Source organism: Blennius ocellaris, assembly GCF_963422515.1.
Source record: "Blennius ocellaris genome assembly, chromosome: 14".
Classification (NCBI taxonomy): domain Eukaryota; kingdom Metazoa; phylum Chordata; class Actinopteri; order Blenniiformes; family Blenniidae; genus Blennius; species Blennius ocellaris.
In genome coordinates this window covers 22,329,007-22,400,604 of record NC_137663.1, presented here as the reverse complement: position 1 = coordinate 22,400,604, position 71,598 = coordinate 22,329,007, and the positions used below count along the sequence as shown (strand labels likewise).

General features: G+C 42.5%; 5 protein-coding genes across 6 annotated transcripts; 2 read left to right on the top strand and 3 right to left on the bottom strand.

Moving 5' to 3' along the window:
* Positions 1-17,067: 17,067 nt before the first annotated feature.
* Positions 17,068-20,294, top strand: LOC308139341 (dual specificity protein phosphatase 10; the record flags this gene model as incomplete). Its single annotated transcript, XM_080508749.1, has 3 exons — positions 17,068-18,031; positions 18,500-18,802; positions 20,029-20,294. The coding sequence occupies 3 exons, from the start codon at positions 17,068-17,070 to the stop codon at positions 20,292-20,294; spliced, it is 1,533 nt and encodes a 510-aa protein (XP_080364875.1).
* Positions 20,295-37,712: 17,418 nt separating this feature from the next.
* Positions 37,713-39,281, top strand: gng3 (guanine nucleotide binding protein (G protein), gamma 3; the record flags this gene model as incomplete). Its single annotated transcript, XM_080509172.1, has 2 exons — positions 37,713-37,811; positions 39,153-39,281. 2 exons carry the CDS (start codon positions 37,713-37,715, stop codon positions 39,279-39,281), a joined length of 228 nt encoding a protein of 75 aa, XP_080365298.1.
* A 1,485-nt stretch (positions 39,282-40,766) lies between these two features.
* On the bottom strand, positions 40,767-44,471 carry banf1 (barrier to autointegration nuclear assembly factor 1). The gene is made up of 3 exons (XM_080509174.1): positions 44,385-44,471; positions 42,890-43,045; positions 40,767-42,650 (listed from the first exon to the last, which is right to left on the bottom strand). The coding sequence occupies exons 2-3, from the start codon at positions 43,013-43,015 to the stop codon at positions 42,504-42,506; spliced, it is 273 nt and encodes a 90-aa protein (XP_080365300.1). The 5' UTR covers positions 43,016-43,045; positions 44,385-44,471; the 3' UTR covers positions 40,767-42,503.
* Positions 44,472-45,700: 1,229 nt separating this feature from the next.
* On the bottom strand, positions 45,701-49,957 carry prdx5 (peroxiredoxin 5). Its single transcript, XM_080509235.1, has 6 exons — positions 49,832-49,957; positions 47,187-47,321; positions 46,975-47,106; positions 46,801-46,839; positions 46,647-46,711; positions 45,701-46,047 (listed from the first exon to the last, which is right to left on the bottom strand). The coding sequence occupies exons 1-6, from the start codon at positions 49,925-49,927 to the stop codon at positions 45,942-45,944; spliced, it is 573 nt and encodes a 190-aa protein (XP_080365361.1). The 5' UTR covers positions 49,928-49,957; the 3' UTR covers positions 45,701-45,941.
* Positions 49,958-51,644: 1,687 nt separating this feature from the next.
* Positions 51,645-65,365, bottom strand: esrra (estrogen-related receptor alpha). 2 transcript variants are annotated; one of them, XM_080509499.1, is made up of 8 exons: positions 65,093-65,365; positions 63,443-63,546; positions 58,692-59,075; positions 57,488-57,604; positions 57,268-57,381; positions 56,624-56,791; positions 55,953-56,222; positions 51,645-55,003 (listed from the first exon to the last, which is right to left on the bottom strand). In XM_080509499.1, the coding sequence occupies exons 3-8, from the start codon at positions 59,068-59,070 to the stop codon at positions 54,750-54,752; spliced, it is 1,302 nt and encodes a 433-aa protein (XP_080365625.1). In that variant the 5' UTR covers positions 59,071-59,075; positions 63,443-63,546; positions 65,093-65,365; the 3' UTR covers positions 51,645-54,749. The 2 variants fall into 2 exon arrangements, with proteins under 2 accessions (XP_080365625.1, XP_080365626.1); XM_080509500.1 differs by lacking the exons at positions 63,443-63,546; positions 65,093-65,365 and adding an exon at positions 62,444-62,546.
* Positions 65,366-71,598: the final 6,233 nt, after the last annotated feature.

Below are 71,598 nucleotides of genomic sequence, written 5' to 3'. Positions count from 1 at the left end.
CCGACACGGGAGGCTCGTGCGGCTCGCGCCACCACAGACATGAGGACCGCTGCGCATTAATGATGAACACACTACGGGACCGCCACTCCTGATGTAAGTGATGTTTTGGTTTTTCTTAGGGGGGGGGGGGGGGGGGGTTAGTTCTGGCTCCGGTCGGCCTGCAGGATGTGATGGAGCCCCCTCACCGGGGCTGTGCGCTGCGTGCGGCGGCTCGCACCGCGCGACGCGTCGGTCACACTCAGCTTCCACGTCCACTAGCTCTCTCCCTGCATCCTCTGTTTCTGCAGAATCAAAAGTCAGATTTATACCACGGCAATGCACAAGCGCCCGCAGTCCCGTTGGAATAAACAGCAGCGAGCTTTATAAATAACTGAAGGTGCCAAACGCGCAGGAACGCGCAGGAACGCACGGGCTCTGACCAGACACATGTTGGCTGGATGTTACGGGGACATGCCTGCTGGCCCAGGGCCTGCCTGGCACACACGTCGTTTGTATTTCTCCTCATGATAAAGAGGTTGTGCTACGAAGACGCGATTTAAAAGAAAAAAGAAAAAAAATACAGCGGTGCGCCATCTAGCGACTGCGTAAACAGAAACTAATGGACGCTTCGCTCCTGGCCTGCAGAATAGCCCCATAAACAACAGTGTCGCGCCAGAATGTAAATATTTATAGCCTGGTTTCTTTTAGCTCGAGGTGGTGCTGATGAAGTGCAACAAAGAGCTGACGAGAGGGCAGAACAAGGGAGATTGTGAACACGTTGCAAATATTTTCATAGCATCAGCTCATTATTTGGATGTACAGAGAGATGGAGGCAGACACACACACACACGTGTGTTTCAGGAAGCTGGGAGCTTGTTCAGATGCACAATGGTTAAACTTGTTCAGGTTGCCTTCACTGACACATAATCGCTGCAGTGCCAAAAGACCAGACACCATAAGGACGATCCCTCGTTTTAAACTTGCTTCAAGCAGCATCCTTGATGTTAATGTGGCTCTTTTAATGCGACGGGGTCACTTGTATTGATTACTCCACCGAGACTAATCATTCAGCTCTGCTGCTCATGGTTTGGAGCCGCATTTATGGCCTATATGAGGTTGAACTGGAGCGATTTGATCAACCTGTCCACGTTGAACCTACAGGCAGACAACCGCGGTAATGGTGGGATGTTTCAGTCCAAAGTGAGTCCGGGAACAATTATGTGCACCATGACATCATACGCTTTGCAATTTATTCGAAATAAAAACGTCAACTGGGGCTGATTTGCGACTTTAAGTGTGCAGCACGCGTCCACGAAGCGTACGGATCTGGGTGCCGCTTGAGACGATTAAGAGGAAAGGTCCAGATCGAACACGGTGCCCAGTCCGAGTTCACCAGCATGACTCTGCAGAGCGATGTTTCGGCTCAGAGAACAGCACAGTCACCTAACAGTAAGAAGGTTAAAGCCCTCATTTGCTCTCAAGGGTGCTGCTGTTTAACCCCATTTGTCAGCAAACACACACTCACGGTGGTCAGCGTGTGTGGGTTCTTGTGATAAATGTGTTTGTTTTGGTCTGTTTGTTGTCAGGTGTATGATAGGATAGTTCACCAGTGTCTGAAATCTGACCCTTTGAAGATCTTTTGTCGATTCATTTATTGTACATATCTATCCTAAAGAGGCTGCAAAACAAAAACAAAACAGTTTGGTTTGAGGCTTTCTCACCTATTTTATACCAATTCCAAAATACCTTTGATCCCGACACAAAACAGGAGGCGTTGTGGGGGATTGAACCACAAGGACCTGCTCTACACCCTGAATTACCAGCGTGAACTCAGATGCTCTCACTTGTTAATTTATGTGCATTTCTTATAAGCAATCTCACAACATATTGAGTCTTACGACAAGGCGACCATCATCCAAATGCTCATTTGTAGGCGGCTACACACAACGTTGCAGCGAGGAATTCATTTAGTTCTCGCCAAATAATGAACCATTTAGTCGCCATAATATCAGGAGAAAAGCTTCATTGACTTGTCATTTTTTAAATGAATTGGAATCTGCTCTGAGTTTTTCCTCATCGCAAAGATGTCCTCAGTCCAAGTTTCCAATTTTGGCAGTTTATTGATTTTTTTTTATTATTTTTTTTCATGTGGTTAGTCATCATAATAAATATTTCAACGCTTTAAACTTTTAGGTTTTCCATTGTTTTGCCATTTGTCTTCCCAGTTGACATTCATAGACTGTAGAGGCTGTTCTGTGAGCCAGAGTGATTGTTGCTTCAGCCTCTGAGTAAAATGATCCCCGGAGGATAGTGGAGGAGCTGAACATGATGATCAATACAATTTGGTTTGGGTAGAGCAATTTGTCATTAGCTTTTGCAAATTAAAAGACGTTTCATAAAACATGCTGCTCCACTGTAAACTGTTGTTTTATGTGTGCAGCTCGTCATTCGGCAAGTCTCTGTGAAATGATGAAAGTAGCTGTAAGTAGAATCAGTTACACTCTTTTTAAAGAATCCTGCAGACTGAGCGACTTTACTAATCTTTTAAGTTCATCACTGTCCCTCTCGTGATGTTGGGTACGACAGTTAGTTCCTTTTGAATTGGAGGTGACAGACACTCTGAATAACAACTTTATCCTGCCTCCGTCGTTTGGGGGAAAATAAAGAGTGCGAGGAATTGCATTAGCAGCAATGACGTGCAGGGAAGGAGCTCGCCATCAGGGGAGACTGAGAACGTGGACTTGGTCCTGAATTTTATTATTATTTATAATCATGGACCTGCGAACCCGTCACACTCTATGCCGTTGGAGATATTCTCGTCTATACTCACAAACCTTATAGCGACTTTAGGCGAACGGTTCAAGATGGAGCAGGAAGTGAGTAATAATCTGTAGCATAAAATAAACTCCCTCCGACAAACTGCCCAGTTATTATGGGATTAGACCTTCAGGACGTGGCCGGAAATTCAAGACGCGACCTGAGAATCACGCCAGCCGTTAATAACCACGAGGCCATTAAGCCGTCGCTGTCGCAGGCCAACCGAGACCCCGCGACGGCCTCGGGGTGTCCTGGGCTCTTGTTTTCTGACACGCTTGTGCTTTCTTGGAGGGCTTCTTCGAGGATATGAAAACGGCCTGGCATGAATTCCAGAGGGGAGTCGGAAACAGACTGTCTTACCCTACTGGAACTAACAGATGTTACTGTTGGGGTTTTGTTTGTTCGAGTTGAGCAACTTTCTGTCAGATGGTGTAGTGTCAGATAAGTTGTTTTTTTGTTTTTTTTCTCGTGAGGGTATCTGCAGAATACATAATGTTTTATGAACTCACAAGCCTTTAGTAGGATACACATGAGGAAACCCTGGACCTGTGCTTGGTTTGTTCTGGTTTAAAGGCCACCTGCCAAACCGTTTCCCCTTCATAGGCTCACATCAACACGCGCACACACACACACACACACACATACACAGCAACAAAACGCTCAGGCACACTCACGCAGAAGCTCTCAGTGGGTAACATTACACCACGTTTGTTCAGTTTCTGCCTCCAACACGTAATGCTTATGAGTGCCTGTGTTTGTCCTCGCCCATCTGTCTGTTTTCACTGTTTGCTTTCACCCTCCCGCGTGTCAGAAAGCCACAGTTCAAAATGACTTTGGGAACAAGTGCAGTTTGGTGGCGATTGTTAACCAAGGCTGTGCACTTAAAAAAAAAAAAAGAAAAGATCCCATTCAAATATATATTCAAAGCACATGACTGCTCCTCTTATCGTTACCTGACAGAGGGCCCAAATCTCAGCCAACTGCAAAACCTTTCTCCAAGCTGCTTTTGTCAGTTTCTATTCTCAGGGCTCTATATTGGGAAAAGTCTTTTATTTAATACTGTAGAGGTTAAACTCCTGCCTCATTACTTTAACGATACATGGCTCTTTTTATGAGCACGAGTCAAGTAAGTGTGCTAATCGAGGCTTTGTCCGTGACTGATTAAGATATTTGATGTTTAATGTGTTTCAGGCAAGATAAAGAAGAAAGAACCCTTAAAAAAAAAAAAAAAAAAAAAAAAAAAAATCCTACTGCAACCAAAGCACCACCAACTTCCATTAATCCTGGGAGAAAAACTAAGGACAAGGCGGCCTTGCTGGGTTGTGGAGGGATTATGATGCAGTGTGTCCTGTCAGGCCTTTGTCTCAGCGCTGAATCAGTTTGATTGAACAGCGGCGGGGAGAATGAGTGGCTGAATGTTTCCTATCGTGCTGCTCGCTGATTGGCCGGTTCGCGCTCTTTGTGCTTCCATCATTTTCAGTCCGCTGACTGCGTGAGATTAGGTGATGTAATTATTTTGACTTCCTCTCGCTCGCCTATAGTGGTGTCAGCTCTGATGAGACAGATTGCAGTGAACAATGAATTTAGCAATAGGCTAGCGCAGGGAAAAGCGCCATTTGCGCGTTTCTGCGAATCCAAAACAAAAAAAGGGGGGCGGAATGCGAGACGTATAGAAAGCGTTATCGTGCCGCTGTTGACAAAACACTGTCATTTGGGGCGTCTGAGTCACAACAAAGTCCTCACATTCAACGATGGTGCCAGTCATTTCCTTCCCACTAAGAAAGTCTCACATCATTAGATGTGTGACTTAAGCCCGATAAAAGTCTGTGAGTCATAATGACTCGCACGCATCTCTGTGCCTTTGTCGGCCAAACCATTGTCTTAACAAATCAAACGTCTGACTTTCGTCTTCAGGCTCATTCAGCTCCGTTGTTCTCTGTCAGTCCACTTTATCTCGTCGGCCAAAATAACACCAAAGTCTCTTTAGAAGTGAGACGCAGTTATCAGACAAAATACATGAATCTTTGCCAACAGACCAGATTAGAAAAATCTAATAAATGGATTTTAAAATACAACTAAGGCAGGGTAGTGATCATCTGTCATGCATCGTGTAAAACTCACATTATTAACTGTAGAGATCACTCACAAGTTTGTTTGCTTCAACAAGCAGCAGCATTATTTTGGCAACTCCAGAGGTTTTCTTTTGTTATCCGTGCCGAGAGTACATAGAAGAGGTACAAATTCAACGTGATACCATTTGTAACGAGACCTCTTGGTGCAAAATACCGTGAAATGTGACAAAACTAAGTCCTTTTTTTTAACGTTATTTTGAAGCTGTATGACATGCTTTTGCATATTCAGCCTCACAGTGTGGTTTTTATCCTGACGATATTTCACAAGCAATAAGGTTGCTTGTTTTCACTGCTGCATCACTGGGTCTTAGTTATCTGCTATGTCCAATACTCTCCCTGGTACATTATTTAGCAGTTTAAATTGGAAAAACTGAGTAAATACTTTCTATGTCATTGGTGCACTTTGCAAAGTCATCCTGCAAACTGGATTGGCTCCTCGTTGCCCCCAGACTGTAGATTTAACACTCCTGAGGGAAGAGTTTGTTATTATACACAGTATAAGCCTGTCACTGTCATAGTGGTTACACTTAGTTCTTTACACTTATATTACTGATCTCTCTAAAATACAAAGGTGCTAGTTTTGTCCTCCATTGTAAACCTCCTCTCCCTGGTTTCTTGACAAAGGCACGAGCTGAAAAAAATGACATTAAGATGTTGTTATTTGTCCTCAATTTTTTTCCTTTAGGCAGAGTGCTTGTGAGTAATTAATCATTTAATCTTGATAATATTTGATCCAGTCAAAAAAAAATATATACTAATAATATTGAGATAAGGACACGTCATTAGCCTTAGTTTGGTGACCGACTGGAGTTAAATTAAAACAATCTTGAATGTGTGTCACCCACTCTGGCAGCCAGCTCTCGCTACAGGAATCCTTTGTGGTCATTATTATTCATATCATATCTGCGATGGGGCGGGAGGAGCCTCGCTCTCTGCTGCAGTCACAGTTACCATCTCCCCCCTGGGGGGCCATAACAGGGAGACGCTACATGCTGCTGTGACACCGGAGTGGAGGCACGGCGGCCATGCTGGTGCACGGCGCTTGTTTTCTTTACAGAAAGGCTTTTTAAGCTTTTTTTTTTGTTTGTTTGTTTGTCTTCGGTAATTGGCTTCTGAACTGAACTCTGCCCACGAAGGCTTGGTGGTCGGCCAAGTGCATCTTCAGTATTTAGCCGTACAGCAGAGAGCTTCTTGTTTTTTTTTTGGGGGGGGGGGGATTTGGCTCGTTAAAAGTTTGATACTGCCGGAGTATTTAGATCCTGATGGTTGTCTGCCTCTCTGATGACTTGTGAATTAGCCTGTTCTCTGATATCGACATCAGCAGGGGCGGTCAGAGGCAGGGCTTTTTCTTTTTTTTAATAATTGCTAAGGTTACCTTATTCTTGTAGCTGAGGGCTCCTTTTGTTCTGTCATTATATGAACAGTAATTAGTGTGAATCTCCTTCATGCTGCAGCATTAAAACTGCAAGTGTGAAGGTGGCCTTTTCTGCCTTCGCAGATCCACACGTACTGTATCTCTGCCAGTGAATGAAGCTGAAGAGCACAATTCGAAATATCTGGTATGTTTTTATATACAATCTCGAACTGTAGCAGCTGTTACAGTTACGTGTTTGCACTAAAGTTTATTTTGTAAGTTTAATTAATCTTAATTACACTTAACTCTTATTTCATCATCATTTCTTCTAAACAACTGAAAAGAGGGCGAAGACTCCCACAACACTACGAAAACCACTGCAGTAAGATATTTGTTATCCAATAAGTCACTTCAACTTGTCAAACTGCTTTGAAATATTTTTTCTTTAATTTGGCCTGTTGCTCTAGAAAAACAGTGAAAGAGTAGAACATTTCTACGTATATTTTCGAACTACACTTATAGACTGGACTCATGTAAGACTGCCATCCTTACAAAACAACTAAAATAAAGGTATATATGGCCCCAGAGATAGACACAACACTAGTGCATTTATTGCATTAAAGCTCATTCTTACCTCAGCATGAAAAGCATAAGCATGTTGTCAAAGTATTTGCAAATCAATCAATATTTAATATCTAATCTGCCTCTAAATAACAATCCTTTATTTTCTTAATATACATTTAAATTCATATTGGATTTTTTGTAATTCATTTACTTTTGTCTGTTTTGTGGTTTATACTGCAGAGCTTCACAGAAAAATTCATAATAATCACAGCCAGGTTTACCCGTTCTCCTCATTTAATTGTATTGTCAATTTTCTTCTATTTCTGCTGTCACACAATGAGTAAAAGAGAAGTTAGTTTTCTTGCAGGAGCTTATTTAAATGTTCGTTCCGTCACCGGGTCACAGTGTCTACTTAGATCTTGTTGACTTTGAGAGGACAACGCGACTCAGGAGGAAATTGTCCTACAACCATTCCCGTGTTAAATGAAGACTGGTATTGATCCTGTAAGTCAGCAGGAAAACTCCACAGTGTAATTCACACACTGTCAAACCGGTTCTCTTCACTGTTTGGGTTCTATTATTTTCAGTATATGTGTGTCTTCTGTCGAGCATGTGGGATTTTTTTTTTCATATGTGACAAGAAATCATGATATAAAAGGAAAAATACATGTTTTTAACTATTTATTTGAACAAAAGACATACTCTAGAACTAAAACAACTGTAATGATGATAATGTAAAGTGATAGATAAATAAAATAAATAAATAAATAAACAAAAAAGCAGGTGTCACTTCCACCTTCTAAGTGGATCAGAAAATGTGTTTTATTACCAAAGGATGATTGTGAAATTCCTTAGGAAGCCCGACAGCAAACAAAATTTGCTACTTAATGTGAGATTGTACGTGCAGTGTGTGATCCAAGAGTGATTTTCACTCTCGGTGTGTGAGATTTGGCACCTCTGCCTTACTTGGATGTTAAAATACATTAATTTTATGCATTTTGTCCGGCTTGCTCATGAGGCAGCGTTAATCACTGTGACAGAAGGATAGATATCATCTCCCACCCCTTAAAAAACAGAATTTCGAGGGGAAGATGCATCGACCACAGGAAGCGTTCTCCCCGAATTCAGTCCATGCTTCCTGCTTTAAAGAGAAATCCTGTGGTAGGTGAGCAGGTGCCGTCGCTCCCATCAGTACCTGCCAGTTTGTTGACAATAGGCATCAGTCAGCGTACTCTATTTACACAAACACCACCGCTTTCTCTCCGCTTTAGTAATTTCCAGTCACATCAGCAGCTCCACAGAAAGGCTGTTTACGTCTTAACACAGAAACCCGGCGGTTTAACCCCCCGCGCTGCGACATGTGTGATACTGGGAACAATTACAATTCGTTTTGTTCGTCTGTCAGTTGGATTATACACATATATGAGCGTGTAAAGAAAAATGAAAAAAGGAAATCTACCACCTTCTGTCATTTTTGTGGCAACTGTGAGCTTCGCATGAGCAAATAATGCAGAGAGGGGGATTGTCCTCTGACAGCCTGCTCATCAGCCTCTGGAAACATGTGACTCACATGACTAATTTTCTTGCCATCCACATGCTCGAAAAGCCTTGACTTGCTTTTTTTTTTGTTTGTTTGTTTCATGCAGCAAAAGGAAAAAATCCTTTACCTCAGAGTAATTTCAACAGGCAGTAATTGAGCATTTGCACTTTATTTGCGTCCACTCTGCTGCGTGGGTGTTTGGCTGTCAGGTGCTTTTTGATGAAGTGGCTGCATGAAGGGGAAGAAAAAAAATAAAATAAAATAAAACGGTGCGGAGAGAAAGAGTGCAAAAGATCGCCATCAATCTTGCAGAGTGAGACAGCCATCTGCTCCCCAAAACACCAGCCCCCTCAACAGCTTGTCCCTTAAAAAAAAAAAAAAAACACCCCCTGCACCACCGCTGCAGCTGGAGCTGGATGGAGCGCCACGCTGCCTGGCGGAGTCAGCGATGAACTGGCCGCCTGTCACGCATTGTGAGGCCCCGTCGTGTCACGCACGTTCAGTTTAACACCGATCCCGCTTTAACATTTCGACACAAAGATGTTTCCATTGCTGCACGCTCCACCCAGCAGGTTGTGACGGTGTACTCCACTGCAGGTATTGCTCAGGTGTTTGCAAGAGTTAAATCATCTGGAAAAGCATCGGCTCTTGCCTGTGACTATGAAGCTGTTATCTCTCCTCTGCTGGTGGATTGGTAGCGTGGGGGGGGGGGTTGTCACAGTCTCCCCCACAGGCTCATGCAGCTCTCTCACTAACCACAGCCGAGTGACACTCTTCATTTTAATATCTATCTATTTATCCTTAAGAATTTCTTTTCGAGCGTGCCCGGAATCATTACACTTTCATGTGTTGGGATTCAGAAGCAGCTTGCAATGATCTTATAGCTTAGCGTTCTCCAGTCTTTTTTTTTTTGGCCTTAAATATTCATACCTGATCGCACATTTGCATTGGCTTTTCTGCTCCGTGAGCCCTGCCGCCTGTTTATTCAGGTGAACGCAAGTAGCTTGATGTCGAAACCCTCAAAGAGGATCCTCACTGTGCCCATAACTTATTTATGTTATTATTATTTACACCGTACAGTATGTGCCCTCTGATATGTGGAGGAGATATATTATGTAATCCCACACACTGATACGAGGTGGCTGACATTTAATGTGCTGCGGGATTTTCTTACTCAGACACCATGACTTTCCATTACAGGTTGTTTGATGGCCGTGACTCGGTGTGACATTGATTTGGTACATTAAATTGATGGAGGAGTTGAGTTTTTTTTTTTTTTTTTTAACCATCTCTTAGTCAGCAATAAGCCAGTCACAGGAGTGTCCCTGCTGGGTCATTACGACAGCTCAGAGTCTAGTGATTGGAGGGCAAAGAAAACAAAATCAACTGTGTTGACGATCAAGTCAGTTTTATTTACTTCCTCTTTCTTTTGTGACGCCGCCTTTGCTTTCACTGTGGACCGGAGGTTCAGTCAGAACATTTCAGAGAGAACTTCATTCAGGCTTTATGAACGAATCGTAACTTTATTCCCAACTGAGGAAGAGATTAACAGAATAATCAGGCTGCCATCCATCCACACCCCCTCCAGTGTATGTAGCGCCATTACATTATTTCTACTGCAGGGGGGGAAGAAAATGTATGTCTTCATCGGTGTTAAAGCAATTTTATCAGCAGACCAGATTTAAAATAAATAAGTGACCTTTAAAATCTAAGTAGGTTCACGCTCATGACCAAATGTTGAACTTGAACAACTGTGAAAACATTCTCCTTTTTTAAGGCTTAAAGTTAGTTTTTACACTTTAGTTATCATCTTACAGGCAAGATTAGATCATCTGGTGGATCCTTTGTGGTTTGCGAGCCATATTGTTTGGCATCCCTGGAATAAAGCATGCTTAGAAAACGTTCATCTCACTCCTGCCCCCTTAGAGGAAACGTCGGTGGCAAATTGAGCTGTTAACAAGATGTTCACAAAGGAACGACTGTCAAACAACAAGCTCCTTCCTTAAATCATGTAATGAACTGTTTCCTCATCCCACGAGCAGCAAACAAGCAAAGACTCTCTGCGCATGCTGTTTGGCTGGAGCTTCAAAATGAGGCAGACTTCGGGGGCTCATTTACTGCAAACACACACACACACACAAACACAGACACGCCGAAGTGTTCAGCATGTCCACTGTGCTGGCAGAGCAGGTAGCTCGAAGACTTTTATCAGATTTCATTACACCGCCGGACCAACAGATTAATTAGGACCAAGCAAGTGGAGAGATTTCACATAAACACAGTTAATTAGTTATTATTTCGATTAACCTCCGAATCAACTGTTCGCGTGACTTGGAAAAAAAAAAGTTCTCCGCCTAGTAGCAAACCGCCGCCGTCCGGAGAACAAACGCACAGAGATGATGGAATATTTGTGATCATAATTGCTCTTTCCTTGTTTTGATGATTTTTCTTAATTGTCAAATACTGAACGCAGCGAAGCGTCACTGAAGTATTTTACTGAAGTAAAAGTCTTGCACTGACAATGCATCCAACTTTAATGTCTTCTTTTGTTTTGTGGGAGGTTTGTTCTTATCTGTGCACCCGAGCCAGTCTATCGGGGGGCAATTACAGAGGAAGTATCACACACACACACACACACACACACACACACACACACACACACACACACACACACACACACACACACACACACACACACACACACACACACACACACACACACACACACACACACACACACACACACACACACACACACACACTCAAATTTAAATAAACTAATTGCTATAATATGAATGTCTTTGGACTGTGGGAGGAAAGTACCCTGAGAAAAAGCATAGTGAACTTGCAATTACCACATGGAAAGGGCCTCAAGTCCAGGATCTGATATAAAATATATTACAGTTGGGATGTGAGAGTCATAACTACACCACTGTGTGATCTTTCATATATTAATAAACAATGGGTTCAATTTCAAACGTTCAGAATAAGCACTTTAGGCTTCATCCTCATCTAAATCAGAGGTTTGCAAATTGTAAGAGGATGAACTTAAAGGGTTTAACCACCTTTATCTCCTCCCACCTCCCACAACATGTTTTGTTTCATGCAGAATTGTAGTTTATGGTCGATCATAAGGACAATTTAGAAATGGAGAAATTCAACAAATTTATGTTGCTGAAGAAATATTTTTATTATATTTGTGACTGTTTGGAGTCAATCTTCAAAAACACAATAAATGTTATTTATATGACACTGAGCATGCGAACCACAGCTGTATTAGAGTAGAGGGACAACAACAACAATGGCAGCTTCCAGAGTGTCATGACTTCCAGTCCAGATTCTCCTGCAATTTGGTAGTTTTATAGTTGACAGTCACCCGGAATAACAATCCAACTTAGTCGTCTGTTCATGGGAATGGCTGTGTTCTTGCCATTGTTATTATTTATAGCGTATTATTCTCCGCATGTACGCGTGCGTGGTTTCATTACAAAAAACAAAAAAACAGCACCCACTAGTGGAAACTGTTGTTTTCAGCGGTTTGGCAGTTTTCGTAGAAACATTGTTTTCAAAATGTTCAAAATTTGTCAGAAGCATAAACACAAAAATGATGTATTATCACTTGAAACCTTGTAGTGTAAATAAGGCCTAAAATATCGATAAACTGAGCAGCAAATTTACCCTGAAATGTGGAGAATGACATACACACAACTCTTGTTCGATTCCAGGATTTGGTCCTTTTAGTGGAGTTTGCATGTTATTTCCACTTCTGTCAGTCTAAAGACATGCTGTGCAAGTTGAATTAGTGACTCAACTGCCCTGAGGTGTGTGCGTGTGCGTGTGCGTGTGTCACAGTCCATGCACAGATAGAAACATGAGGCCATATAAACCAGAAATAATACAGCAAATATAGCATCAGAGTACATGTACAGTATGATGTTGTTCTCCACCAACAAACATGTCTTCAAGGCATTTAATATTTGCCCCCCGCCCCCCCACAACTTTTCAGTGGGCTGCGATCGCGCAGTATGCCTACTGCAGATAAGAAGCCATAACAGAGACATTCATCACACCTTTCAACGTGCAAATGTTGTGGAAGGAGTTCATGTTATAAGCCTCCGTTGTTGCATTGAGGTCACTGTTTCCGCCACAGACTACATTCATTTATAGGATAATTCAGGAAATGCCACTGAACCATCAGTTCCAACAATCCAAGATAAAAAATGACACAGCAGATGCTTGAAGATACTCCGCAGCGCATTATTATTGCAGTGAAAGATCAAGTTGCATCGGAGAGTGAAATCCTCTGGAGTCTGCTTTGAGTATGCTCTATCTCTGTCTCTGTCTCTGTCTCTGTCTCTGTCTGTGTCTGTGGTCTAAGCTGTGACTCTGGGTGAGTGAAAATGCCACAAGCCAGCCTGCACTTTCCAGTGTGTGACAGAAAAGTGATCAGAGTGATAGTGACTTCCACCATGATAAAACTGGGTCAATGTAACCCCCCCACCCCCCACCCCTTTACCACAGGCAAGGCTGAAAAAGGGGGGAAAAAACAAAGAAAGAAAGGATAAGGATACCATCACCAGACTCTGTGCGTGGATTTAAGCATGGGGACACTGGAGCGCGGTTTGCTTTCGCTATGGGTCGGTAACTGTGTTGTGTGGGGAGTGAAGGCTTCCCCCCACATTATTTTGACGTGCCCCCCCCAGTCTGTGCTATACAATGTCACATCATGTACTCCCCCCCCACCCCATTCCCCCTTCCCCCACCCTTGTATTTTACCCAGATACTCCTGTATCCGTCAACCAGTGTTGTCCTGAGTAGCTTTCTCTCTGTATCTGTTGAGATGTACACCTCAAAATGACAATCCAGCCAAACAGCTGTTTGGCGATCTTCAACTGGATGTATTTGTAATTTTATTTTAAACAAATTTCACCCATATGCGTACTTCCTGATGCAACAATGCCAAACCTAATGTAGATTGTGAATACATGTATTATACATAAAGCAGCTGTTTACGGTCAGGTCTGTGAACATGTTTCTTTATAATGAGAAAATAGAAACAAAAGATTATTGGAAATATGTTTTCAGATCACAATAAAAATATGTTATACTGAAGTTCCAGCAGTTTCATGAGAAAAAAAGCAGCTGAATAATAAAGAAAATTTATACATTCTGATATTAACATGTAAAATTAATGTAAGTACGCAAGTATGTTGATTTTAAGCAAACTATAAATGTCCAAACACATTAATAGTCTCTAGTTTTATTGTATACAAGCAAATCCTTAATAAGTGCATCCTCAATACAAATCACATCTCGAGTCATAAACTAGTACTTTTGATACTTGTAAAATGTTGATAGTATCAATGGATGGTTTTAGAAAATCATTCTTTATCTAAATGTCCTAAGTGTAGTCATTTATGCATATCCACCATAATTAGGATTGAATATTTCAAAATGAACCTCAAATATTGTTTTAATCTCTTTAAACCTTTAGGATCAATGAAGTATCTATTGACATATAAACACAATATTCTAGTTTTACTGTACAAGATTAATATGAAAGAAAATGCCAAAATCTATGCCAAATGAATGATAATGCTAAATTATGAACCCAAAGGTATTTAGTTGAACATGTTTAAACTATTTTTGACCTGAAACTTTCACAATTACTTCAGTTTCATTTGCAGTATCAGAAAAGGACTGGATTTCTTTTAATTGCCTCTGACTGAACGTCTTCACAAAGAACGTCGGGCTTAAGAGCAATCCAGTTTATCGACAAGTGTTGGGATAAAAATACCTTCCTTTGGATGGAGTGACGACTTCAGTGATTTCAGTTTACTTCCTGTCAATTACAAGTAAAGATCAAGTGCACTAAAACAAGAGAAACCAAGGGAGTGCATAGTCTGGACAGTTGAACACATTTTACACTATGACAGCGGATGTAAAGCTCATGAAATGTCTAAAGCGTCTCCATTTAAAAGAAATGCTACGCTGTAGCTTCCTGCTAACGTTCACACACCATGACTGGCACTGCCACCGTGCAGGCATGGCGCCTGTGTGGCAAGCAGGAAATTAAAGCAGTCCATCAACCAAACAACTCGTTGGGGCCGTGAGTGTCACAGATTGATTGTAATTAACAGTGTGTGTACCACGGGGTGGATTTTCACCTTAACGACAACAATATTTCATCCTAATGCTTGAGAGCAGCTCCATAATGAATGCAGCCAAAGATTATAAAAGAACCCTGAAGTTCCGTAGGTACTCCAAGAACCAGTTATTGGGAGACATTAATCAAATTAAATGATACAAAGATACTTTATATATACTTAATTGCCAAGTGTATAAATTGAAGCTACGGTCTGTGTCATGATGTGAAAACTTTCCCTCCAGCTGGGTTGTATTACTGTGTATGTGTTGACCTTTTGTTTAAACCACGGCCTGAACAAATGCTTGTTGTTAATTGGCCCAAAGGATTTGGTTAATTTAGTTTATTGCAGAGGCGAGATGAACGGGCTCGACGGCCCGGGGCTGCAATTGTTTCTTTCCAGATAATCACATGGCTCTCATCTTTAAATTGAAGATTGCTACCGAGCCATTAGGGTGAGTCACGCTGCTGTTTTTTGTGACAATGTGGGGAAAAAATTCAGCAATATAAATAGATATTTCTTTTATTTTGCATTAGATAGTTCATATAAGACGAACATCTTCCAAATGGAGCCCAGAGCTTTTTAGAAAAAAAAAAGGGGGAGTTTACAACATTAACATGAGCTGTCCGTGCCGTTTTTACAGTGCATTTAGACATTTTATGACTGGCCGTGACCAGGCTCATCGTATTATTTCCTCTGATTGCCTCTTGTTAAGCGCGAGGTCTCCTCAGAGCGATGAAGGCTGTTGGGGCTCATTTGATGCGGCTTTTTGTGACTGAGCTTTTAATAAAGCCTCACTGCCAACCAGGATTAGCTTGGATTATTTGCTGCTAACAGCAAACAGGTACACCCTTTCACACCTTCAGATCCTGAATTTCACAGTCTAATGGCTACAGTATTACCGGGAACGGCTTCAATTTAAATGTCAAATTTCCGTGAACGCGAACGACGCTTTTGGACGTCTAGCCAGTGGCCGTGGTTTCAGCAGGCACAGGCTGTGAGGTGCATGTTTAACGAGATATTGCCGTTGTGATATCGTTCCACTTCCGACATGCACCTCACTTTGTTTTCACCTTTGAAAATTTCCCCTTCATTTGCAGCAAATGTGAAGAGGAAAAGGTGCAAGATGAATGTTAAAGGTCAAAACCGAGGTGTGATTTCGCTGGTTGTTGCTTTTTGATATGTTGTGCAAAACATACAAATCTGTGATCGTTGTGAACTTCTGTTGTGGTTTCTGTGGAAAAAATGGAGCTGTACTTTACATTTCAGAAAAATATGAGTTAGTTGTTTGTTTTTTGACTGATGAAATGTAAAGTGCGCCCCATATTTTGAGAATCACATTAATTGCAGCAAATTCCTGACCACTCTTTTTCTTTTTCTCCTTTTCCTTCTTCGCCAAACAGCTTTGCATAGACCCAGATGCCTCCCCTCCCTCTTGACGAGCGCATAGTGGTCATTCAGCGCCCAAAAAACCTTGCCCTCTGCGAGGCTTCCCCGCAAACCATCCCGCAGCACTCCTCTCAAATCACAACCTCCTCCAATGGACAGGTCGCCCACCCTCCTCACTTCCACCCCTCCCAGTCCCATTTCTATTCTCCTTCCTGCAAACCTCTGACTCTGGAATGCAAGCGCAGGTCCTCCCGCGTGCAGACATTCAAGGGCGAACCGCCGGCGGCCGCACCGAGCAACAGGCACACCCCTAGCCACTGCCACAGCAATGGCACAGTGACTCTTGGTCCACGGTTGCCCTCCCACACACACACTATCGATATCAGGGTGACGGTAGACAAAGGTGGACGGGCGGGAGGATTCAGCAACTCATTAGGACGGAGCGGAAGTGTAAAAGGTGGCAGAGGGAAGTGTTCCTCTTCGCAGTTGGATCAAGGACAATGTGAGAGGAAACCCACACTCGCAGGGAGGCCAAGTGGAGTCGAATACAAGTCACAGCGACTTCGTCAGTTGTCGTCTTCGCCTGGGGGAGTCCTACAGTTTGTCCCCGCTCAGGCACAGCAGCAGAAGTTCAGGGGTGAAAAAGAAAACGCAAGTTTTCTGGCCAGAAACGACCACGAGTTTCCTTCTCTGGGTCACAAGAAGAACTCCAAACTGGGAACTGTTCATCAAAGCCACAATAGCCATAGTCTGCCCTTCCACCACAGTTCTGTCCCTGTGCCCCATGCCTCCATCCTAAACTCCAACTCCAACTATTCCTCATCCCCTCCTTCCCAACCCACCCATGTCCCAGCCTCGTTCCAACAGCTCTGCCAGCCTCACCCTCCCCGTGCCAGGGATCACCGCCCTCACATTCTCCATGGTCTCCCCCTCTCGCCCTGCTCCTCCCACGCCGGAGGGTTTCCCAGCCCAGACCACACCTGCACCATCGACTGCACGCACCCGTTCAGCTGTGGCTGCTGGAGATTGGTAAGATGCAGAGGGTGTAAGGGCCACTCTGCCGGCTTCCAAGGAGGTGGAGGAAGCTCCACCACCTCGTTTACTTGTGGTCACAATGCCGGAGCAGTGAAACGGAGAGAAAAAGATATGGGTCTGAAAAACCTCGCTGGTTGCCTCTCCACCGCCTCCACCTCCAACACCTCCTCCTCCAACAGCACCGCCTCCGACTGCCGGGCGACCCTGTTCAAACCTCTCCGCTGTGCCTCCTGCTCTGGCGAGGCTGGAAACTTCGAGAGTCCTGCAATCCTTCGCAAAAAACTGGTAGGAGGATGTCTACCCTGCACCCCGCTGTCCTCTTCGGCCCCTCTGAGGGCGATACAGAGCTGTGTCACAGGCTGCAATCCCAAAGCCTCCCAGACAGGAAGTTCTACCTGCAGCTACTGCAGCAGTGACCCCATTGTGGTGACCTTCAACCCTCGGCGGGGCAAACCGCCAGGAAGGGGTATCGGGGCAGCTCATCCCATGACTGTATTCCAAGCTGATGATGATGATTACAGTGTGCGTACCATCTGGCCTGAAGAGCTCGCAAAGAAAATGACCCATTCAAAAGCCCAAAAGAATCACTGTGCCGGGGTGGGGGCCGGAAAATCCTGTGGAAGTCAGGCCCAGAATGGTAGTAATGGAACAGGCATGGTCCTCTTGGACTGTCAAAACCTCCAGAAACACGGGCAAACTCAGCTCACAGACCATGCCGGCAGAAGGCGGCTCCAGCAGGGCAAAATGGCGGCCCTTGATTTTGTGGGCTGCAGATCGGGATCTGGTTATGACGACGGCCGCAGCTCACTGAAGAGGCTCTTGAACAAGGCAGAAGATGCAGGAATCAGTGACGGTCAGGATGAGGACGCTTCATATCCCCGTTCCCCATCTCCGCGCTCCGCATCGCCGCCGTCACCGGTGTCGTTTTCCCCCCCACCGTCCGCCCCCACCACGCTCATCAAACCCAAACCCTGGCAGAGAGACAGGGAGGGAGGACACTCTCTGCCGTCAGCTCAGTCACTTCACCTGGCCCTGAACTCGCTGAACAGAGAGCAAGATGAGGAGAACAGCAGAAGTAAGAATCTCTTCCTATTGACCAGTACGAGCTGTGAGTGCCGCATCCTCCAGCACAAGAAACTAAATATTAACTGCTGTCAGTGGTAGAAAGAGGAGCTACACTCGCTCTTGAAAGTAATTTAGCTGTATCCTTGATGTGACTTCCCCTTTTTGATGAGGATTGTGGTGTGGCACCTCTCCCTTTGAAGAAATACATAATTTTGCTGTATTTTTGACAGATATACACAATTAGGAAGCTTTAAGCTTTTGATCTCAGTAGACTGTGCTTTAAAATAATCCAGTTAGTTTTTTCCATCTTGAAGGAACGGAAGCTGCTAATTAGCTTTCACAATCTGACACATTTCTGAAGTTTCTGTTGCAGTTTAGCCAGTTGTTGTCAAACAAGTACGATGATGATTTTCTGCTGTGAATCTCCAGTTGAAATCCCTCCATGCAATGTAAACATGTGTCTCAACGTTGTCTCCAGTGCACCTCTCTCTGCCGCTGTCCTCTTCATTGCCGGCTTCACTGTCCGATGAGTCAGTGATGACCCCCGATGCAGAAAACGCTGTGGTCAGTCCCATCCTGCCTTTCCTGTTCCTCGGGAACGAGCGAGACGCCCAAGACCTGGACCTGCTGCTGCGCCTCAACATTGGCTACGTGGTGAACGTGACCACGCACCTGCCCCTCTACCACGTCAACTCTGGACTGCGCTACAAACGGCTCCCGGCCACCGACAACAGCAAGCAAAACCTTCGACAATACTTTGAGGAGGTTTTCGAGTTCATTGGTGAGAGTGCCACGTCGGACTCGCTGTAATGCAACTGTATGAGTGGATATATGATGAAAGCAGAGTAAGGCTATGACACCAGCTGCTTTGAATGTCAGTGTTGCTGAATATCTGAATGTGAACGTTGCCATTTATCAGTTTATCAATGGGGTCAGTAATCAAAGCCAGAAAAAAAAGATTTACAGTGAATACCAAGAATACCAAGAGACAAAGTATAAAGAGGAAAAAAAGGATTAAGACCACAACTTTACATAAAGAGATTAATTTTGAAGTCTTCTGTGAACAGATAGCTTTTTCAAAAAAGCCAAAAGCCAAAATTATTGCAGATCTACTGCACAGTGTCACGCTCATGGAGCCTTGGTCCAGTCGGTGACGTGTGATACCACTGATCTTCATTGTTATTGGATACCAAGTAAAACAGAAAGTCCCAAGGATGTGGCACCCAGAGCTCTGTATGTTCAATTTGAATAATCAGCAGTCTACTAGAATATCACAGAAAATGCAAGTGTTGGGACTTAGCTTGTTCCGAATGACATGAAATAAGCCAAAAAAGTGTGGTAGGTTCCAGAGATCCAGCAGTATTTATTTTCTTGCGTTCAACAATCCATTTTCAGGGTATTTTGGTTTCATTCGTCAGTGTGGCAAAAGTCCATTTTGATTGTACAGATGAGTAGATAGAGAATATGTTTTAGATTAACAAAACATTCTAATAACTCACTCTTTGTCTCCATTATCTTTATATATATAGGCCAATCACCAAGTAATAACTAATCAGTTCCTCTTTTTTTTTTAAACGTGATCTTACCGGCTGATAATAAAAGACTGTGATTATAGAACTAATAGAACACTCATCTCTCGACTGAAGTCACGGTTACTCTGCCTTGATTTTCTTCTCTGTGACAATTTCTATCCAAAGCGAAATGATTGCAGCCATTTGCAATGTAATCATCACTTGCTTTGTTTCCTTTCAAAGCTGTGTCAGTCACCATTGTCTTTATGTGAATGCTTGACCCTGTTCAGACCACCCACACACTGACTCGCCTTCAGACAGTCTTCTTTGGTTGCTATTACAACCTTTGTGTCATTTTGGGGGGGAAAAAATTAAGCGGAATCCGCTGATTTTTGAAGTGAAATACACATGACAGTGGTACAGCGATAACTCCTTTTCTACGTCTTTATGCTAAACTGAGCTCATCCATTGTCATTGTTGTTGTTCTCATCCGCAGAGGAGGCATATCAGAGTGGACAGGGGGTGTTGGTACACTGCCAGGCGGGGGTGTCTCGTTCCGCAACCATCGTCATCGCCTACCTTATGAAGCACACCCTCATGACAATGACAGACGCCTACAAATACGTGCGGAGTCGTCGCCCGGTGGTCTCGCCGAATCTGAATTTCATGGGTCAGCTTTTGGAGTTCGAGAGGGACCTCAACTCTGGGGTGACCCCTCGCATCTTGATGCCTAAACTCAACGGAGTGGAGACGCAGGTGTGAGAACGGTGAGGGGGGTCGACGAGGGCGCAGAGCTCCCCACACGAGACCGACAGAAACAATCAAATTGGCATTATTGAGCATGAAAGGCAAGAGTGCAGCACATTTTATAGGAGTGACATGATGAGGATTGCCGACGCGTTGGTCAGTTAGTGCACTTTTAATACTGTGAAACACGAGACAAAAAGGACTGGACGGCTCAGTAAGTTTAAGAAGAAAAACCTTAGACAGCTTGACTCTCTTCCAGTATACTGTTCATAAGACGATGTGCCAATATTTTGTATAGCTCTAACATCACTCAGATATCTCGTTTCTGTTCTTCCTTTTTTTTTTCTGTGTGTGTTTTGTTCCTCTTGTTTACATTAACAGCCACACACACAACAGAAATACAGTGACTGTGTTGCCATTAAGCATAAATGCATGCACAACGTAAACAGAAAAGGTTCAACCTCAACCCTTCCTCCTCAGCTTCCTCTGCGGACGTTCCCACCATATGTAGCAGCACACAGGTCATCACAACGCACTTTACCTCCCATGCATTTCTTTGATTATCAAATTACCGTAATTGACACTACAATGGCATAAATTGTCCACAGTTAGTTTGGTTGTTGTTGTTGGTTTGTTTTTTTTCTTTTTCTCCTTTGTCTGATGATGTGAGAAGTGTGCAATGGAGCGGCATGGACCTAGCTGGAGAACTTACTACAAAAAGGGAGGAAGAGCTCATTGAAATGTGTGAGATTTGTTTTTATTTCAGTGCAGCCACTTGCAGAATTACTCTCATAGTGTTGGAGCAATAATACAGTGCAAGAATAGGTGTCAGCGGCACATTAACGTGTGGAAATAACAAAAATTAAATATGCGAGGTAATGCACTGAAATAAACCCACTATGAAAGCATTTACTACGGCGCAGGAATCACGACAGTTTTGCGCACTATCATTTATAGAGTGTGCTCGATCAGGAGGTGTGTGCTGGTTGGTTTCTGCCCTCCCCGAACAACGTGTTTTAAACAAAAGACCTTCTTCAACTGTGCACAGTGCACCATTTCTTTTATGGTGATCCAAAAAAAAAAAAAAGCAAAACGGGATGCTTTGTCCTTTTTTTTTTGTTATGTAAAAAGAAAAAATGGTTTGGTGTTTAACATGAAACAGTCCTGTTGTGTTGCATGGACTGGTGTTTCTTATATTTGAAAAAGGCAGAATGGAGTCGGAATTAACTTCAGATGGAGACATTTAGCATCTTTCTGAACTCGTGTGCTTTGAAACTTTTGAGTAGGGTGAATTACATTTTCGAGTTTTGTTTTGTTTTTTTAATGTGTGAAGCTACATGTGTTCAATCTGTACCTGATCGTTCCCGGCCTTGACTGGCTCGCGGCAGTCTTGAAGTGTTACTTCCTAATTGGAACCAGTTTTCCAGAAAAGGGGCTAATTTGGAAAGAGTATATTTTCGCAGCTTACCTTACCTTATTTATTTCATGAAGACTTTTTTAAAGCCAAATCTACTTTGTATTTAGTTATTTTCATACCTTTGTGAGAGAGTCAGACGAGACTTGGGTGTTTTTTCAGAGCTGGAGATGTTTTTGCATTAATTGCTCCCTCGCTATATTTCTTTGCCTTAATTATCCATACCGAACTTCGTAACTGTGTCCCCAGTGACTATGCATTATCTTTTATATGAAGGCTTTGGAGAAGGTTACTTGATTCACTGTGAACTCTTCTTCCACTTTATTGAGGTTCTAATTACTGAAATTAAAGCCCCTGTAGCTGCAGACCACCTGCACACTGAATCTTCTAACGAAATAAAAAAGAAAACCAAAACTGTGGATATAGGAGGCTATAAAACATTAAAAGTTGCCGTTAAGAAGTGCAGACAGGTGACAAATTGTAAGACAAACCTGAGTGCTTGACCCCTGCAGTGAGTGTGTGTGTGTGGAGGGGGGGGTTGTGCCGAGGGGGACGTGTTGCCTGGCAGTGGATGGAGTCCACCTGTCCCCTCGGAGGAGAGTGTCACTGCAAATCAATACAAACTTGTTTGAGTGATCACCTTTTTCCTGTGACGACACAGTGTAGTCCTGACGGGGGCTCGTCTCTAGAGTATAACAAATTACCCCCACCACGGGTCACAAGTGGGTCACTGAGCCGCTAGATCTCAATCAGGTTGGGAAATTTCCGACTTAAGTGATCGTTAAAGCATGAGGAAAGGAAATCACTTCTTGTTCCATGTTTGTAGCGTCACAGAGACTCGACGAGACACTGTTATTGAAGAGCACATGGTGCTCAAACATTGTATTGATACGCATTGGTTTTACAGTGTCGAGAGTGCACGGTGTGAGGCTAATAGTGCGAAAGTCATCGGGTGTGTTCAAGTGCATTTCTGCTAATTCAATAGCCAGTCATTTACACATGGCTCAAAGAGGTTGCAGATACTGTTTATCATTGTCTTCTCTGCAGAGCAAGCAGATCCGCCCATGACCAATGGTGTCTTAAAAGAAAGAACCAAGATAAGAAGGTTTAACATACAGTCATATTGTGGTGCGCGCCAGACGTTTCCATACCTGATGATGTAAACAAAGAGAAAGACAATCAAAAACACCTACGGGCTGATCACTGATCCCTGAAATGCATTTTTACGGAAAACCCACATTGGAAAAACATGAAAACTCGAAAGGCTCCCCAAGCTCACACTTCAACTGGGGGATTTTAATTTATGTGAGGCAAAAGGACTAACCACTCGACCGTAGCATGTTTCCCTCCAACAAACACCCGGAAACAAACAGCCTAACAATGTTTTAGAAAGATGTGTGACCAGCAGTGGATGCAGAGCGCCGGCCACCTGTCTATGTTGGCTCATGCCTCTGTACATTTGCTGAAAGACCTTGTTTTTAGATGCTCAGAATCACTTTCCATTGCTTCAAATTAGCAGTCTGGATAGGAGACAAATGGCAAGACTGGGAACACATTTTCATCACGGTTAAACTATGGTTTCATTGGCGGAATCATTTCACATTTGTCTGTGAGTTCCAGGAAGTAAAACTCAAAACATTGTAGTTGGTACAGTTTTCCCATCCTGCTGAACAGAGCTCCAACAAGGAGAAAGAAGATGTGAGGAAAGACTGGGAGAAGTTACTAAATGAGGTTGTACACAAGGCAACATGTGCACACCCTCATTGCAGTCGCTTTTACTCAATAATGCAACACAAGTGTTGTGAATTAAAGAGGGACAACCGAGTTTCCTTGTTCAAACCTTCGGTCAGGCCCCATTGTTGTGTGCATGCACACACACGCACACACACCCACACACACACACACAGGGATGTGCATGAGGTTACATTCCGAGTGTGAATGCTGTCATCAGTGGCGCTCTTTGCTCTGCCCCAAGTATTAGACAAGTATTGTCTAATTTGTCACTCGTCTGCATCTTGTAATACGGTAACCAAGCTTTCAGGCGATGGGATTTAAACTGCAGCCGTTTGAATTAAAGGGTTTTCAAAGTGTAGCAGCTTCCTATTAAAGCTTTGTTTGTTCTTCAGGAAGAATCAGTCATAGAAGTGATCATTGCTGGTGTTTTCTAGCTGAGGATGATCTTATTTTGCTCATTGTTGTTATAGCCTTAAGGCGTGTAGTAAGTAGGAGACCAACGCGTTTGGGGAATAATTGGTCTAATTCAAGGAAGAGGAGATGTGTGTTCTTCTTTCATTACATTTTTATTTTCTTGGTCTTATAAAACCAGAGGAGACAGATGGCAGTAGCCATGTGGCACAAAGTCCATTTAAGCTCTCAATTCTCCCGCTTGTTGACGGCTCAACAACAATTTAAGTTAAAAATGAAAGATACAAACTTCTAAATCTAAATCAAACAAAAGATTGCAACTACTTTTGTTTATTTCATTTATTTTCCCTAATATTCTAACCTAACGTGTTGCATCTTTTCTAGATTCCCCGCTATGATTTCAAACCAAAATGCCTTCAGTTTAGCCTCCTGCAGTTTGGTTCCGTCACGACAACTAAGACTTTGTAGCAATGATCCTGAATTTTACGTGTTGGATTTATTTTCTGGCGAAGTGACTTTGATAAAGGCTCTATATTTTTCTACAGTCAAACCTCAGCATCATGTTGGGCACACATGTATCTGTATATATAATTTATTTTGTTTTCTACACAACCCTTTTGTTTTACACGAGAGGACTGAAAGACATCTTCCATCTTCTGCTGTGCTTCACTTCAAATGCTATCAGACCTCGGTGGTAGGGGGTGGGAGTAGGTATGAGGTGGGAGGGGTCAACATGTTCTAGGTTGTTTTTTTTATTATTATTATTTATTTACCTCTCACCTTTATTTCAGCTGGAGAAACTTCAACCAAAACATGCTGTTCCCTGCTCCCGTCTCTCCAGCTCAGCTCTCAGTAGTCATAACCTTTGAAAATCCTATTGCCCCCCACGCCCCCAACTTTCTTTTTTTATACAGACTTTATATGCAAAATGGCTGCTGAAGCAATTTCTTTAACTCCACGCTGTATGGACTTTGCTGTGCAGTTGAGGCATTTGCTGACCTCAGACGTTTGTACTCGAGAGACACATCGAAGGAAATTCTACATTTTTCTGGTTAATTCATATGAACTGAAGGGCCAGTGGCTCCGAGTGTAGCTGTGGGTGTGTGTGCGTGCGCGTGCGTGTGTGTACAAATCTTCTGTTTGTGTTTTGCACTTGAAAAGAGGAACTGTGCGTATGATACCTTTTAGGAACGTTGTATATCTGTCCATTGCTTCTGTGTGGGAACTTATTTAAGTCCGGTTTGTATTTTACTGCCCATTTTCAAACGTTGTGTTACTTCTCATACCAAATATTAAATTTAAGGATATTAATTCATAGGACTGATGAGATAACTCAAGAAGGAAAAAAAAAAAAAAAAAAAACAGACCACCTCCTCTCGTCCTAACGGGGGTAAGAACTCTTCAGGTATGACTATCATTGTAATGCTGTGCTGTTTCACTTCCTCCAGAGACCCAAATACTCATGTTATCTAACCTGTGATGCTCTTCTGTCTCCGCCTTCCCCTTTTCATAAATGGATTGTTTCTCTTAAGCAAATGTAATATTTTCATATTGTAATACCCGGTCCTTGTATTTAGACATTTTTACCTTCATGTACCGACTATACTCGTCATAATTCTTTAAGGTGCACTGTGACTAATACAATGCTGCTATATCACAAAGACTTTTCTCCTCTGCCAAACGGCAGCTGACGCTAAAAGGTGACCGATACAAAGCGGGCTGGAATATAGAGGCCCCTGCTTGCATTGTTTGAATTCAATCCAGGCTTCATTGTGCTGCCTCGGTGCGCCGTTTTACTCTCAGAGTGAATTTGTGCACAACCGTAGGATCTATTGCCGTCGGTCTTCCTTTGCGAGCATGATGAGCAGGAAAGAGACAGTAAACCGTAGCAGTACCGTATTTCTACAGACAGGGCCATCTCATTGCTCACTGTGGTTCAGTAAAACTGTGATTTACTTTGACTTTTCATTTTGGCAGAGCTTTTTTCCTCTCGGTCCAGTGATAGATTCTTTATTTAACTTCAGTTAGAAAATTCTCCATGAGCCGAATAGACTTATTTGATGCGTCTACATATTGATATCTGCATCAGAATGATACGAGAGGCAGATGATTTTAAAACTGCCAAGATCATATTCATAAATGCTGCTGCTGAAATGATGAGATTTGTATCACTGCTGCTGTGGGGAGCTTCTAATCTGAAATTTAGAATGAAATCACAAGTGGTTATGTATTTTCAAAAAGTAACACAAACAAATTTGTAATTTTTTTTGGTTATACAATATTCCATATAAGAATTGGGTTCAAGTACTGTCTTCTAATTCCATCTGTCCACCTGAAATTAACCTTATACGTCTCTCGCCTTTCTCTTTTTCCCCTACAAATTTGCTCCTTTCATAATTACCATGGCCATGAGATATCACCATAATATTTAATGTGGTTTCATCAGGTGATTTTTGGTTTTACTGCACCATGTCCATAAGACTGATTAAAAAAAAAAAAAAAAAAATCAACTCATCATTGACCTGATGTAAAATAAACCTCAGCATCTTCAATGTATGACAAATCTACACGTTTCAGCTGCAGGATCTTAAGTTGTGTGCAACCACATTTTGTCTGGTTGAGCAAGCGACAATGTGCCTAAAACAATACTTCAAAGCAAAAGGTAAATATATTCATTTTGAATTTAATTGTATCAATGTGCAATATTAGGACCGTGTAAATTTGTATGCATGGAGTTATACTGATGATGAATCCAATCTCAGCTATACAGAATCTATTCCGTCAATTCACTGTTACAGCAATTATAATTAAGTAGCTATTCCAGATCATGAGGAAGGTAGATTGTCAGAAATGTCAATATTCTAAATGAAAAAAACAATGAATCCTCTGATATTTGATATGCTGATCTATGCTGCGTTTCAGCTCTGTACAGTGTATGGATTGTGGACCAATAAATAGATAGAATTGACAGGGGGAAAAAAAAACAGTGATCGTTGTTAAAATGTCAATCATGCAGATAAAATCACAGTCCAACAGCCAAAGGCGAGAAGGAGAATCATTAGCAGCCTTTTTGCTTTTATAAATGTTTTCTTTGAATTTAAACCGCCTGAAACTGACAAAGATTTACACTTTAGAGTAGATTTGGACGCGGTTTAATTTGCATCCGTATGCAACTAAATATACTCTTAGCATATAGTACGTGTGCTTTGGGATTTGTAAAGTTTGAGATCTCAGAAATAGTCCAAAAAGTTGCATCTATTATTAATAGTGTAGCACAAAATAATATGCAAAAATCAAGTGGATTTATACTTAAATACCTATTCAAAGAATTTGTAGCGAGTAAGACAGCCAGTGTGAAAACTATCTCAAATCGACTCGGGCCTTTCATTCAGCCAGAGCTCACTCGAGAGGGGTAAAGAGGTTGGGCAGTCAAAAGTATCCAGTCAAAAGTCAGAACATGTCAATATGGATGTACTTGTCATGTGTGATCACTGGTTGAGATTTGACCGTACTCCATTAGCATGACGTCAAACTCCCGTCCGGGCAGAGCGGTTGCGCAATGCGCCGGCCGCATGAAGAGGTTTGAACCACACGGCATCTCCAGGAAGAGCCTCTCTGGACACACTCGGCTCATGCCTCTTACTGCCCCGTCCGTCTCTCACAAGTTCAATCAGCAGCGAGTTCAACTGGTTCCTGTGTTGGTGACACGACTGAAGATTCCCCCGTCACGTGGTTTAATTGCCGTCTCATCTCTTATGTTGGTTATAGCTGAATATGATGGTTTTACCATAATAGCATCCCCTGATGGCTGGATTGTGAAGTTGTTCTCCATGTCTTTTTTTTTTTCTTTTTTCTAGTAAACACACTGGAACTGGCTCTTTTAATAAAAAAATAAAAAAAAGAAGTGGGGGAGAAAAAAACTCAATGATCCTCTGTGGGAGTTTGTCTTGATTTCATTTACTGACTCTGTGTGTGTGTGTGTGTGTGTGTGTGTGTGTGTGTGTGTGTGTGTGTGTGTGTGTGTGTGTGTGTGTGTGTGTGTGTGTGTGTGTGTGTGTGTGTGTGTGGGCACTGAAAGTCCTGGTTACCTCCATCCATCCAATAAAGCCATGCATTGTGATAGGCGTTCGCTGGCTTTGTCCACTGATCACCAGCACTCTCTGAATGAAGTCAGTAGTGTGAGTTTGGAAAGTATTGATCAGTTACGCTGCCGTCAATACATGCGGCCATTTTCAATTGATGATTGGGATGATCACACCCCCACCCCGATCTGCTGCGCTCATCATTACATAAGGCTGGTTTGGGATGCACAGCTGTGTGATGGAGCACCCGGGGGCCAGATCGATGAGAGAGAAAGGTTAAAACAAACTCAGCGTCTGCGTGGCAATAACTGCTTCAAATAAAAGCAATACTGTGCTGATTGTGTTTAGCTGCGAGCACCGCGGCTGAATTTCACAGCGAAGATTTCTTTTCGAAGCCTGAAATTACCACGTTAAACAGAATGCTGCAGGGACGGTGGTGTATTAGGGTCCAGGCTACAAAACGGTAGTGTTCCAAACTTGATTATTCTGATATTGCAAAGACTTAAGTGGACAATCGCATCTGGTTTTCAGAGAAAAACCATGAAATGGATGCATGATACCAGATATATCATTATATATATTGATGCTCTGCATCATGCTGAGCAGGCCCAGTTAATATTGGCATCAAGATTGCACAAGGAGAATAATGAGGTGACTTGCAAAGAGGATTTCTTATTGGGTCACACTCCCATCTGCTTTTAGATTTATTTATTTTTCATAAAAACAATTATTAAAGTTTGAAATAATTACTGAAAGCAGACAACCAATTACAGCATCGCTCATGGATATGTAGGATATAACAATAATAGGCCATCAAAACATTGTTAGAAAGTATTTTAGACTAAAGCCATTCACAAAATTACAAACATTAAAATGGCAAAGCAGGAAAACACAAGCAGAAATAAAAAAAACTGGAATATGCCACTCACACCAGTAAGGTGAGTTTAAAATTAAACAAGTCCCACAAAAGTGCCATCTTCCTTCATGATGATTTGATATTTTCGTCCAAGCAAAAAGAGAAACTACCAGAAGATCTCTGCTGTGAAACATTGTCTGACATCCAGCGTTTACCTTCTGGGAAAACTGTCTACACGGCAGGTATTATACAATATCCATAATAGTGCCACATATCAACATAACATACAACAGTGCATCATCTGCATAGCGATGGAAATGAATGTCATACTCACTCAGAATATGTCCCGGGGGCAGAAGACGTCAACTCTTCCTCTGGTGAGATCTGCCTGCAGAAACAATTACCTGCCTGTTATTATATATTCCTTCAAATAGAAGATAACATACCTTAAAGTTGGAATTTTGTCACATTCAACTAGAATGACACTACTTTAGGTTAAGAAAAACCCAGATTTGTCACACTTACACTTAACTGCCACGCAAAGTTTCAAAAGATGTCTGCTGTGTATTAAAATTGCAATAAAAAAAAATCCAAATATTTGCGTGTAATTTTGTAAAAACTACAGAGAGAGATCATGCACAGAGACAGAATGCAGGTGAAGAAGGATCTTTACAAGCCATTACAAAGTATCTGGCAGTGATCCTCTTTAATTCGAGATAGTTTTATTCCAGGAAAGCAAAGCTATGATTCACAGGGTGGGAGAAGAAGTATGATGGTATCAGAACATTCAAACTCTATGCAGATTTGGTCGGGCATCACTGAAACGACTCAGTTGGCCAGACACCACTATTGGCTCATTTTATTAGAAGCAAGAACCCAAACACCAAAATTTCCTAAAAACACAAACCTGTACCTGAAGGAAAGCAGCGATCGCAGGAAAGCAAACAACTCAAAAAAGCTGGAACCACAGGAGCAGAAACGGGAACACAAGCCAAAACGAAAACCAGATACAAAAAGAATCCCCAATAAATCCGACAGCCACCAGGTGAAGACAATCACACACTCAGGCACAGGTGGAACACATCAGGGCGGGGGGGCAGCAATCAGACACGAAGAGGTAAAGTCAAAGAGCCTGAAACAAGAGACAGAGTCAGAATCTCAAAATAAAACAGGAAACAAAATGTGAATCACAACAGAGTTCCTCCCATTCAATGAAAGTTGTCTGCACAGCCCCACCAGCAGTGGGCAGCGTCTGTGCAGCGCCGGGGGAACCTCTAATCTAACGCATGTTTCTGGACTGTTGGATGAAACCAAGAGGAAAGTCATGCATGTACAAGAATAAACTTTACATAAAAACTACCAGTCCAGACTCAAACCAACTATATCTTCACTGCGGGCTGGGAGTGCTCCCCATTTCACAACATATTAACCACCAAGGGAATTGGAGACTCAATTAAATATCCTTTTCCAGAAGCACACTTTGGTTCTTCTTGTTCATCTGTGTGTGTCTGAACAGGCATTTGTTGGATCAACGTACAGTTTGGAATGGAATTTGTGAGGGAGGGCGGGGCAACAACATCAATCATTCTTTTATTCTTTAACATAATTTTACATTAACTTTAATGGAGGCAAAAAAAAAAAGTGAAATCCTTTTCGTTCTACAGCACAAATGTGACAATTGCAGCAGTTATTTCAAACAGAATCATGAGAATGGTATCAAAAACATTATATATATATATATATATACACACACACACACACACACAGTCATCATCCTGACTGTTTACATGGAGACACTTCATCAGCACACACCTGCATCCCTGCTTCTTGCTCCTCTGTCGTCACCGCTGAAGCGGTACATGATGCTGCCGTGTGAATTATTTATTCTCCACACCGTATTTATGAATAAAAAATTGCTGAGTGCCGACATCAGTCTGCTGGATTATCTGCGCGCCGGCATTTTACACGATAGCTGATGAGCCACTGGTGCGTGACTGCCTGTAGCAAATCACTCAGTTATTATAGATGATGTTTTACTGCAGTTAAATGTCTGTTTAGGCTATGTTTTATTCTGGAGATTAAAATTTTTTTTTTTTTTTTTAACATAAAACAACTTCCAGGTATCAGATTGTAATGCTAGATAATGCGCCGGGCATTTAGCGCTTTAAAATTTTGTTAAACTTAAAACACGTCCAACATTTTCTGCATCTGTCAGCCCGTGAGTCGAGTCCCATCACAGAATCAATGGCCCAAATGGCTTAAAATGAAAATCTTTCGCCAACATTGTTTCAATATTTATCGACTGCAGCCCGGAGGAGAGCTGCACAGCGTGCCACATGGATTCTAATCAAAATGTCAACACGGCGCTGACCATGCAAGTTTCATTTAAAACTGTGCGCGTTGTCGTCGAGAGGCAGAGAAGATATGTCTCGCCAAACGTTATGCACGTGTGGACGTCTCACGCCGAGTACCTTCCCCTCTCGACACTGGCCAGACTCCCAGAGTGTGTTTTCCATCCAGCCGGCCAGCGGAGAAGTGACAGAGGTGTGATGTGAATTGGATCGGGAGATACTCGCAGACACCATCTCACTTTCGTCCGTCACTACGGATGCGGAACAACATCGACTCGCTCCAGGCTGCCTCTGCGACGCACTCGCCGAGGAAATGAAGATGCAAGCAAAGAAAAACAAAACAAAAAAACAAAAACAGAAAGGCTGAGAAATGGAAAAAATTAAATCAACAACGACGCCCAACAAAATCCAACGTTTATATTCTTGTGTGATTAAACAGTTTCATCCCAGATAGATGTTTGCCTTATTGTAATAAGTTAATTATTTATAAAAAATTTAATTGACCACTGTTAGTTTTCATGCAGGGCCACGAGTTGGTGTTCATTTTGTTGTTTGTAATGTGTGATATGACTGCATGTGCACACAAACAAAGGCACGATGTAAACATCAAAGTGTATTTTGCAGTCCTTTCGCCAAGTACGCAGCAATAATGATAAATAAATCTTCCCAATGACGGTGGCGAAGAAGGCGGCAAATGTGAAGGAGTTAAATTCAAAAGCATGACCAGAACAAGCAGCAATGTTTATTTAATCCACTGTTGTTGTTGATGCAACATGTGGGGGAAATTATTCACTGCGCGTGTGCAGCAGCCTGATGTGATTTAGAAAAGTTTACTTTTTCCAGAAAAACAATGCGTTCTGGAAGCCTTTCGGGGTCTCGCAATCACTTTTTCATTTCAACAAACAGCAAAAACTAATGAAAGTTTGTTTTGTTTTGTTTTTTTCACTTCATAGGGCCTTGGTCTTGGTCTTCGGTCACTGTCTCATCTGGTTGTGCACCTTTTGTTCAACGAGGCAGGAGTTTAGCGAACGTTAATGTCGCGTGAGTTTCAAGCTGTTCATATTGATACCGTTTCGCTCCTCTGATCCTCCATGTCTTCGTTCCGATTTAATTTGCCCGGAAATGTGGGTTTTAGTCGCACTATTCTCAACTCGGTTTTTGTCGCATTAATCCACATCATTCAAATGTCGTTGTGAGGTTTGATCTCATTGCTTCGATTCCCCTTTAGGAATTAATCCGAAGCCAATTAGAGCAACCTGTCATGGTTTACTGAAATATGTGTTTGTTTGTTTTTGTCTCGGTATCCTTGGACAACATGAAGTAAAGCCGCAGTGAAAACATGCAGGAAGGTTGTTTCTCAGCTTTAAAGTCTCCAGACTTGAAAGGTCCCAGAGTCCCAGCAGTGATTACATTTAACTTAATTAGGAACTATTAATTAAAGAAATGCAGCCAGGCTTAATTAATTCAAGCATTTATAGCACAGCAGACAAAACGTAAAGCCAACACTGAAGGGAAGCTCAGGGGTTGCTTTTTGACATTTTCTTTCCGATTGTTCTACAGCTCACATGCACGTCGCTCTTCCACATTACTGTGACATTATTATGATACGGAGTTATTAAGCGTCCCTCTATGTTGGATGCTTGGCACTCGCGCTCGTTACTGTAGAGAATTCACCTGCAGAGATGAAAGAGAGGCTCTCTGGGACCATCTGCTGAGCGTTTTACCCACGGCCCTTCCAGTCATGTACTGGTTTGTACCTGCTGTCACAGTGTTTCACAATCACTGCCAAGCAACGCCCCCCACCACCCCCACCCCAAAAGAAAAACATATTCATAGCCATAAAAGTGGTCCTTTAATTTACCGGCAGTGTGGCCAAGTTCTCGCTGAAAATAAACGTGGGTTCGCACCTCAGAGGTTTTAAAAACGATGAGCCAGCGCTGCAAAAAAAAAAAGAAAAGAGAATGACAGGACTTACTGAAAAAGTTGAAAGCTGTTGCAGCAAACTGTGAATTGATGAACTTGCAAGCGTATTGAGCCCCCCCCCCCTTGAACTTTTCCACATTTTGTCACATTTAAGCCTTAAATATTTCACTCGGATTTTATGTGATATACCAACATATTTTGAAGAGAATTATGAAGTGGAAGGAAAATATTACTGGTTTGTATCTCGCAGCTCTGCTGACTAAGATTTCTGTCTACTTTTCTTTTCAAAAAAATCTCAAGTTCAGTCAGATTGGATGGAGAGCGTCTGTCAATGCCAGAGATTTTCTCAATTGGATGAATGTGTGGCCTTTGGCTCGTTCGTTTTAAAACATGAATATGCTTTGATGAAAACCACTCCATGGTTTTGGTCCATCACAGAACATCCCCATTACATAAATTGAGCTTTGTGGTTGTAATGTGACACAGTTTCATCAGTCATCAATATACTGGGGTTAAATAACAGTTTAAAAAACATACACATCTAATTTTAACATGTTTTGACCAGTTAAGAATCTATTTCTCACTCAAAATAGTAAAGTTGGAAAATTTAGAATTGACTGTTAGATTCTGTTCTCCAGCAATACAGTTCTAATTTCAAAAGATGGAAATCATAATAAAAAAAAGAGAGAGAATAAGTGTTTAAAACTGATGCAAATGTCCTAAAAGTCAGTATTTTATAACTTTTACATGTCTTTAAGCTTTTAGCAAGTTTTCAGCTATTTCTACCCTCTACAGATCCCAACAGCTGCCCTGCCATGAAAATAATTTAGTAAAAGAGGGGATTTGTAGGCCAGAGGCTGTAAACACTCCCATTCTTCTCAGGAACTTTTCTCAATTATAAATAAGATTGCAAATGTTCAAAAGTTTATCACAATAATTCATGAGTAAATTAGCCCAAACCATTACTCTATTTACACGTATTGGTCAACGGAAAATGATGAATTTATATTGGGTTTTTTTTGTGTGTGTGCCTTAAGGGGAACACGTCTTTGTTTATATTTACAGCAGAATGGATTGTTTTGCTGATGATTTATTCACATACTGCAGCTACTTTTTCAGAAAGGTGCAGGCACAGAGTCTTCCGGGAAAGTAGAACATATCAGAATAGATCAGTGGTCTGCAACCTGCAGCTCTGGAGCCACATGTGGCTCTTCAGCTCCTCTGCAGTGGCTCCATGAAGCTTTCATTGCATGGAATTATATATATATTATATGTGTATTATAATGCATTCCACACTGATCTTAAAAAAAAAATAGAAACATAAAGAGGAAAAGGAAAAGGGAAAAATAAAAAAGTCAATTAAAAAAAAGAGAAAAAATAAAGGATGGCTCTAACCATTAGCAAACACAGAGTGGTCATACAAACTTAAAGAGGCTAAAATAGCCAAGATTTATAAAATCTAAAGATCCATGAAAAAAAAAAACTTTAAAAATGGCCACAACAGCCAAAAAATATATCTGAATTGTACCAATGACACTTCACAAATACAACTCCAGCTTTGTATGTATAGCAATTCTTTTTTTACAGTATTTTTCTTCATTTCTGATAAATGGCACATTTTGTACCTTCACAAAAATTCTATTTGGTGGAATAATGTGAAAGCGTTTCTTTTGCTCCCCCTGATCAAGAGCTTCAATCAGAGCACTTCCTTGCTCTGCATCAGATAGCTTAAAGTCATTTTACTGGTTTTTAAAGCACTAGAAGGTCACGACCTTCAATGTATCTCTGATTAGATTGTACATTACAAGTAAACCAGGCCTCTCGGGTTTATTCAGTGTTGTGAGCATTGAGTTCATGATCTTTTTGAAGTTCCCTCATTTTGCAACCACCGATCTGCAGCAAAAACATCAAAATATGAAATTCGACATGTTCCCCTGAAGAGCTCCTTAATCAGAGCCCATACTGACATTTGCCCTCAATTGAAATGAAGGAGACACTCCGTCTTAGACCAAATACTGTGATTTGCCCCAGAAACCAGCTAAAGTTCTCTCATGCCTTCTGGCTTCACACTTCTCTGCATTCCTCATGTTTTTTTTTTGCTGTCACCTACCACAGCTTTTGGCTCACTGTTTGTTAATCACATACTTATAAGCCTCTGCAGTAGGTTAGTATTCTGTTTACCTCAGAGGAAGGGGGGCTCATGTCTCTCTGGTGTTTTCCTGTCTGAGCCAAGCTGTGGAACCAAATGTGCCAGAATCATCCAGCAGATGGAGTCCTTAAACCTTCAATGGGAGCTCTTTTCTTCACACCCACTGCCCAGCCTCTTCAGAATCATCTGGAACATGTGTAAATAACACTAATACAAATTGTAAATAAATTCAACAAAATTTAAATACTCATCTCAGATTATTAATTTTTTTAAACGCTTTTCACCGCTTTACATTGGGACCCACGGCCATACTTTTTCTCTTTTAAAAAAAAAATTTTTCATTATAAGCATCCATGGCCTGAATGATCTGAAAAATGTCAACATGTTTTAGTTTCAGCTTAATCTTAAGACAACACAGTGTTGGATATTGGTGGTAAGTACACGTCATCTAATATCACAACATCACTCAAAAGCTAAAAAAAAAAAAAAAAAAAAAAAGGTAAAGAAGTAAAGAGACTAACCAATTCATATAAATTGGAGGACTAATTTGTTAGGGTGTTATTTTAAAACATGGCTAATTCAGGTGAACTTACCTTGTGTGCCGTGTGTTTAAGTTCCACTAAATAAATATCACATCAAATAATAAAATACAATAAAAATACTACTTACGCTTGAACGCGCGTCGAGTTAAATCCACTTAAGAAAAGTTTTAAATAGTAAATTAGTAATCTACGGCAGCCTTCAAGGACAAACTTCCGGGGAACCGCTAAACCGCCCCTGCTACCAGAAACGTTAAAACTATAAGATGTGTTGCTATTGGAAAATAAAAGCAAAGAGACCGCAGCATAGCGCCATTAAAGCCCGTGTAACACTAGCTTAGCAAAGATGGCGTCGGTCGATTTCGGAGACGTTCAAATTATAATTTTCCAAGCAGTCAGTGCGAGTTGCAAACTATACGAGTTGCTATATGCATTATTTGTCACATAATTATTTCTCGAGGAGCTAAACACACCCCAAGTGTTACTTGCGCTAATAGGTACGTATATGTTGCGCTACTGACACTCTCGTCTCCACAGGCTCTTTGGAATATCAGCGTCACGAGACCATGATTAAAGGAAGAAAAAAAAATCTGTGCAGTTCCATTTAATCACACAATCTAGACTACATAAATTATACGCAGTGCTCATATATAGTCTATAAATGCCGTCTGATTTCTGCAAATAGTGTGATGTGACATGTAAACCAGGTTGCTGCAGTCCCCATAGCAACAGAGGAGAGGGTGGGCATGACAAAAGCCACAGATGTATCATGGTCCACGCTCATGTACTTCATTTTCAAAGATGTGTTGCGATATTTTTAAAGCACACAAACCCAAATCCACACCACATGAACTATACGTTTCAGATTAAAAACCGCAAGAAATTCAGTTGGCCCCAGTTTCCGCACAACTGTTGTGGTACAATCCAGCCCTTGGAAGAAAAGCCTGAGCAGCAGCCTCCCCCTCCCTCCGTCTGGCAGGTACCACTCGCCACCGAGAGGGGTGATCCTCTCCATCCACCACAGCATCCAGTGCTCATTGTGGCAGAATTGCAGTGCACTGGACTGCACAGAGCAGGGTACCATCCAGGCTGTTGTCTGTGAGGGGTGGGGTCCGGCCACACTGATACCACCAAACACAAGCTCACAGAGGGACACGGAGAGGCCGAAAAACCCAGAGAGAGAAGAGGGGGGGAAGAGCGCACCTGAAGAGGAATACAATACGGGTAAGGAGAAAAGGGGGTGGATGAAGAGGGAGAAGGAAGAAGACAATGGGGAAAGGTCCAAAATGGTTTGGATTGATACGCTCCTTTGCTGCTCTGATTTCCGCCCCCGTGTTGACAACCTATCTGACTTGATTCCTTTTCTATCTGTGGCACATTCTCTCTCTTTTTTTTTTATATGCATATTTAAACATGTCACGGACCTCTGAATGGCAGCAGTGGTTAATTCATCCTGCTTATGATGTTTCTGTGGTTCTTCTTGCTCGTGGTGTGGAGGAGGAATGGGGGTGGGGGGGTGGTGGTGATGAAACGCTGATGAAATCTGACCATTTAGACCAGTTCGTGTTTCTTTAGCGTTCTCAGAGAATGCACATGCTCGTGAAGCAACATAACATGACATAATATAGCAGCTGTGCCCATTCCGTGACACAACACTGACCGATGTTTAGACTCCAGCGCAGGTCTTGCCTCATGCTTGCTTTGGCAGCCTCCAAATCAATGAAATACCAGAAACTCTTTTCAAACGTGACATATTGGAATGCAAATTCTCGTGACGCTTATGTAGAGCTTACCCAGATCAGGCAACCTTGTATGGTTCGTTTGTGTCAAAGAGAATGGTAAACCACCTCAGGTAGGGCACACAGAATATTAAACTCTTGGACAAGTTGTGGAATAAATTGACCATAAATGCAAACAAAACGCAGAGGTCAACTGATTTGGCCTGGCTTTGTTTTTGTTTTTTTGCTGGCTAGGATGAAAGGAGACACCCCAGTGAACAGCACCATGAGCGTCGGACAGGCCAGGAAGCTGGTGGAGCAGCTGAAGATCGAGGCGAGTTTCTGCAGGATAAAGGTAGGACAACATCAAACACAAGTACTGCTGCCTTTTTAAAAAACATCTTGCAAGAAATCTGTAATTCAGTTTTTGGACCACTCCCGACATGAAATGCAGAGATCAGCAGTTGAGGTTACGGATGAATGACGCTCGCTTCATCACACATCTTAGCTTTGATTATGTTTAATGAGAAACTGAGAACACACACACGGGTGAAGTGTTGCCTTCGGAAACCAGTCGGAATGTCATCTTTAAATGTTATGAAGAGGAAGAATTGAATCGCATATCTGAGTCTAGAGAACCAACATATGTTAGCATGGCATGATATAGTATGTTGATGCATACCCTTACTTCCTATATTTATTTATAGCACAACTACATGAGTATTTATTTCTTGATGTCGTTTTCGTGCAGCTTGAGTATAAACCCCCCCTTCAGCTTAAACCACAAGGGGGAAAAGGCAAACCCTCTTTGAAATCCTTAAAAATCCTCCTGACGCTGCAGTGATTCAGTGTATGTTCATTTGTTTTTTTATTCTGCAAGAAGCAAACTAATATATTTTTAGATCATTAGAGCAGGAATCTGTCCAATATCGATGACCCGCAGTGGTTTTACCATTAAAAATTGAGCCACAAGTGACCTTCTCTGATGCAAATCACCTTCTGTGATGTTCCATAGCACTTTAATCCATCAAGATAGAAATAGCCCAGTACTGCCAATCAATTTGTTTCAATGAGAAATTTCAGCTGTGTCACATTCTCCAAAATGCAAACAGCCAAAATTGTTCCAAGGATTTTAACATTTTTCTCTGAGAAAACAAAAACAAAAAATTCAATTTTACTGTATTTTTCCCCCAACGTGTTCACCTGAATTCATTCAGGGCAGCAATGCAAACTGTAAAATAAAACGTTCCCATTGAGTCCCTGCGTTGTATTTGTGACCCGCCTCATGATCTCGTGTCTCTCCGGCTGTACTGCGATACCTTGAGACGCCTGGTCAATCAATAGGCTTCGTCCTGTCGCCCCATCTGGATTATTTATAGAACCGTTTGACCAGACTGCTTTCTTTTCAGACTCGAATCCATCAGATGAATGAATACCTGTGGTTTAAACAAACTTCATAAATTAAAAATGCGAACTGTATTGGCGAGGCCAAACTTTCATGATTAAATACGCACCAGAGGTTCGATGGCACTTTTTGATAAATGAGCCAGTCCAGAGCTTCGATATGCAACTTTTCATTACTGTATCTATATATATATATATATATTCTGTCCGTATAGGCGGAGCGCAGCCAGAAGACAATGAGTGAATGCTCCCGGCCGTTTGATGAAATCTGGTCATTTATCTCCACTTGCAGGTGTCGAAGGCGGCAGCCGACCTGATGGCGTACTGCGACGCACACTCCTGCGACGACCCCCTGATCACCCCCGTGCCCACCTCAGAGAACCCCTTCAGGGAGAAGAAATTCTTCTGCGCTCTGCTTTGAGACAAATCAGGGATTGTTGTCGAGGCAAAGTACAAGTGTACAGTGTGTACATGTTGTGTACAGTGTGTACATGTACTTCCGATCTAAATAAGACATTGATGTACTATAGTAACCTTGCATTAAAGCTGCCGATGTACAGTACGCCGTCGACTACAAAAGCAAAGTGTCTAAATTCGTCAAAACGCAGACGTGCGACGTCTCAATGTCGGAGGGGAAGAATTTGCAGCAAATCAAAGACAGAAATGACAACATTAAAAAAAAAAAAAAAAAGGGCAACAAGAATTTAAACTTATCATACGACTGAAAGAAACATTTCATGCTCTAATATATCATCAACAACTGCCAAAAAGAGCGGGACAGCAGGCCGACGACCAGGCGAACCAATATGAAGTTGATCCTCCCCTGATCCGGCCGTCGGATTCTGCAGCATTTGAAGCTTTTAACTAGTTGTGTGGATTATGGTGCTGCTACATGTGCCGGATAGCGTCAGGGCTCCCACAATCCAACAGAATACAAATCAGTGTTGGGCAACCCACGGTGACATTTCCCCCACAGCAGAACTTCATAAACTCTGTAAATCGTTAAAAACAAAAAAAAAAAAAAAAAGCTCCTTTAACTGTGAATCCCGTCTCCATTTTGTATTCTTATATTCATTGGTGGTCCCTTCTTTTTGGCAGTGACTTGTATCCAGCAAGGACGACCCCCCCCCACCCCCAAAGGTTTAATTTAAGGTTTTAACATGTTGCTCATTTCTATAATGTTGCTGTAGTGTGGATGTGAAAGTGTGTGTGTGTGTGTGTGCATTAGGTGCTACTGTGAAAACTTAAGCAACAAGTCATGGCATCTGATCACCGTCGAAATGAGATTTTATAGTACAAATAGCACACGGATATCATCAGAAACACCCCCTGAAAAAGACATGTGGCAGCGAGGGGGGGTGGACATTGAATATCTAATAAGATTCAAGCCATTGAAGCAAATTCAGCTTTCCAGGTTACAACGAGTCAGTGACTATTTTCTATTTCTTTAAAAGGCAAAAAAAAACAGCTGTTATAATGTAATTTAAAAACAGATGTGCATCCTCATTTTCAGAAATCAGATGTGAGGTTTTGCCAGAGTAGAGGGGTCAATCAGTCTAAGATCACTTCTCATTGGCCAGTTTATCAACTTTAAGAATTCACTTGTATCCATAGTTTCTCCATCAAAAGTTCAGTGTTAAGGTAAAGAGAATAGCTCCTCAGAGACCCCCCCCCCCCTCCACCACCACCACCCCGACTCCTCTGCTCTGGATCCAATTCAAAACTTAAGTGGATTTTAAATATCTTGCAAATATCACATTTGGAGCTTTGGCAGGTAAAATGAAAAGGAACCATGGAAAATGAAGCATCAAAATAAAAACCTCCTGTTGATGAAGGGTTTCAGTCTCTGGTGATTTATTTTTTTTTTTCATGGAACAAAAAAAACACAACGCGTGTCCAAATCTGATACTTGCTTTTTTTTTTTTATTATTGTTTTGTAATAAAAAAAGTGATATAAAAGCTGGAAGCTTTTCACAACCAAGAGCTCGCACGCGGGCCAGTGTTGAACAAGCAGCTGCTACAACGGTTACATCCTGATACAGCAATCCTGCAGGCAGCAATGTGGACCGGGGAGGGGGGGGTATACACACTAAACGTGCACTATTTCAGCTTGTAGCTCAGAATGAATTAAATGCTTAAACATATATAAGGCATCTCATGTTTTAAAAAAATACAGTCAGACACAACTCGTCGTCACTGTGTCAAAAGCCTATTATTTCACTTTGCTTTACATGAAGGTGAAACTAAAGTGAAATAATAAAATGTTTTAATTCAGGTAGGGTGACAGATGAGATGGGAGCCGTTTCGGATATGCAAGAAGAAAAACAACCTGTGAAGATTTGAATACATTCTCGCCTATGAGTGGACGAGGATGGACGCCATGTGATCGGCAGTGTTTAGTATCGGGTTTCCCTCGAATCATTGAAAAGACACCTACGTGTGACGAGCTGCAAACCCTAAACATCGACTGTGAATTTACTGTTCCCGGCTGCCTTTCTACTTAAAACCAGCTAATGTTAAACCCACTGATCAGCAATAGAGTGACACGTTCTGTTGACAAGGTTTGAATTCGTTTCATTGGCATCTTTATTTACATACATTTCCATTTTCAGGGTCCAAACAGGCTTCAACCAGATGTGTGGGGTGTGGCCTTGCATCGGGCTTCATTTAAAGTTTAAGTTAAACAATTTTAACAATGTGTGCTCAATTTTTTAAAAACATCTGTAGAGACCACGTTGAGGTTTTGGGTTTCACATTATAAACTGACCACAACCCCGAGAAAAGATACTTCAAGCAAACTAACTTCCTCCATCAGGAAACCATCTGAACATTGTCGGTGCATTTTACATTACAAACCAAACTATGATGTGATGAATTCATAAAAAGAAAAGAAAAGAAAAGAAAAGAAAAAAAAAGAAGTAGTTTCCATCAAATATCCTGATAGCATTTAAATTTGCCAACCAACAGCCAAGGGTGTAAGATGAGTATGAGAATTATCTGAACTGACAGCTTATCTTAGAACACAGTGAGAAATGTGTGCTGAAGTGATCAACAATTTCAGGAGGAAGGGAAATTAAACACAACAAACTAGCAGTGTTGGGCTTAAAACGGCGAGTCTCAGTTACATTAACAATGAACAATGAGTAAAATTCAACCCTGCAGAGAAATTAAATGCAGTATTTTCGTCAACTTGTCTATTGTGAGTATTCCGAACACGAGCGGCATCCCACACAAAAGTAGAGCCTTTGTAGAGTTAAGCTCAACCAGTTGTTCTAGCAGATATTTTGGAATTCTCACATGTATTTCAGCACATTTAGTGTCGCCTCAGTGCTACACACAATTGTGACATGACGTGGAGTCCGAAACAAACTTATTCTATAACAAATCCAAATATTTGCAGTGAAGAGGGACCTTATCAAACCATGTCACCATCTACTATATAAATTACTTCAATAATTACTGAAAGACGCTGGCAGCTATTAGTTTTAACCTACTTGTTGAAGACCACGACGAGGGCGCGAGTCAATAAGCCCATTACTGTGTACAGTGTCAGTTCATACATGTTGTAGCTGAATTGAATGAAGATCACTGAAGAGGTATTGTACAGTTTGGACTTCAGAAGTAGAAAACAATGACTGGGTGTTTATAAGAAAGCGTCGCACCATTCCCTAAGACACCCATAGCAGTCACCTTGTTGTTTGACATTTGCCCCACAGGTGTCCTTCAGCCAGTCTCGGAACAACTCCTCGTCTTTCTTCAGCACCAGAAATTGTCCAAGAACGACATACGCCTGCGAAGGGACAGATGGGAATCAGTGGAGAATCTCGTTAGGAGCAGAGGGAATGGGTTCCCACAAACAAGGGCTCTGTTGTCCAGAATCTATTTAGATTGAAGCACACGATCAATACTCAGTGCAGGGAATACTACATCTATAGTGTTGCTTTCCTGTACGTGAACTTTAGGCATTAAAAGTATAAGTGAATTCAAAACAGCCAAACTATATCTGAGAAAACTGTGTTTGACCATCACCTTGTCAAATCCTTTATCCTCCAGCCTTTTGCCAAGAGCCTCGCCGATGCCTGCCAGAGCCATCACTTTCTTCTCGCCCATGGGCTCGGCCACAAACTCTTTGTGCTTTTGGGATGTTGACGACATGTCTGCTGTTCAGGTTGGACAAGTTCCGAGCTGCAACACAAAAGCACATCGATTTTTATTGAAAGATATTTTCAATAGAATGGCATTGGGAGAATTGGGACTTTTCCACCCCCAACACTTTTGTAGATACGAGTTCCTCCCTTTGAATGGCCTCGGGTCTTAATACATTTCAGAGTTGTGAGTAGAATAGAAAGCATCCAGACCCTTGAGGTCCTCAGGAAGAGGTTTACCAAGTGTTCCTCAAGTCAGAAGAAACATGGTGAAGCAGCTCTTAGTTCCTACGCTGCACACCTGTGGAACAAACTTCCTGCTGAAATACTCCTTTTAAAATCCGGTCTTAAAACACCATTATTTCCCAGGCATTCCATTAAAAACATATTTTAGTCATACCATGACCGTTACCTTAAATGGGTAAGCTAATACAAAACCCCCTTACTAATGCTTTTCCAACAGTAATAATCAGTTCCATACCTGGGAAAGACACCCTAGAGGTGTAGAAATTCTGTCATTCTTAATAAAGCTTTTACTTTATTTCTTTTGTTTTATCCTTATCGCTTTTTCAAATCTATCTCATGACCTCAATTGCTTCGTTCAAGATTCGTGCATTCATTTTCTTAATGAAATAACAGATGCAGAAAAGTCATGTCTGAACAAAACCTAAAAAGAAACAAAGTTTACATTTACAAACACTTCACTGAAATTAGAATAACACGGGGTGTTGATATGCGACATATAAATAAATTGATGGATCAAAATAAAACAAAAAACATTTTGCAATAAGCCACACTCGATCTCTTCGTTTATATCATTAGCACGGATGACTTCTCGCGTGGTATCCTGGGTTATTTTATTTCAAAATGATCAGAATATACACGACTAATAAAAAGCTACGGCTTGGCTCCAAGAAGAAACAAACAAAACACTTTTCTGCTGAGCTGATGCGAGTATCCTGACAGCTGCAGGCCGGAGTTTCCAGAAGCTAACCGTTAGCCACATCGCCATTCAAACCCACGGTTGAATTGCGCGCGCAACGCACTTCAGCGCTAACAGCACAAGCTAACTAACGTGGATACGTTACTACTTATTTCTCAGCGATGAGCCGCTCTCTGTGAGCAAGCAGTGCTCGCTATGGTGAGCCATTTATCCACGCCAAGAGCAGTATGTATTTCATCGTCTCGTAATGCGTTTAAGACGACAACAAAACGAGAGATCTGACTCGAAGCGCCTCGTTAGCGAAACTTAACGCAAATGAAACTTCAACCGAGCCAACTGGTTCTAGATTCCCGACTACTTATCTAAGCACACGTACATCGTATCTCTTCGGCTTAGCTCGTTTGAGCGACGGGACAAAGCAGGAAAACAAACCAACCTTTTAAAAGTGTCGTCGAGTTTAAAAGCGGTGTGTGTGGTTTCTGTTTCTAACAGAACACCGGCGACCACAATGCAGTGCCTCGGCTTTGCGTCCTGACGTCACGAGCCGACGCACAAGAGCCGCGTAGGATAAATAGCGCCGCAATGCCCTTGCGTCATTGCGTCACAGGGTGACGTACGGAGAGGGAGACGAGTGGAGCCGCATTCCAAACAGCCAATCAAGCCGCCCTGGAAATAAACAACATTTCATTATGATGCGCAAAAAAAAAAAATAATTCCCTCCCTGTAACAAAAATCGCTGACACATTTTTAAAGTGAGCACAAATACGTGCAGTGGATATTTAAATGTCTCTGGGTCAGCCTCCTTCTCACGTTCTCCTTATTTGGAAGCATAGCGTCTTCATTATATACCCAAATATGGAATTAATGTGCGACCACATTTATTAATGTCTCTTTTCCTGCCTGCCAGAGACCACGGGTGTCAAACATACGGTCCGCGGGTGAAAACTGGCCCACCAGAGGGTCCAGACCAGCCCGCAAACCATTCACTGTGGGAGGCATTGTTTTCATTAATAGAAGCAGTTTTAATAAGTTGACTACCTTAATGTGCATGGTGTCACATGAGCATACTGTTACTGGTGAAATAAGAACAGTCATCTCCGAGTTTTGTCAAAATGAAACTGAAGAATTGACTTGGGAGCTTTCTGTCAATATAGGCAGAGAATTGCCAAATGTTGAAATTGTATTTACTTCTGTACATTTAAACGTAGAATTTTTGTGAACATTTGCAAATAAACACCTGCTCACAATTATTCAGATTTGATATAAACACGAGTGCAGTGCATGCAGAGGAATCTAAAGCGTGATGGAGCAATGTATGGAAGATTTGCACTAAAACAAAAGGGGGATTCATTTAGAGTTATGGTTGTTTACAGATTATTCCGCTGTCGCTTTACTGGTTCAGACTGCCCGAGATCAAATAGGTCTGTGTGTGGCCACGCAATTAAAAAAGCTTTCACACCCCTGAATTAGATCAATGAGCTGTAATCTACAGTCTGATCCTTTCCCTCCTTCAATCATTGGCTGTACTGGACCTGCTTAAAACTGTATAAATGCTAAACCTTTTATGCAGACATACTGTTTGGTTGAATCAATATTCATTTTTAATTGATTTTACATACAAATCAAAATATATATTATATAAACTTAAAATACTTATCAATATGAAACATTTATCTCCAATCTTTCTTTATATTCACGACTCAAATAAGTGATGGTGAAATAATTGAACATGCAAACAATGATTAACATTACTGACTTGATAAAGTACTTTATTTGCTCATTTGTAACATCAGGATTTCCATTCATGACATAATTGTGCGCATTATTGACCTGTCGTCTCGGTTTCTGACCCTTTGGATCCACACGACATCTGCCGCCGTCTTGGGGAAGCGGGTAAAGCTTGAGCCGGGTGCTACTACAGGGGCTTTGTTAGTGCAACATTGACAGTAACTAAGGGTGTTCCGTTTGGGATTGCCGGGAGTCTTGACTGAGCCTACAGATCCGACAGGATGCTGGATGCAAGACTGCAGGTCAGCCCGGTGCCATCAGGCTCCACGTTGATCTTCTTTACGACTCCGTCTTCCACCAACATGGAATACCTGAAACATGAGGGGGAGGTGAAAACTCTATCGGAAGTCCGAAGAAAAGAAATATGTTGAATTTTCTTAGTATTTTTTTTTTTGTCTTTAAAGAAATCATAACTAAAAGAAATAACTAGAAGTTAAATTTATAGATGTGTGTGAGGGGAATATCCCCAATAATGAATGCAAGTTATACATTTTCAAGTTTTAGAAAAATAGATTTGGAGTTGTTGTTTTTTTTTGCACATCCTATAGTCATGCTGCTCATCCCTCAAATGCATATTCTTTCCAAATGTGGCAACTTTTTAAAAAGAAAATAATCAGGATTTCCTACATTTATCGCAAAAAATAAATAATCTCACAAACAAAAAGTCCTTTTTTTTAATACATACAAGAGTTTTTGAAATGTAAATCATTTAACAGGGAGGAACCCTTTATTCTGGTTTGGATTCCATAACAAACACAACATTGCCGTTCACATCGTGAGACCTTTTTATATCCCAATTGTATGAACGTGCGCAGTGCATTTATGCCTTCATTCATGCAGCAGGAGCAACTGAATTCACAAAAACAACACAATAGCCGATATCCATCCACCGCGGTGAAACAGGAGTTACCTCTTGGACCGCTTGTTCCCGAGAACCTGCACGATCTGATCACTGTCCAGCAGCAGGTCGACCGCCTGGCGAGGAGGGAGAAGAGGAGCCGTGAATGGATATTGTATCAGCGGTAACCAACGGCAACCAACGTCTACCCGCCACTGTAAGTTACCTTTGTGAACGCTCCAGTGGGGTCAGCCAGCATTCGAACCTGCAAAAGAAAGTGGCAGAAAACTCAACAAATGTGAAAGCCATCAGAGTGGATGCTCCAGCTCTTTATAAAGCCTGCTCTCTTATAAAAGGCATTTATTGTTTTGGAAAAATCCCCAAAACCGGGAGGTTGTACCTTGCCGTCTGCTCCGTGCTCCTTTCCCCACGCGGCCATGACGAAGGCGTCGTTGACAGAAACGCACGCCACCTCCTGGACGCCTTTAGCCCTCAGGTCTGCCGCCTGCTGCACGAAACCTGGGAGGTGAGTCTGAAAATTAAAGCGTCGCGTTAAGTGACGTGACGTCCGCAGAGGAACGCACAGGGTCAACGAGTCGGCGTTGGACTGACCTTCGAGCATCCGGGGGTAAACGCTCCAGGGACGGCAAAGAGGACGCCCTTCTTCCCCTTGAAGAGCTGGTCCATGGCCACCTTGTTTCCAGGCTCCCCCTCATGGACCTCCACCGCAGGGAGAGCATCACCGACCTGATGGCGACGGGGAAGACAAAGCTGGGTTACCGTTACTACAAAGATTCATCTTATAGCTCGTCATTGTTTTCCCATGCCTTTAGCCGTGTGTCATGTTTGTCTCACGAGGAGTTAATTTAATGTTTGGCTTTGCTGAATGTTTAACCTGATTTATCCTGCATCTGGCTCATTGTATCAAAACTCCACATGCAAGATAAGATGCAAAACTTCATGAAAATCCTTCACGGGTAGGTCACAATAAAGCTCCGATCAAAACCTAATAAATCTTTTTCAAAAATACAAAGATGTGTGCTTTACACAAAACGTAGCAGTATTTACTACTTCTCAGGAAATCTCACAGACAATGTTTTCACAAGGCACATGGAAGTGTAATTGTAAATCGTTAATGTACGTTAGCAGCACGATCAGAACTACTATTGTCTGAGATCCAATGAACCTCGGTTGATCCGGTCTGTCCGGTAAAACAAGGTGATGTGGTTCATCCAGAAATGTTATGTGTCGAGGCGTCATGGTGATGGAGAATTCATTTGACTTGCAGCAACACGTGAGGTCATACTAAGCCTCGACCCTTGTTTTCATCTGAATTTAATTCAGCTTCATCAATGAAACGGAAGATCCAGAACCCACTGGAACTGAAGTATATATTGATGAATAAAACCCGGGCCTAATATATCTACGACTAAAGATCCTTTCGTTATATTTGCATGCAAGACAAAAGAAAGCTGCAAGTAGGGCAAGTGCCAACCGTACCGAGCTGCAATAAGGCACGTAAAATAAATAAAGCTAAAGGTCAAACTGATTGGTGTGGAGTTTTCCGTGTTTTGAAGTGTGTGCATTGGCATTCCCGGAATAGTTCATGTTTAGAGTGTCTGATGGAGGAAACTGTGTGAAATGTTCAGCGATGTACAATGAATGGGGGGAAATGTGTGTATGGTTTGACAACAATGTGTTTCAGGTATTGGTAAGTTTTGGTTTAAAATATTTTTTTTGTGTGTGTAAACAATTAGAAAGCTATAAAAAAATGTTTTTTAAAAAACAGTGGTAAGGAGCAAGATAGGCAGTTGACTAATGCCCTGAACTGGAAAGTGGCCCCCAAAGAGGGCAGACATTGACACATATCTACGACAATATGACGACGCCCTTTAACTTTGACACAATATACTGGTAATCCCTCTAATGGGGCCCCTACATGTCGTCATAGTGTAGTGACGAAAAGGATGGCCTCCCAACAGGGGGCTTACATTTGGTCGATATCATTAATATTGACCACAGCTTGCAGATTTCCCCTTCATGGTGGCCTCGGCTGGCGACACCGCTCCATCAGTACAACGATACAGTAAGTGAGAGAATGTCTTGCGTTATGTCACTTTATCCCAGTCAACACATTTCCTGACCGCATCTCCAGCCACCCTGATGACATTGCAAATGTGAAAAACAGTTGAAAAGCTTCAGGATCTAGATCAGGAGGGTTAAGCACATTTTATTTCAGGGGCCACATGCAGTCCAATTTCATCTTCAGCGTACCGGGCCAGTTAATAGTGAAACAATAACCTTCAGGTTGAAACTTTTAAATTGCTTCTATCTTGCGGCGCAGAACATATATTATCAAAATGTCGATATTTTATACAAAGAAGAAAGAAATGGAAAGAGTTTGCTCGATTCAGCTTTGAGCTCTGCAATGGGAGCGCATGATTATTAATGACCACTAGATGGCGACAAACTACCACATATAGATGTGGGCAACAAGACCGGTGTTTCAGATTAAGTGGTTTCCCGGATACCTGGTGACTGGAGTCCTTTAGCCTTGTTGATGCTAGCAATAGCATGCGTTTAAAAACGCAGCGGACATCCGTAGCTGTCCCTGCCAACTCAAATCACAGAAAAGGTTTAAAGTGCCGTACCTTTTCTGCGTTATTCTAATATCTACTTTTACTTGCAGTGGCGACGGACGCGACAGGAAGTTGGTCACCAGTCAGCGGGGTAACCGGTTAATCCGAAACGCCGGACTGCTAAATATAAACACTGACATTGAGAGAATGATTAAGTGGCACACTTTATTATCGCAATGAGCGACAAGCAGCAGAGTCAATAAGCTCGATTAAATGCACGCCTGAGACTCTTTAAATATGCCAATAACAGAGGAGGGAAGTATTTAAGCACACGCACAGCGCGTGAAACTGGATCTATAGCACTAGCTTGTTTAAACTGTGGAAATTAACTGGGTAGCAGCTTTAATCACACGGTCAGTGGGTGAAATAAAGTGGAAGAGCTCGTCACTGTAACGTGTCCACTCCCTGGTGTGTGGAGGAGAGAAAACACCCCCGACAACTCTCCGAATAAAGACACTTTATCGCCCTCATATAACAGCTGTCATGGCGGCTGACCTCACAGTGAGGCAGTTAGCTCCACGCGCACACACGAAACAAGGAATACCGTGGGATATTTAGCGAAATAAGACAGAGCGACGCCCCTCCTGTGCTTCTGGGGGGGTTACTCAGAACTCATACCTGGATGGGCATGTTGACGCGGGCAGAGATGTGCAGCAGCCGGACACGCTGGACCGCCGTGGAGCTGCGCAGGACTGTGGATGTGAGGGAGAGCATAGCTTAGCGGAGTGGAGCAATAATAACGCGCTCGTGTGTGTGTGTGTGGGGGGGGGGTTAACGTAGCTTCCAGCGTCTGTCCTGCTAAACCTGCATTTAACTGCGCCACCTGCCATCAAGGAGCCATATGTTCTCAGACTGGGATATTGTTATGCACAAATCAAATTTAACTAAAGTAACTTTTCATCTTAAGTTATTCCAAGGCAGAGGAGTGGGGGTTTCCGGTGTATTAAGTGTTTTTGTTTTGGGCTTTTTTGCAACTGTTAACGATGGCATTAACTTTCTACCTGCGATTTTTATAACAATAACACATACAGACGCAACTCAGAATAGAATAGAATGAAAAAAAAAATATTAATATGTACAAGGCTTAACAATGACAATATATGTATGGAAGAATGGCTTGACAGTAAAAAAAAAAACATTATTTACCGGGAAGAGTTTTAAACCAATATTGCATTTCTGCTACTTTCATAATTTTTCGAAAACATCTCTATTAATATTGATAATAGTAATAAAACATATGCATCACAAAACATAGAATATAACAGAATCTTTATTGCTATTGTTTTGGTTACAATGTAATGCCAAACTTTCGGCGCAACAGTCAAAGGGTATGAAATGAAGCTGAAATTAACAGTAATGGAAAAGCAACATTAATATGCACAAAATGTGTTATGGGAAGTTAAAAAATAAAAAACAACACATACACAAATGTAATGATTTAAAACTTCAAAACTAGTTTAAATAAAATATATTCCTCACTGGATTTCTGTGAGAAGTCGTGTTCTGTTCAGTTATGTTGTTTGGACTTAACACTAATTTAGCGAGAGAAGGAACAATAATAGGAACACTTCTCTGTAGCTAATAGAAAAATTGAACGCTTCATGGAGGCTGAATTAATATATATTGTATTGTAGTGGGGAAAAGTGGCCGGAACTATTATTTGTTATTTAGTATAGTCGTGTTTTATATTTAAATGTCAATTGGGTAGCTCTTCAACTGCAGCTAAATTGAGCAATAACATACGTTCCCATACCGGGAGTCGAACCCGGGCCGCCTGGGTGAAAACCAGGAATCCTAACCGCTAGACCATATGGGACTGGAGAATGACGTGAGCCAATAGGAAATATGGCTGAGAGTTCAATTATCCTGACAAACAGGTACTTAACTTGTTTTTTTTTTTAGAACTGGCCTTGCCGTCAAATTCAGTGTTGTCGTACCAGTTTGTACCACATAGTGGCGCAGTGACAGCCTGGGGTGTCTGGCAGTCTTTCCTCAGTGTAACTGAAGGGAATGTCCTCATTGGATGGGTAAACATATCTGCAAACCTCAAACTATGGGAACAGAGTTTATAATACATATTCTAATACTGTACACACTATTTTACTATGCAGAACCAGCCAAAATGGTTAAAGTTCACACAACGTGAGCATTTTTCTCACTGCATGGTTAGTTTTGAAGATGAGAAGCAAGTTAAGAAGTAATCTCAGCTCAATCTATAATACCTGGGTGTCTGCAGAACGACAAAACACACACACACACAAAAAGAAACATCCAAAAGGAAAGGATGAGCCAGTGATATGTGGTGGTGGTGTGTCCATTTATTACACAACACAAAGCAATAATCCACTCCCTGCTCTGCACCAGACAGTGGAAGATCTCACTTTTTTTTTTCACAGTGATTTCTTCTTTTTTTTCTCTCGCTTTAATGTGGACATGTTTAGACAAGGACATCAAACTTGTATCTAAATGGAAAAAAAAAAAAAAAAAAAAGCCTACACACAGAAATTCACAGCCAATATCACACACAGGAATAAAGCAGTGTCAACAAACAACAGTAAATTGAGTAAAAAATAGAATTTAATCATTTAAATAGTCTTTCAAAATACAAACATTGATTTGAACTTCTAAATAATATAACGTTTAGTCGCTATCTGTCAGAATAACTGGCAATGTTAAATGTACACTGTGGCTATACAAGGAAATATGTGAGGTTTGGTAATTTGTTGTATTGCTCATTTATGTTAATGCGCACATACGTAGTCAAACCTACAGATGACTCTAGAATTTGAACTGTGACACCGCGGCTGATCCTCTCGCCGCCCGCAAGCCAGAGTAACTAGACATCTCTGTCTGCTGACATTTAAAAACCTAACTTTGCATATATGGCCGTGTTAATGTGGAGGAACTTCACTTTGAAATGTGGCTGAGAGACTTGGTTAGAAAACAACCTAATAACAAAAACCTGCAGACACACACACACGTAAGCATGTTAAGTACGAAAACGTGTCCGAACAGGTGAATCCAAGAGTGGCGTTTTGGAAGTTGATGGGACAGTTCACAGGCTTTTGACCACGACGGCCGTAAAACGCACTCCGTACCGTAAAATGAGCCGCGGACGCCTTCAGACTGGGAACAGATGAACTCGGACGCTTGCGAGAAATCTCGTGAGCTTTAGAAAGGTACAGTATGCTAGATTTTAGTGACGCCGCCTGCGAGCACTGGGTGGCAGTAGTGAGTCAAACTGAACGCAATGCGGTCGCAGGCAATTCGATAAAAGTCTGGAGAAGCTTGAGAGAAATTAACAGATTTCCCATGTGTTTACTTGTTTCGCCGACTGCGTTAGCACTTGTGCGGGACGATCTCGCAAAAGTGCTACTTTCAGTCCAAGAAGAGCTCAAATCAGACAAGACACCAGAGCGTCTGATGACATTCTGTCATGTATAACTAGCTAGGAGAAGTTTATCTTCTGTAGCTGTTTGAAGGCAACGACTAGAAAAAAAACAACAAACATATTGTACCTTTAAAGTTTGTCAAATGAAAAAAGGACCATGACGGTTCAGTTAGTCTCCAGTTATTTAGCTGTCTAGCTCACTCTGCCTCCTGAGGTAGCCTTCTGTAGCCACACCAAGCCGAAAGAGCAAATTTGTTCCCCAAAAAACAAACGATCAGCCTTCCAAAAAAAAAAGCACACAATTGAAATAAAACAAGACAATCAGCATTCATTTCATCCTGAACGGAAAGCTTCATTTCAATACCAAACCCACGAGTGAGTCACAACGTAAATAAAAAAAACAACCTTTAAATCCTAGAAAGGAACCTGTATGAAAAAGCTTTTTCTTTTTTTTTGCAGTTTTTGTTTTTCATTACAAACATCAGTACTCTGTACGCTGCACAAATATCGTAATGGGCGATTGGATCACATTTGCTGGCTTTATCATTTCCCACTATAAATTGCATGTTTGTTTGAATGGAACTGTACATGGCTAAAAGTGTAATGACCTCTTGGCCGCAGAGTGTCGTCACTCGGGATCAGACCGTGGCATCAGACGCTGTAGGTTTTGCATTGCACGTGGAGCTTTACAACAATAATCCCTTCAGACTGTGTACAAACCGTCCCGACGACGACTTTCAAGAGTTCAACACCCAAATGGGAAATGTTGCATATGTTGCATTTCTTGTTGCTTCGAGCCTGGTTTTTTTTTTTTTTTTCCCTCCCCCTTCTTTCGCCGGGAATTCCCAAAGACTTGTGTCCATCACACTCTGAAATGTTGGAGAACTTTGCAGGCGAAAGCTGCAGCCGACTCACATCTCTCTCTGTACAGGATAGTGTTACAAGTTTTATAGCATTTATGAGGAGGGCGGACCTTCCGAACGCACGGCGGCTGAAGTCGGTCGCAGTGGTTCTGGTGGGAGGGGAGAATATATTCGAAAAGCAGATGAGGCTGATGTGTTCCTGTTCGACTCACTGCTGTAGCCACAGTTGTGTTCGTCCCTGAAATCAGTGGAGCACACACATACACACACACGCACACACACACGCGCACGCGCACACACACACACACACACACACACACACACACCTGTCTGCATGGAAGCCACTTTTTTTTTGTGTGTACCGTCACCTTCCGAGTGAAGCCTTTTATCTGCACATAATCTTCATGTATCACTTTTCCTCGACAACCATTGCACAACCTTTTATAAAGAAACCTACACCAGTGGCTCCCGACGCTTTAATTAGCCCCAAACGAGCCACTATTTTACTCTTAAGAGAATCTAATAACCAGTTTATACTTAAAGATAGACTTTAAAAAAAAAAAAGAAGAAAGAAATCAGCACTTGGAGGGGGCAAAGAGTGAAGATCGACTGATGTAAAAAATAGATGTCTCACCATTTTATCCACATTTTGAATGTGACAGACAATAATCGAGTCATTATATTGCTTCTTTTTTTTTTTTTTTTTTTTTTTAAACATATTGCAAGTAATTCCTATGGTTTGCCTACAACGGCACGCTAAACTATAGTAAATACAAGCACTTCATGTGCGTTTCAATCTGACCGCGTACCGGACCCTCGAGCGTTTATGCCAGATATGGTTTTATGGCTTTTCTTCAACAGACGGCGCATCGGTTTGAAAAGTTCAAAAGCCACACGCCTGCAGTCTGTTCTTGGGGCAAAGTTGTTCTTCAGTGGTAAAGTAACTGCAGACAGACGCGGTGATGAAACATGCCATGAAACTGTTGCATCTGTGAAATGCTCCGGCATTAGCGTTCGGCGTTTATTCGCTCGTGGATCTTGGGAGGCTTTTACTACAGTTTGGCAGTTATGTTTGACTGTTAATAGCCGATTTCCTCTCTCAGACGTGAACAAATGACGACTCTCCCTCTCTCGTCTCATCGTGTTTTCCTTTCTTCTCGTAGTCTTAAGAGGGGAAAATATTTCCTCGTGATGAATTCTCTAACAAAAGCTTTCCTTTTTTTCATAAACCATCTCGACTCTGCTGGGTCTCCGTCATCGTCCCGGCCGTAGCGACGCGGCTCTACGGGGAGTCCATCATGGCTTCCAGCATCTCCAGGAATAGTTTGTGCATGGGTACGCCGCCGCGGGTCTTGATGCTGTAGAAAGTGGTAAGAGCTCGGCCGGCAGTCTGTCGGAGGAGCGGCAAAGTTAAAAGGAGGCGCCCGGCCCGCTGGGGGTCGTCCGGGCGCCGCTGGCACTCCAGCTCCAGCAGGGCCTGGTGGAGGAGGTCCCGCAGCTTCTGCACGGCCTCCATGTCCTCGATGTAAACGGAGTCTGCGGGAACAGGATCAGAACCGTGATCAATGATCAATGGCCTTTGAGCAGAGAGGACTTGAGGGGAACAAAATGTTTATGTAAATCTATGATGTTCCCGAGGTTTTCTGGGATTTTATTTATTTATTCGCCATCTGCAGCACTTTTACGACTTTGAAAAAAAACGTTTGACTCCCAAGAAAATACCTGATAAACATCTTGTATATGAGTTTTTCTCTTTGCACGCTTAAATATAAACATCTAGAAACTGTCGCAACTTTCTCACTTTACACTACCGACAGTCATTAAAAAAAAAAAGCTATCTATTGCTATCAGCCGCCACCTTACTTGGATTAAAGATACTGAAAGTGGTGAAAACTGCGAGTTTTGTCACTTGTCTCTGCAATAAGGCCAACACTGCTCCATCCTGCACCTTGTGTAGTTTACTACACTTTCTGCCTTGAAATGTGTGAATACTGTTAATATCGAGTTTTATTACAGTTCTATACATTTTGAAATCAATAGTGTTTTTTTTTTGTCATTTTGTTGTTATATGTGGGCTGCTGAAAACTTGACTTTCTCTCGGGAATTATAATCAATTCATCTACCTATCCATCAATCTATTCATCCACATGATCTCTATTATAACTTATGTAACAACTTAAGTAATCTTCACCCAGTTCAGATGAAACTTCAAAGAAATGTGTAGATTTTTTTTACTGTTTGATGCATCACATATACCAAAATTAATATCCAAATGTCTGCTAATAATTAAGCTGGAATGTCGCCAAATGGTTAAAGTTGACGAGCAAGGTAAAGATGATCAATCTAGACAGGTGGGGAAAACCTCATTCAATTTTTAAAAAAATGCTTATTTTAACTGTATCAGGCATCCCAGCAACATGAGAAAGTTTGGAGTGCAATGAAGATTCTATTTTGACGTACCAAACAAGAGTCTGTGTGTACGCACCTGAGTTAGTGAGTGCGATGGCTTTTAGCATGACAAACTCCTCGCGGTCCACGTTTAGCGCACGGAAGCGGCGGGCGAGTTGACTAATTGCTGCATTGAGCTCCGTCAGTCCAGCAACGCGCGACATCTCCTCGTCAAGGACAAAATCCTCGGCGAACACCACCTCGTCCTCGCAGCCGAGCGAGCGATACGCGACACCCAGCACTAGCACCTCCAGCCACACCGACTGCAGCACTGACATCTGGTCTGCCAGAGACAGCGACAGGAAGCCTGCAGCAGGAAACACGGGGGAGAGAGACGTATTGAAGCACTATAGACGCAGTTACTATGCCTTATGTAGAGGATTATTTATTGTGAATACCTGGTGGTGGAAATGCATTTAATTAAAGCGGTGCATCAGTCCCCCCCCAGCTCCTCCCCACCCCTCATGCACTGAGTTAATTTACTGATGTCGTACATATGCATTACATTGTTCAGCCTGCAGAATCAGGTTCAAACAGGCCATTCATAATGATCCCGATGATCAATATTCCAGTCACAGCCAGGGTGAAATATGACACAGCACGCTTGTTCCTATTCACTGAGAATGGATCACTAAATCTTTTCCACTGCTGCCATGCTGTCACTGCCTCCCCTCCCCTCCCCTCCTCCGTTCTCACTGCATCTCTTACCAGGAATGTGTTTGGCCCAGCCAATGATCACAACCAGCTCACGGTCGGCGAGGTCGCAGAGTGTGGTGAGCGTGCGCTGGGCTGTGTCGGGCTGCAGAGGGTCGGGCATGGCGAATAACTTTTCCGGCTCCGCGACCAGGAGGTGGGACACGATGATGTTGGAGGAACCTGCGACACCGCACAGAGGATTTATTGCAAGGAGACCCAGACGTTTGAACAAAACTGCACTTTGCACAGCGCCCGTATTCATCTTGCAAGGACGCATACTCCCCCTGAAGATGTAGGAGGCTGATACGACTCCTTGTTAACACACAAGAGTCTCTGAGAGGACGCCAGCGCCAGTCCTCCAACTTTAAGACAGATTCCATTTAAATTTGTGCTAATAAGCACTCCATACTTGTTTTATTTTTTTCAAACCAAAATACCATTTCAGGCAGCAGAGGGCGCTGTTTAATTAGAGACTCTTAATATTTAGCCACTTCTATGAGGCAGGAGATGTTGACAGTAAAAAGCCACTTTCTGATGAGAGCTCAATGTCAAACCCAGCGAATGCGTGAAGTGGCTGCACATTTATGGCGGCGGTAGAATTTAGCTACAGCTCTGGATAAAATGGGAACAAGAAGTATCTTGTGCTTGCGAACCACCTTTTTCACTCTCTTTCGTCAGCGGTAGAGGGGCACTCTGGTATGTTGCATTCTCCACTTCTGGGCGCCTTTTGTACTTCTGCCTTCCACCTCTGACCCGGTCCAGACGAACACCTACATCATGCAAGATTAAAAAAAAAAAAAAAAAAAGTTAAACATACACAATATTATCTTTAGAGACTGTAGAGCAACACAAGCTTCTGTGTCCTGAAGCACTCACCCTCTTTCAGCATGCCTACTTTGAGGCACTTGGTAAAGCGGCATGCCTGACAAGCCTTTCTGCGCCTTTTGGTGATCTCACACTCGTTTGACGCAGGACAGCTGTATTCGATGTTACCTTTAATGAAGAACAGAACATGTTTCACATGTTTACGCCAGGTTTTTGTGGTTTTCATATAAAAAAAAGATGAGGCTGGGGATTTTCATTGTTGTACCATAGCTAATATACATGTTATTATATGTCACTTTTTTTTTTTATTTCCTGTAATTGCAAATGTTCTCTACAGAGTTGTACCTAATAAACATCCATGTCACCTCAAGTTCTCATTATTTTAAGTCCGGACTCATTATTCTAGGCTGTTAAGGTAAGATAATTAGGTGTCGTTCAATGTGAAATTTCTTGAGGCGCAAATTACTCACAATTCTTTCTGTATTCATGCATATTACATGGAAACAATTGAGGTCTTATTTGCAAGATTTTACATATCATATATCTTGTGTATATATAGTGCATGTAAATATCCTCAAAACTATAAACTTGTGGTATATTGTACAGACAAATCAGGCACCCAGAAAACACAGTGCCTCATATATACAGTTCGTGACCAAGAAAAGATTTGTTAGAATCAGGAAAATGTAAGTGAAGCCAATCACACTGACGTCAAACTGTAAAGTTGTTGCAATTAATCCTTTAAGAAATAATTTTTTTTCCAAAAACAAAATCTCAGCGAGATTCAGAAATCCGAACTGAATTCTTCGTCTCTGCCTTCAGCTAAACGTTTGTGGAAAAAGTCTTGTTTCGGAAACTGGTAAAAACGACCACGGCCTTTAACTTGCAAAATCTAACGAGTCCACCCTGAAGTTGAAGTGGACAAAATGTGTTGGACGCAGTGAAAATCACTCGAGGCGTTCGTGATGAATCTCGTTGACAATGAGGGAACGGATGCGAGGTCGCGGGTCATCATGACCTTTGACCTACTAAATGGGCCGTGGTCATCTTTACGGTCAGGTGGCCGATTTATCTCGATGTATTGAAACCGATTGCTGGTGTTCCTACTATAAATATATATATATATCTTACAGAAGGACAGAACATGTCAAATCATGTGTGTAACCAAGGTTACATTTCTATTTTGTTATAAATGCACCGAATTTAAGTTTTTGATGAAGTTGGAAGTTGACTGTGTTGTGCTGCCAACACCCACCTTGAATGGTTCTCTTGAAGAAGGCTTTGCAGGCCTCACATGACGCTACGCCGTAATGGTAACCTGAAGCCACGTCGCCGCAGACGAGACACAGCCTCTTGGGGAGCGTGCTGAGGGCGTACTTGCATCGCCCGGCCCCGTTTCCAGTGGATCCCTCCTCAGCCCCGTCGCCCGCCTCTTCTTTGAAGTGGCAGTGCAGAGCCGGCGTGTAGAGCGGCGGCGAGTAGCGCTTAGTGCCGTCTCCCCTCATCCCTCCGCCTCCGCTCTGCGAGGAGTCCGAGGAGGCCCCGCCGGGGCTGATCCGACCTCCCCCGCCTCCCTCTGGACTGCTCGGTTCGGCCTTTATGTACACGTCTGACCGACGGTCCCGGGAAGACATGATGTCTGGAGGGCGACAAAACAAAGAGAGAAAGGTCACAGTAAATAATGGCCGTCCCCGCCCCCTCCCCCCCCCTCCTCCTCAGATCGTCGCCGCTTAAGACTCTTTTCATTCACCTGGCAGAGAAACACCTTCTTCACAAAATAGCTGCAACCTGACATTTTCAGGCTGTTCAGTCTTTTTCAAGCGGAAATGAATTTCAACAGAGGTGCATTATTTAACCTTAGCATACCGTAGTTATAAATACCATCAAAGCGTCACATTTCGTGTTTGCATTTTTTCTTCCATGATGGGCACCGAGGCCTCAGCCCCTGTTTACAAGTATAAACAAACCACGACTGTTTGCACTGATGCGGGGGGGGGGCGTGGGATGCTTGGAGTGTAAACACAGTAATCTGAAGGAAGTCTTATCAGGAATACAAGGCCTTAATCCAGCAAGAGATAAGAGCAAACTTATTTAAACTATCAATCAAGGGAGCATATATTTAATCTAGATTATAACTAAAGAGAAAATGTCCAGAATTTGTGATGGGTGCATGTTCACGTTACAAAAAAAGATGACGCGTCTCCAACGCGGGTCAAGATCCTCCAAAACCATCCTGAACTCAGCAACGCAGAACCTTTCCAGGCTAATATGAAAGCAGATCGTCCTTGGATCATTGCCTTTGCGCAATGCCTTTGTTTGCAACATTTCTGGCTATTAAAATAGCCAAGGTGACAGGATGAAGGTCACTGTGCTCATAAACAGTGGTCACTCTTCCTTATCCAGACATATAACTTACATTGGAGCGAGGCAGGAAGAGTGCTGCAGTGCCCTTCATGTCAGCCAAAGACTTTCTGTACTTTTCTGTTTCATTACAGAAACCAGCAGGACTAATATATTGTACCTGTGATGAATGCACTGCAAGTATACGAATACAAGCACATAAAAAAAAGTTGACGACCCCAATAGTGGCTCTACTGTACCGTTTCTGCAATTGTACGGTTTTAAGAGGAGGAAGAAATGTGGCACACTTTCTGCACTGAAGAGCACAGAACAAGTTTGCAATCAGTTTGCCAACATCGACAGTCTGAAATTAAAATCCATTCAAACTCATTAAATTAACATTTTAAGTGAAATGAAGGTGTTCATGATTTAAAAAAAAAAAAAAACCCTAGAAGACAGCATTCAATTCCCTAAGTGTGTGCATATTTCCATCACCACATGCAAACCCAATCTGGATCCTTAGAAGTAATTCAGTTTCAAACTTTTAAGCTGTGACTCGACTCTGGGTAACTCGGTTTTAACGCCAGACGTCGGGGGTCCCCACTGTCAATAAGACATCTCATCTTTTACAAGTAAGACAATCAGCCTGAAAGCAGCCTGATCTCTTTAACACACAATGCAGCAAAATCCAAAAAGTGTCCCGCATGAAAATAAGCAGGTTGGATTTCAGTGTGAGCAAAGTGTCCAATACTTTGCTTTTCTTCAGTTTGTTGTCGTAACCCTAATATATAACACGGAATTCACAGAAAATAGGCTTCGTCTTTCCTTTATTTAATGAAAAACAGCCATTATTCCTGATGTTTTGCTTGCAGTATTTATGGAGGATGTGTTGAAGTGACTGCTATAATTGGTCACTGTGGTTGCAATTTGAGAAAAAATAATAATTATTGCTCAGGAGTAAATACATCTCCTTTGTGAACTGTCCACATGTAGGTAAGCCTCTGCTAATGTGTGTTCGGGTTGTTCACAGCCGTGGCGCTTGGAGAGCTCAACACTGTGCGAGGACGACGAGATGATACTCTGTTGTCTAATTAGCCTTAACGCCGTGAAGACCTGAAAATCACTTTTCACATGCAAACTATATACTCTAGCAATTACAGTGCATTGTCTCCTCTTCGTTCATCGGCCGGACTCACAATCTTCTAGCATCCTATGAATTACTGCAATGATTTAAGGCATTGATTTTCAACTCAATATGCAAAGCTTGCCCTAGACACCCTGGTGACATGTGAATATTAACCATAACATCAGTTGTTTTGTTTTAAAGCATGGATAGAAAACAATAATCTGAGTATATTCGAGGAGAGGCACAGCAGTCCAGCAGGAGGAGGATTTTTCTACCTCGTCGTGGCTGTAGCATTTGTCACAGCTCAAGGAAGGTTGAAACCTTTATAGGATGTAATCAATAACAGCCGAGATGTGTGCCGTTTGTCTGCAACAGTGTGCAAAAGTATTAATAGATTTCTGACTCTATACTACACAGTTATGGTTAAAAGACCAGGTCTTGAGTAACAACTCAGCCCCAGAACACATTTCACCTTATTTATAGACCATGATCCTTTGAAAAAAAAAAAAAAACATTTTCTGGTCCTCTTTACACAAACGGCACTGATAAGACACCCTGTTACCTCCACTGGTGAACACTTTATTTCATGTCTGCCGTAGCCACGGCCTGAATACAACTAGTGTGTTGAAGGTGATCAGAGCCCAGATAAGGCTTGAAAAGTAGGTTTAAATCTAAAAAAGAAAAAGAAAAAAAACAAACACAGGAAGCTAATAATAAAGTCAAGGGGGAAAAAATGAGTCAGCTGAAGCCATTCAAGCATATTGGCTTCCATTCATGTATGTGATACATTGAAATGCGACTATTGATGATCCAAGACAACACAGAAGCTTAATACAAGCCCCAAGGTACATTTCGCTATGAAACAAGAGTAGCTTTATCATATTTATCACCCCAGCAGATAATCTCATCCTTCTCTGCTGGCATACACTCTCTTTGGAGTTTGCCCTCTTAGGATATGAGCTGTGTTTGGCAAGCAGGTCACGGCAAAACCTCCCCTGTTTAAAGTTTATCTTACTTGGACCAAGTTTTTTTTCTTTTTTTTTTCTTTACGAAGCCCAGTCAGAACCGGCAGAGGTCACACAGAATACGCATGATTAGATGCTTCTTTTTTAAGTGGGCCAGCGGGTGTCCCTCCACCATGTGCACCTCTGGGCGACATCTGCTTGGAGGAAATCAGGAACTTCCAAAAAAAAAAAAAACATGACACGAGAAGCGGAATGAGTGCAGACTGGTTTTTGGTTTAACGCGTCTGTCCGGGAGTTAAATGCAGCCGGGGCCTGGCTGAATGGCTTCGTTATCTCGTCAACTCGCCACAGAAACGTGCTGTTGTGTATCGCCAGCTGCTGTCAGCGTGTTTGGAGCCACGTTAGCACGAGCTGCTAAGCCTCGCGAGCGCGTAGAGGAATACGCGCAACGTTAGCAAGCCCGTGGCTAACCGAGCTAGCCGCGGCTCGCTGCTAATCCTGACTGACCGGCTCTTGTCCTCCAGGAAGCCGGCGACGGGAGGGGGGGGAGGTTTATTTTCGTCGGCCGCATCCTACCTGACAGACAGGGACTAGTAGCGGCAGCACTTAGCGTTAAGTCCCCCCGCGGCGTGTTCACATGGCACGGCTCTGCCTGCTGCTATAGCCCCGGTTCTTCGCCCCTGTCGGCTCAGAGATGGGCCGGGCTTCACTCGGCTCCGTCTCTCGGCTGCTGGAGGAGACCGAGGGGGGAGGAGTGTGTGGGGAGGGGGGGGGATCTGGACGGATCCTCTGGCTGGGGCTCCATAGTTCAGGGAACAGTCTGCAAACCGTCCCCACTCCAAGCTTTATCATTAATTCAACGCCACATTAACAGGCCGGTAGCCCACACTTCCTTCTCTTGTAAACTACATGATAGAGAAAAAACGCACTCTAGGTGAGATGATCACATAAGGTCTATATGTGTGTAATATAAACACACACTATACTATGTAGACTCTTATAATTACACAACTGATATGGTGACAATTCAATCATCATATCTGAGCATTCACTACAAATCAATGACAAGCTGACATTTCACTTGTCTGCTGTATTGATTGAGATTTCAACCATTTGCATTCTTTCTTTACTTTGTATATTCTTACCTCCTTGCTGCATACAGCATCCCTGATACAAACAACTTCAAAGTCCATCAGACCAGCACCTTTATTCGCACATTGATTCATACTACTTAGGCAGAGCTCACACTCCTCTGTTCTTTCCACCGCATCCTCTCAAGCCGGGGTCTATGCACTTACAGCAGACTGAAATACATATCCCAGTTGCAGATAATGATCCTGGAGCATCTGACAGCTACAGAATAGTAGGGACCTCTTGTAATATCTCAGGCAGGAAATGAAAAGTAAGTACAGTAGGATCCCTCCAATTGTCTTGGGTACATTTCTTATCCCATATTCCCTCTGAGTATACTTGTTAAAAAATAATGGCGGCGGAAACATGTCGGTACCTGCATGGTCGTACATGATCCTTGTAGAAGTATAGGGTAATAACATCATATTCTAAATGGCAGCTTACCTGTTTGGCCAACAGAAGATCGAAGCCTATGTGTCGCTCAATCACACTGGCGGCTCAGGGAAGTAAAGTTGCTGTGGGCTGAAGTAAAGCAGTTATCAGGAAACCTGCAAAAAATAAGAAAAGGCTTTTTTGAGTATCATCCAAGTATTTACAGGAGGATCACTTTTCTTTCTTTCTTTCTGTTTTTTTTTTAACTATTCTACATTTGTGTTAGAATCTCTGTATGCCTGCTGCATTAGCCCCAAGATGACCAGAAGGTTTAAGTTAATTTAAAAGATATGCTATGTATGTACTCCTAAAATTGACTTTCTTTTCATAACCCTGCCTTTCTGTCCGGACTTCTGCGTGCTGCTGGAGTACCCTCCCCCTTACACTGCATGACACACTCCAAAGGTCACAGTCACAGGAATGCTTGAAGGACAGACAGAGTAAAGCCAACACCTTGTCTCTCGATCAAACTCAGTTGCAAGCCGAAGTTTGGCGATAACTCCCTGTAAATAATTAAAGGCAGGAGATTTAAGGCGAATGGATAGCAAGGACAGTCTAAATCTGACTCAGATCAAACCTAAAAGACTTTTTTTTTTTTTTTTGGGGGGGGGGGTGAAATTGGGCATTTCTTTTAAGCAACTTCCACCTTGAGTAACAACAATGGTGATGTTTTGTCCACTTAAGTTTGATAACAACTGCATTGTTACTAGAATTGTTTAACGGACCTTAACGATTTTGATCAGAGCAAACAGTTAAATAAAGCTATAAACTTGGAACACGTGTTTTGTTCCTTGAATGAAACACCACACAGTGCGGTCCTTCTTTTTTTTGTCTTTAAGTGCTGTAAAACTCTTCTTATCGGGGACCTGATAGCGGGGACACCGGCGGACAATGCGCCTCACGCAGGCGGTACATGAAACTCACTTTGAGGGGCTTTTAAATGCGGCGCACTGTGGAGACGGGAGAGAACGGCACCCAGGGGTGACCTTGCCCACTGATCTGGACCGGTGAAAGGTTAATTGCCAAAGTGGATTACGCCTCGAGATCAGTGATCTCAATCCCGGTCCAGCAGGCTCGGTGACTTACACAGTTCAGTGTGTTAACGGCGCACAGAAGAATAACTCCGGAGATTACAATGCATTGCTCAAGTGTTGAAGAAGTGCAGAGCATGCAAGGGGGGGGGGGGGGGGGGGGGGGGGCATCGTTCGTCGCATCTTGCTCACTCCTGGCCATGCAATTCTTCATTTACGCCATGACTAACCATGCATCATACTAATTAGGGCATTTCTGTAGGATTTTTCCGTCTTAACCTTTAACGCACTGGGTTGTATTGGATAGAGAGAGAGAGAGAGAGAGGGAGAGAGAGAGGAGGGGCATGAGTGGGCTATAGGACAGAGGACGCGTGTGCTGTAAATTATTACACGATGCAATGCCATACAAAGTATTTATTCAGTGCCTCCTGCCCCCCTTCCTGCCCCCCTTCCCCGGTTGGTTTCTGTGTCCAGGGCGAACTTAGCGGCTCTGCCAGGCGAATCGTGCATGCACATCAGGCTGCCGTTAAGACAGCTGACGAGATTAACAACAGCCCCAAAGCCCCACTGTGGGCTCAGCCTCTGCAGCAGAACCGAGTAATAATAAAGAAAAATAATAAATCATACTTACTGAGAAATATAAGTGCATTGCAGGGTTGTTGTTTTTTTTTTCTGTGTTTTTTTTTCTCTTTTAATCTGAAGTCAGTCAAGTCCCCGCGGTCGGAGAGTCCACAGTCGGCTGTGCTGAGCTCGAGCGGAGCTGGGGGTTTAATGGCGACGTCGGAGCCTGGCCCGGCTTCCTCACATCGCTTCACGGTGTTACCGGGCACCAGAGGCGATGTCGACCACCGGGAGACACCGTGCTTTTATTCGGCTGTTCGGTTCCGTACCCCGGCGACACAAATCCCCGTCTTCGGCTTCCACAACTGAGCTTGTAGTTGTCTATCTGCATCAAGCTAGCGCATCGAAAACTGCAGTGTCCGGTTAAGGGATTTCAAAATAAAACTAGACGGCGCTAGTGAAACGTTTGTAATTTTTCGCCAGCGGGGCAATATCAAAAAGTGAAGCCAAAACCAGCGTTAGACAATCACTTCCGACTATGTGATCACAATATATGATCATTAAACCGCCATACTAATTCTCTTCATCGAATAAGCGCGCCGAGGGATTTTAGTTTGACGAGCTCAAAGCGCACAGACGTCGGTTTCCTCCGTGTTTCCTCACGCGGGCTTTACGCATGTCAGTGACGTCGTCCTGATCTCGTGCCTTTCCTCCTCCCTCCGCCTCGGTTTGCGTCCGTTGTGTCTCCGTTACGTCCGCACGCACCTTCCACAGCGTCACCCGCATTATAATCAGGGCCGCAACTCCTGGAAAAAAAAATATGACCCGGTTATTACTGATGTAGTCCAGGTACATACACCGAGACACGAGCCTTATAAAGAGCTGATGTCCGGTTCCAATATCTGGATTTCTCACAGCTGCAAACCATTTCCCATTAAAAAGACAAACCAACTTCCTATTAATACCCAGCCTATGATTAAATGCAACTTCCCTTGGTTTTATGTCCTTTTATAGCAGTCTTGTAGTGATTTCAATGTAAAGCACAATTACTTCAAGAATGGCCTTTATCACGTTTAGAATATGACACAAGCCTTCTGGGACTTCTACAAAAAGAGGTTCCATGCAAAGACCTCTATGGAAAATGTAGTCATGCTGTCGATCTTGTGACACTGAACCGGCTCACCAGCACTACACGACCTGGACTGAAGCCAAAGAAGACAGGAGATCAGTAGATCACTGCAATGGGATGAGAGAGACACATAATGGACGGCTAGTAGTAGAAAGACAGAGGGGGGGAAAAGAGGATAAACAGTTGCATTCAATGTAGAATCCCCCCCCCCTTATCAAGAAGAGACTGAACTTTTTCTGAATGTATTTTATTCTTAATAGAGAAGATAACAACAAATCAGTGGTTTTTCTGTCTAACTTGCAGCCTTCTGCTTCTCGAAATAGGCTCTCCAGCATGCCTGGTAACAGCTGGCGCTGAGGGAGGAGAAGAGGAGCTGTCACACAAGAGTTGACGAGCTTGTCCGTGGATTTGTAAAAAAGATCTGAAAATCAGAGAAATGCGGTAGAAACGTGACACTCTCCTGCGTTAGTGCCAGTCTGGATACGCACGTATTTCCCACCCACCCCCCAGCATTATCTGCGCCCTAATTGTGGACCAATAATAAACTGGTGTGAACCAATAAGCAGCGCGGTGACACTTGCTCCGTGTCAGAAGTGCGGGATGTGGACACACACGCAGCCCCGATGCGGTGCGCCGCGGCGGCTCGGGACGGGATTTTCGCCGTGTGCGCGCACGAGAGGAAAAACTGACGGCGGTGTCATTGCGACCTTGAAGCAAGGTCATCCAGTCTCTGCTGCAGACACTGCAATTCTGCGGGGCTGCATCAGAGCCTCCCGCTGCAGACTCTGCATTATCCGGTCACACACACACACACACGCACACGGAGCCGGCCATGCCACGGTCATTGGATTCACCGGAAAGCTGGAAAATGGGATTGATTCGACGCACTTTATATTTTATGATTTACCGCATTAGAATGCCGGACGCGCGTCCGTCTGACACGCTTATAAAGATCGAGGCCATGTGCTGAGTGTGTGGCGAGTGGAAACGTCAAGAAGCGCGCACACACACACACACACACACACACACACACACACACACACACACACACACACACACACACACACACACACACACACACACACACACACACACACACACACACACACTGTGGATGCCAGCTGGGGTCCCTGGGGTGCTCCCCACAGGAGGTTGTGACCCCGGACAGGTGTCAGCTGATAGGCTACATAACACCAAGAAGCCATTGTGCGTGTAGTACACGCACACACAAAAAGGCACTGCATTCGTGAGTCATAGATACGAGAGTTGATACAAATCAGTCTCCACCTTGCCTTAACACCTTCATCTGAATACAATCACAACAATGAATACAAAGGAAGCCGATCTTCTGTTATCCTGACCGAGATGATGCACGTCCTACAACGATGTCAAGTTAAGATGTTTTGAAATAATAATAAAAAATAATATATGTGTTCTGTTTCCCTCCAGCTGGAGATGAGTTATCATGTACAATTTACACAATATTATATTGATATTGAGTCCATATTTCATTAAATCCGCATCAGAATTAGTCTCCAAATGATGCTGTAAGTGTCTATTTTTGTTAGTCAGTGGTCAAGTCGACTTGCAACATTGTGCAAGACACACATTTCTATTGTAATTTAGGTGGATTTTCCCTTTTAAATCCAGGTCAGGAGTGTGGCTCAGCACCGCGCCCCCGAGCGGCGGCTCCGTCGAGCTGCAGTGTCCGTGCTGGTGACGTGATAGCAGCTGAGTGAGTGTCCTCCAGTTAAAGGTCACCCACTGACACTGCCACTGCACATCATCGCTGCCTCCTGACTTCCTGAATGCAGTGCCTTTTTCCTATATACGACCGTGTCAGGTTTCCAAAGGCCACATGGACACTCTGCGGCGTCTCTCCTCCGTGTGGACGCCTCACAAGGGGAAATTGTCCTTTTATAATGACGACGGCGGCCGCAAACACATAACAAAAGTAGACTCAAATATCCTGTCAGGGACCACAGATGTATTTGAAGTGCACTAGATAATTAGGTCTTGAACACTGCATGTGTCTGCCATCTGCTGGTTGTGTCTCACAAGCAAAGCCAGCTTTCATTTACACCAGAGGCGTCAAACTCATTTTAGTTTAGGGAACGTGTACAGTACACTTTGATCTCGACTGCACCCAACCAGTAATATAACACCATAATTATCCAAAGATAACAGCGACTCCGTTGTTTGACACCAGTTTAAATGCCGCAAAATATAATTATATCCTGAATTATTCACATTTAATCCACTATTGTCTTTGTACAACCTGCTAAACTGTCACATTTAACAAGCCAGGCAAGCTCACCTCAGACATTCATTGCCTGAATTGTACGGCCGCTCTGATCAGGAACGTCATATTCGTCACACAGCGTCTCTCATCCTCTGCATCACATCATTGAATAGCTCACAAAATATTTATTTAAACAATCTCTTCATCCCTCAGCAGTTTCTGAACCGAACAGAACGAAATAGACGCTGCACACGACTGCCACATACTTTTAGAAAAGATGATTCCCTTGTCAGTGCCTCATTAGTAAGGAAGATGCATTTGTGGGATGAGCAGCAGCATGTGAGCAGTGGACAGTGCTCAAGAAAACAACTGCCTGCTCCTGATTGTAATCTCTTGCATTGGATGATTGGAGTCTGCAGAAACAGGACTTATTAATGATTTACCAATTTGTCCTTTCAAAAGGATCCGCCTGAGTAGTTTGTGGAAGAACTACATACAGCCCACTAACCCAATGAGGAGCCGTCATCCACATGCTTTCACCTACAGATCATCCCACAAATGTATGTTGCTGATAAATGTGACACAATTTCAAAGGTAAATAAGAGGGTTTTCTAAAAGAATGAGTTGTTACGACAAACAAAAAGTTACTAAACAATGGAAATCACTTATTCTATTATGAACAACCTTAAATTGCAGTAAAAAAATGAGCAATCTGACATCCTGCCTTTCTTCGGAATCGTATCACTGGTTGAAGTAAAGTGGCTATCATTCCCTGCTTCATCCCTTCTTCCTTGGCCGTGGACATTGTTGCCATCTGCTGTTCAGTTCTGTGTCTCACTATTGTGCTTTGACCTCTAACAAAACATTGCTTGTATTTTATGTCCTCTGTTATTTTTCCTACACTGTCAAGGTCATTTCCTCGTCTCGATCGAACCCTCGTTTGGATCAATCTCGTTTGAAATTCGTTCAGTTTCAATCCCAAGCTTTGTTGGGTCAGGTATATTTAGAGATGAAAGATTTATAGTTTTCATTAAAAAGATAGAACAGATAATAAAAGAAGAGTTTGTTTCCCATGCTGATGAACTGTGTTTGTCCTTGAGTGCTTTATTCCAGACTGAAACAAGTGAAGGAGCTCAGCGCAGTGTGAGTTACACACATGAGCAGAGGAGCGCCAGCACATGTTAAAAAGGCCGTATTGACCAAGTGAAGGACATTTGCATTCTGCCTCCTCTATACAGTCTTTGTGCTATTCCAGTCCTGCAGCATATGGCCGCCTGGTAACCAGCAGCGTCTGAGGAGGTCCATGAAAGGCACCGAAGCCATGCGAGCGTTTTTATCCTGAGAGACGGTGACATTTTCTTCCCCGGTTTATTTCTGTCTTTAAAATGATGGGTATGGATTTGTTGATTTAATGAGGCCCAACAAAAGATTTATCACAGCAGTTCTTTGTATAGAAAATAGTTTTCAGAGTAGGTCTGAGGCTTTATTTCAAACATGAAATCTCTTCTACCATATAGACAGGCTATCTTCATGAGATTTGTTTTCCACTTTTTAAAATGTTTTTATTCCAGACTAAACCAACCGTCATTCCAGGTAATTGCAGATTATTTAACTGTGTCTCTGTGATTGGCTCGATCACCTTGTCCTTGAGCTCGTCTCCTTCTGAACCGATCATTCTGCCCACCTCGGCTTTCCTCTGTGTAAGATAGATCAATCTATCAATAGAGTCATCTGTTTATCCATTTATATTTTCATGGCGAGCTCTGGTGCGTACTCATTGCTATCTTTGATATGGTGATGTCATATGTCTGTAATAAATCATTCAGAGGAAACAGGCCAGTACTTTTGTTCAAATACATTTAATACATCTTGTTCCTGATGCTTGCATATTTTAGTGGAAATGTTCTTTTTCAGAGTGGGGTTTTCTTTTTTTTCAATTGAGTCTATTTACATTCCAGCGCTGCTGCTTGAAAGTGTTAAAATATACAGCTTTCAACAGCAGCTGCCACCAAGAAGTGTATTTGGCGTGTTATCCCTGCTCAGTAGGTGAAGATATCCAGTGTGAGTAACTGTATCTGAACAATGTGCCTGTACTTACATGACCTTCAGAAGTGGTGCTTTAAGAAGAGCGAAGTGATGTTTCAGTGCTGCAATCAGACATCTGTGTTTTGGGGTTGTTGTTTTTTTAATGCTAAAGTAGAAAGCAACAGGAGGGAGCGAGAGAGAATGAAAGAGACAAACTACTGAAGTTACTTGTGATGTGTAGTTGTCACTGAGAGATTGTACCATATCTTTGTAGGCCCTTGTAGAAAATAGCAACTACATTTGTAATGTCATTGTGGGTATACGGCAGGTAGTTCAAACAAGAAAAGATATTCAGTATTATAGCACCGTTGCACTTTAGAATTGTATCTGATTTATACTGGTTACATGTGGCATGAAAAGATACAGATTAATATTCATGATTCAGAAGAGATTAACTTGTGATAATGCAGAAATGTATTTAAAAGTAAGTGTCACACAATAGAAACAATCACTTCATGGGTCCGTGACAGAACTGTTTGACTTTTCACAGCCAAACAGATGATTAAGAAATCAATTCAGAATTTTTATTTTCATTCAACCAACAAACAGCAATTTGACATTCAAGGTTGTGTTGAATCACATCTGTGCCGATACTCACTACAGCAGCGCTTCCTGTTGTGTGATATTTCTTAAATCACATACATTGAATTGAATTATAATTTTTTTAAATCTTTATTTGATAAATGCAGTACAGTCAGTATCATAGCAACTAGCAATCAAAATGCAGATATTATGATCGTGTAGAGTTAAAAAAAATAATTTCATACCAAAAGAACATTTAACTGTTGGCAGGATTCACAAATAACTGTATCAACACAACACTGCGCTTTGTTTCTGGATTAGTATGAAGCCAGTGTTTTCTCTTTTCAGGAACGGTGCTATTTCTTGTTGCCCCGGTAGGGGGCAGTCGCTCCCCACACATTCATGGGAAAACACTTGCATAAAGAGCACTTCATCATCTTTGATTGAGGCATACACACTCGCATGCTAAGAGCATTAAATGCAAATCACAAGTGGCTAAAGGCTTCAGCTTCATGTTTTCATCTCAGGTGTCTGTGAGATTTATATACACACACAAAGAAACAGCGAGACCGAGAACGGCTGCTGTTGACCAACATAA

Bases quoted from the DNA above. Each gene is read 5' to 3' on its own strand.
- banf1 (XM_080509174.1), bottom strand. From the start codon at position 43,015: ATGTCGTCAACATCCCAAAAGCACAAAGAGTTTGTGGCCGAGCCCATG. The intron at 42,651-42,889 runs GTGATGGTCAAA...GTCCCTTCGCAG, and splicing joins AGGATAAAGGATTTGACAAG to GCGTATGTCGTTCTTGGACA.
- prdx5 (XM_080509235.1), bottom strand. From the start codon at position 49,927: ATGCTCTCCCTCACATCCACAGTCCTGCGCAGCTCCACGGCGGTCCAG. The intron at 47,322-49,831 runs GTATGAGTTCTG...CGTCGCCATCAG, and splicing joins GCGTCAACATGCCCATCCAG to GTCGGTGATGCTCTCCCTGC. The intron at 47,107-47,186 runs GTCAGTCCAACG...TTTAATTTTCAG, and splicing joins TTACCCCCGGATGCTCGAAG to ACTCACCTCCCAGGTTTCGT.
- esrra (XM_080509499.1), bottom strand. From the start codon at position 59,070: ATGTCTTCCCGGGACCGTCGGTCAGACGTGTACATAAAGGCCGAACCG. The intron at 57,382-57,487 runs GTGAGTGCTTCA...TGCATGATGTAG, and splicing joins AGTAGGCATGCTGAAAGAGG to GTGTTCGTCTGGACCGGGTC. The intron at 55,004-55,952 runs GTGCGTACACAC...CTGTTCCCGCAG, and splicing joins CATCGCACTCACTAACTCAG to ACTCCGTTTACATCGAGGAC.